Source organism: Lepisma saccharinum, chromosome 14 (genome assembly GCF_977018435.1).
Source record: "Lepisma saccharinum chromosome 14, izLepSacc3.1, whole genome shotgun sequence".
Classification (NCBI taxonomy): Eukaryota; Metazoa; Arthropoda; class Insecta; order Zygentoma; family Lepismatidae; genus Lepisma; species Lepisma saccharinum.
The window spans coordinates 50,316,321-50,388,409 of NC_139242.1; the positions used below are offsets into that span (position 1 = coordinate 50,316,321).

The 72,089-nt window shown below is 39.1% G+C and overlaps 2 protein-coding genes across 2 annotated transcripts in view; both read left to right on the forward strand.

Annotated features, from left to right (window-relative positions):
* The window catches only part of LOC145998536 (venom serine carboxypeptidase-like), a 16,258-nt gene extending 3,099 nt beyond the window's left edge, over positions 1-13,159 (forward strand). The window contains exons 2-6 of the mRNA XM_083134959.1: positions 1-175; positions 3,054-3,200; positions 10,029-10,103; positions 11,729-11,895; positions 12,576-13,159. The exon at positions 1-175 is cut by the window's left edge and continues 9 nt beyond it. Of these exons, the coding sequence (XP_082991085.1) occupies positions 1-175; positions 3,054-3,200; positions 10,029-10,103; positions 11,729-11,895; positions 12,576-13,091 (1,080 nt within the window). The 3' untranslated portion in view covers positions 13,092-13,159. The remainder of the gene's footprint in view (positions 176-3,053; positions 3,201-10,028; positions 10,104-11,728; positions 11,896-12,575) is intronic.
* Positions 13,160-19,346: 6,187 nt separating this feature from the next.
* LOC145998537 (uncharacterized) lies at positions 19,347-47,995 on the forward strand. Its single transcript, XM_083134961.1, has 4 exons — positions 19,347-19,647; positions 24,913-24,968; positions 43,384-43,552; positions 46,617-47,995. Exons 1-4 carry the CDS (start codon positions 19,600-19,602, stop codon positions 47,571-47,573), a joined length of 1,230 nt encoding a protein of 409 aa, XP_082991087.1. The 5' UTR covers positions 19,347-19,599; the 3' UTR covers positions 47,574-47,995.
* Positions 47,996-72,089: the final 24,094 nt, after the last annotated feature.

The window sequence follows — 72,089 nt, forward strand, 5'->3', positions numbered from 1 at the left end:
GCAAACGACCCGCTGATACTCTGGCTGCAAGGGGGACCCGGCGTCGCTTCCACCTACGGCCTGTTCAACGAGAACGGCCCCTTCTCGGTTGACGAGGACCTCAATTTGGTGCCGAGGGAACACGCGTGGACGCGCAAGTACAACGTCCTGTACATCGACAGCCCCGCAGGAACTGGTAAGTATTCCATAGATAAGTTATTTCTGTTCTTAGGAATTGCTTTGGTACTTTCTTTCAAATAAAATTTGCTCATATTGTTTACTTTTTGCTTCTTGATCTTAGAATGTGTTTCTCCCAAAGGTAGTGTTATGGTTGAGGTTCGTTGATATGGTGTATAATCACGATATCAGGTTAAATTTATGAATATGTTAAAGGTGTTTTACTCTTAAAGAATGATTGGATTTGTTATATTGAAGGTTGTTATAATGATACGCGTATTTGATATCAGTGTTTATGATGCATGTTTTGTATGATTCAGGTGAAATGGGTAAATATCAGAAAATTGTTGTTGTTACAGTTAAGTAGTAAATTTGTTATGTCACCATCATACCCATCTTACAAGGTTAGAGTACACAAAACCTCACTGAACCAACGAAACCACTGCTTCTACTCTCACTCAGTGCTCGAAGTGCTCGAAGTGGGATGGCGCGGGGATGGCGCGAAGTGGGATGGCGCGGGGGATGATAACACTCCAGTTTAGAAATTTTTCATTAAACATGCAGCCAGCTAGGATAATTTGCATGAGCAATCTCCCACCTACTGCATTGTCTCCATGTTGATCCATAAAAGCACCCCCCCCCCACCTATTTCCAAACTTGACTAACTAGGAATTTCCACTACGAGCATATGATGTAGAAAGAAGAGGAACAAATATGTCGAGTAGTCTGTTGTTGCTTACCATAGAGTTGTTTAAGAACCATGAACGCCATATAATTTTACACTGTTGGCGTGTTATTAAACCTTAGTTTGTGTTTTATGTGCAGTGTATGAATTTTCATTTCGTCAGTCCATGTCTTCACTTCTACGTCAAGATACAAAACTCCGGTACTATGAGGGTCACTATTTATATTTTGAGCCTAACAATGAAAAAACAGGAATTTGGCATTGAAAACTGCTTTATTGTTTTTCGAAGTATTCTCCTTTATGGTCAATACACTTTTGCATTCGTTCGAACCATTTGTCAAAGCAGTTTTTCCAATCTTCTTGAGACACCTCCATAATATGGTTTTTGAACGCATCAACGGCGTCTTCCGCCAACGAAAATCGTTGTCCACGCAATTTATTCTTGATATTCGGGAACAAGAAGAAGTCATTGGATGCCAAATCAGGACTGTACGGCGGATGACCCATCAATTCGATTTTTTGACTGTTCATAAAGTCGGTTGTTAGACGAGATGTGTGACAGCTGGCATTGTCTTGATGAAGAATGATCCGACGGCGTTTGTTTGTTTTCCGTATTTGACCGAAGACCTCTGGCAAACAAATTGTTGTGTACCATTCAGAGTTGACCGTTCTACGTTCCTCTAAAGGCACAGTTGCCACATGACCAGTTTTCCCGAAAAAACAGGCGACCATTTGTTTCGATGTGCTTCGAGCGCGAACAACTTTTGTTGGATTGGGTTCATCTTGAAACACCCATACAGTCGACTGCTGTTTACGTTCCGGCTTATATGCATATATCCATGATTCGTCACCTGTTACAATCTTATATACGTCTTTTGAAGCACCACGATTGTATTTATTGAGCCTTTGTTTGCCAAGTTGTGTGGGATCCAACGAGAACATACCTTTCTCACAGCTAAATAATCATGTAATATTTTATATATGCTGGTGGAACTAATGCCTATGGTTGCCTCAATCTCACAGTATGTCACATGACGATCTTGCAGTGTTAGGTTTTGCACAGCATCAATATTTTCTTGAACAACAACTGATTTTGGACGACCTTCGCGAATCTCGTCGGTTAGCGAATGGCGGCCACGATTAAATTCGTTATACCAGCGTTTCACAGCGGCAAAGGATGTGGCTTCATCGCCAAATGTGGAAGTAAGTTGATCGATGCACTCTTGTCTTGATAATCCACATCGAAAATCGTAAAAAATCATCGCACGAAAATGTTCACGAGTTAATTCCATTTTATTGTTGTCGCGCAATCTCCAAGGCAACATAAACAACACAAATGAAGCTATTGACAAAACATTTGAAGTACGTTATGGTCAATAATGCCAGACGATTCCGTGCAAACGTCAAATCGCGCCTAACTTCAATCAGTGTTGCCAAGGCTCAAAATATAAATAGTGGCCCTCGTAGAAGGCATATCGTCACAACCGCATTAATGACTAAGAGTAACTGACCTCACAGAACAACTAGTCAACATTCCTTAACGCTCACACAGCAACAAGTAATACGTACAAGATAAATAAATATGAGACAATACTAAATTTACAATTTTTTTTGTATGGGATAAACGGCTAATCAAAGTATTTTAAAATATCAAAGTCGACGATGCTTCCTGGAAGAGAACTAATTATGGATGTCTCGTACAGGGTTCGCTTTACAAGCGATGAAATTTAGGATTGCACAACATATGGAACAGTCTCATCTTTTGCCATCCTAGACCTTTTCCCATATGATTTCCTTTGTCGTCTTTTATTTCCTTACTTTTTATAGTTGATTCGGTCACATGCGTGCATAGGACCTTTGTCGTGACTCCCCTCCCCCAAAAGTTTGCATTATGTCCACTTGGTGCTCAGATAGGTTAGTCGGGACTGGGCCTACAGTTTAAAGTGAGATCCGAACCACTGTGAAATGTGCCTCCACAGTGTATCGAACCCGGGACCACTTGAATACAAGGCTACAACGTTACCGTTACACAACCAGGGAGGCTCAACCATTTTGGCTGAGGCTCACCTCAAAATACTCCACTGATCACATGCACTGTAGATATCGCGCTTGCAGATATTAGAAACTGGCGCGTGTAGCTCATGTGTGCGCCTTCCCGTCGCTAATCCTATCTGCAAAACAAACCTTAACGTCAATTTTCTCTATTTCCAAGGCTACAGTTTCACAGACAGCGAAGACGGTCTGGCTAAGGACGAGACAGATGTCGGCCGTGACCTGTACGAGGCTCTGGTGCAGTTCTTCACGTTGTTCTCCGACTTCCAGAAGAACGACTTCTTTGTTGTTGGTGAATCATACGGAGGTAAGAAAACTCACATTTCTATCACCTAAAGAGGAGGGATGACGTGTAACGTACATGCAAAACATTGTCGCACATACAGTGTGACATTACATAATATCATTGTATATTATGAGATACTGATTAGTTTTCTAAAGATGAGGATCAAAACGTTTCAGATGAATGGTGGTGAGATGAAATAGATGAAGGGAAAACACATGGACAGAAAACAAGTGTCACAAAGGATTGAACTGGCTGTCAGCCCAGACGACAGACCTGCAACACTGAAGTTAGCGGGGTGTAGAGGATGTAAGGTTGACTTTTGGATGCCTTCATCCCCTACACCCTGTATATACAGGGTGACTGGTAATTAGATGTATTCCCTCAAAGGGGTTAAAGTAGAGACAATTTGCAATAAATTTCACCATATGATACCCCGTCCGAAAATTAGTAGTTTTCGAGATAATCGAATTTCAATTGTTTTTTTAAAAAATGACAATTTTCCACATAAAAAGATGAATTGAGAAAATACTGCTCATTGTATGGAACTTATTTCAGCGTTTTCTGATAGCTAACAAATAAGTGGTTCGTTGATAAAAAGTTTCTCCCAAATAACAATCACATGTAAGTAACGGGTGGGTCTAAACTTACAAGTGATGATAAAAAATTGCACTCTTAGTTTACTTGGCAACGTATTAATAACAAAAATGTTATGACACGAAGCGTACAAATTACTTAAATTACTTCCTTGTGACATCTGCTATCCAACAAGGTACAAATGTTGCTGACATTCACATTTGTGTACAAGAAATAATACTTCATTCATCTTCATGTAAATGGAATCCATGAACAATACAATTAAAGAACATTATATGTCTTGCTCAAAGTGGGCACCTCCGTTACGAATGCAGGCACGCAGGTTTTTACGGACATTTGGTCTCTTAACTCGTGATGTGATGGTGTCCTTGATGTGTTGACCAGCTGTAAAGATCCTCTCCCTGAGCTCTTCTTACGAGTTTACCGTTGTCACGTGGCTCCAAATGTTAAAGTCGCAAGGCTTCAAATCGGTGGATCGAGCCGGCCAGGGAATCGAGCCGCCTCGGCGAATCCATTTCTTTGGGTAATTTTCATCCAGCCACAGTCGCACGCCCAGGCAGAAGTATGGATGGGCGTAATCAACAATAATTTGATCGAGCCATTTTTCCTGCCCCAAATCTTAAAAGGCATAACTTATGAACATTTCTTGACGAACGGGATGGCAATGTTGTTGGAGGATGTGCCTCTAGCTACAAGACGTGACATGATTTATCATCATGAGGACTGCCCAGCTCGATCCCCCGATCGATTTGACGCCTTGAGACTTTTACATTTGGAGCCACATGACAAGACACCGGTAAACGCGCAAGAAGAGCTCAGGGAGAGGATCTTTACAGCTGGTCGGACACCATCACATCACGAGTTAAGAGACCAAATGTCCGTAAAAACCTGCGTGCCTGCATTCGTAACGGAGGTGCCCACTTTGAGCAAGACATATAATGTTCTTTAATTGTATTGTTCATTGATTCCATTCACATGAAGATGAATGAATTATTATTTCTTGTACACAGATGTGAATGTTAGCAACATTTGTACCTTGTTGGATAGCAGATGTCACAAGGAAGTAATTTAAGTATGAAAAACTAAAATATGCTGACCAAGGCAGTAATTTATTTTATAAAAAAACATAAACTAACGTAACGTTTCAACCTTCTAGCAAGGTCTTCTTCAGACTCTGTATCAAGTACAAAAGTAACCAGATACCACAAAAGACCATTATATATACACAAACATTACTCCCTCCAGACTATTTAGAAAGTTGTTTGGAACTTTCTAGCAGATGACTTTCACTTTGCCAACTTCACTTTCACCTAAAAGGCTAAACACAATTACTTCCATATAGAATGTGGTTGGGCTTTTAATCTCACACTCTTTTCCCTTCATTTTTCTTCCTTCTCCTTTCCTCTTTCTCTCTTGTCCTTTCCACTCTTTCCAACATCTTCTTCCATTCTTTGTTTAACTTCAGTCCCCCATTCCAGTTCATTGTGTCTTCTTCACCTTTCTTCTCTATTTCCTTGGCTTCCTTCCATTTTCTCACTAGCATTCTCTTCTCCCTTCCTATCTGCTTAGCCTCATCCCACTCTATGTCATGTCCTGTTTCTCTCGTGTGTTTAAATATTGCATTTCTCTCTCTCTTAAGTCGTACATCATCCCTATGTTGTTTCAACCTGTCTTTCAGCCTGTTTTTCGTTTCTCCTATGTACACACTCTGACATTCTTTACATTTCACTTCGTAGATAATCCCTTCCTCTTCCTCTTCTCTGTTTTCTTTTTTCTTGTTAGCATTCCTCGCAATTCCTAAGATGCTTCTCCCTCCCTTCCTGTATGTTTTAACTCCCGCTTTCCTAAGCACTTTGCATATCTTTTCTGTGGTCTTCCCCATACTCCTTATTCCAAACCTTTTCTCCTCTTTTTCTTTCTCTTCCAATTCTCCCCTGCCCGTTTTCTTACTTCTTCTGTTTATGTCCAGTCTATCCTGCTTCTCATAGCCATTCTTTTCCAGCTGTTTCCATAGGCTATTTATTTTGCCTTCTTTTTCACATTCTTTCATGCATATTTTCTTGATTCTGTCCTCCATATTCTTTATAAAATTTATTTTTGTCACCTCACTTACATCACTTCTTTTGTGGCAGAATACCCCTGCTGCACACTTCTTCTGATGCCAAGCGGTTTCAATTTCTTGTCCTCTTTTCCTTTTCAATAGAAAAGGGAGGTGACAAAATAATTCTGTTTTGCAGATATGTGGACGACTGCTTTGGCATATGGAAGGGAACCAAGAGGCAGCTTGACATTTTTGTCAAAGAAATTCAAGATGAAGAAAGAGGGATATTATTGGAACTTGAAATAGAAGAAGAAGACAAGATAAGCTATCTAGATATATTGATGAAAAGGAAAAGAGGACAAGAAATTGAAACCGCTTGGCATCAGAAGAAGTGTGCAGCAGGGGTATTCTGCCACAAAAGAAGTGATGTAAGTGAGGTGACAAAAATAAATTTTATAAAGAATATGGAGGACAGAATCAAGAAAATATGCATGAAAGAATGTGAAAAAGAAGGCAAAATAAATAGCCTATGGAAACAGCTGGAAAAGAATGGCTATGAGAAGCAGGATAGACTGGACATAAACAGAAGAAGTAAGAAAACGGGCAGGGGAGAATTGGAAGAGAAAGAAAAAGAGGAGAAAAGGTTTGGAATAAGGAGTATGGGGAAGACCACAGAAAAGATATGCAAAGTGCTTAGGAAAGCGGGAGTTAAAACATACAGGAAGGGAGGGAGAAGCATCTTAGGAATTGCGAGGAATGCTAACAAGAAAAAAGAAAACAGAGAAGAGGAAGAGGAAGGGATTATCTACGAAGTGAAATGTAAAGAATGTCAGAGTGTGTACATAGGAGAAACGAAAAACAGGCTGAAAGACAGGTTGAAACAACATAGGGATGATGTACGACTTAAGAGAGAGAGAAATGCAATATTTAAACACACGAGAGAAACAGGACATGACATAGAGTGGGATGAGGCTAAGCAGATAGGAAGGGAGAAGAGAATGCTAGTGAGAAAATGGAAGGAAGCCAAGGAAATAGAGAAGAAAGGTGAAGAAGACACAATGAACTGGAATGGGGGACTGAAGTTAAACAAAGAATGGAAGAAGATGTTGGAAAGAGTGGAAAGGACAAGAGAGAAAGAGGAAAGGAGAAGGAAGAAAAATGAAGGGAAAAGAGTGTGAGATTAAAAGCCCAACCACATTCTATATGGAAGTAATTGTGTTTAGCCTTTTAGGTGAAAGTGAAGTTGGCAAAGTGAAAGTCATCTGCTAGAAAGTTCCAAACAACTTTCTAAATAGTCTGGAGGGAGTAATGTTTGTGTATATATAATGGTCTTTTGTGGTATCTGGTTACTTTTGTACTTGATACAGAGTCTGAAGAAGACCTTGCTAGAAGGTTGAAACGTTACGTTAGTTTATGTTTTTTTATAAAATAAATTACTGCCTTGGTCAGCATATTTTAGTTTTTCATAATCATGGAAACAAGGCTTAATGGTGTTATAATTTAAGTAATTTGTACGCTTCGTGTCATACCATTTTTGTTATTAATACGTTGCCAAGTAAACTAAGAGTGCATTTTTTTATCATCACTTGTAAGTTTAGACCCACCCGTTACTTACATGTGATTGTTATTTGGGAGAAACTTTTTTTTCAACGAACCACTTATTTGTTAGCTATCAGAAAACGCTGAAATAAGTTCCATACAATGAGCAGTATTTTTTCAATTCATCTTTTTATGTGGAAAATTGTCATTTTTTAAAAAAACAATTGAAATTCGATTATCTCGAAAACTACTAATTTTCGGACGGGGTATCATATGGTCAAATTTATTGCAAATTGTCTCTACTTTAACCCCTTTCAGGGAACACATCTAATTACCAGTCACCCTGTATACACCGAAGTGATGCACTGCTATGCACTTTGCACGTATAGGTTCACACTCGCACACACATACGTAAAAAATAGTGATTAAGAAAAAATAGTGTTTTCTCGTTAAACATGTGACTATCAAAAGTGACCATTTTGACTGACATGAAACTATGATTTATTTTAGAAAATAATTTTTCATCACTACGGGACATAGCCATAAGGCTGAACCTAAACATTGAACCTAAAAGATAAATTTCCTTTGATTTAATTTCCTGTCAATCTAAATATAGTAAAAGAGCTGAACAAATTTATATAAAAATAAAACATTAACTAGCTTAAGTAGACGTATTCCTATTCCCCATATTCACCCGAAGGTCCCGGCCTCTAGTCCTGTTGTGGGCATGGATGTTCGTCTCTGAGTGCCCCTTCATCAATTTCATTTAATCATCATTCATCCTCATAGTAGCGATTACTCTAAAGAGGAAAGAAACGACACAAATTATCTTTTCTTTGTTCAAAGAGAGTACCTCTACTCTCTGTTGATTGGTTGGTTTGGTTTATTTTAGGTCGCTTTCTGTCAATTTTGGCTAGTCGTAATGTGAGGATGAGTGATGATATGATGAATGTAGATGATGGTAGGACTTCATCGTCGTGGAATTGCATGGTAACATTTTTTTTGTACAGTGGGGTGCATAAGTATTACCAAGTAAATTATCCACCACAATGTTTATTCTCTTTGTTTTAAGCAAAGTGTGTATCAAGAATTGAAACAAAACGTTAAACAAGCTATTGATAACCTCTACACCAGTAAAAATAATAATCATTTTCCTTAAAAACATGTAGGACGCACAATAAAAATTAATGAAAATAGTCGTGGACAATTTTCCGACCAATAATTGTGCATCCCACTGTACGTCTCCTCCACTATCTAATATATAAAAATGGATGTCTGTGTGTGTGTATAAGTGTGTGTTTGTTCCAGCATAACTCTCGAACGCCTGGATCGATTTCAACCAAACTTGGAACGCGTATCACTTGCAATCTCGAAATAAATACTGTGGGGGTAAGACACCCCTGGCACCCATAGGGGTGGGGGTGGGAGGGGGTGACATAAAAATAATCGAAAACGACCGATATTAGTGTGGAATCAATAGTCTTCGGGGTCGCTAAGATGAATAGTGACACTCCCAATGCCGTTCAACTCCAAGACACCATTGGCACCCCTAGGGGTGTGGGTGGGAAGAGGTGACATGTAAAACGACCGATATTAGTGTGGAATCCATAGTTTTCGGGGTCGCTAAGATGAATAGTGACACTCCCAATGCCGTTCAACTCCAAGACACCTCTGACACCACTAGGGGTGTGGGTGACAGGGGGTGACATGTAAAACAACCGATATTAGTGTGGAATACATAGTTTTCGGGGTCGCTAAGATGAATAGCGACACTCCCAATGCCGTTCAATTTATTTATTCTTGCTCTTGGAAGTGGAACTAAAAATGTTGTTCATAAATTGTTGTTAAATTTATATTATAGTGAATTTGTAAAAGATATTACTTTATCATTTGTATACTGTACTTATACTTTTAAATACCTGTAAATAAAATTAGTTACATTTTACGCTATAGCTAGAATTCATTAAACACCCGGGCAACGCCGGGTAATCAGATAGTTTACTATAAAAATGGATAACTTAACCATTTATGTGAAAGTAAAACAGTCAATGGAAAGACTATGTTTTATATCAAGGTTAGAAAAGCAATAAAACTTACCCTTTATCTCGATTATTTCGAAAAAAGAATAAACGAATAGCTAACACGATAACATTCAGTATAGAACTGAGAGAAACAAACAACAGACATAGTATTCTCGCGATGACTGAATTACAGCAAGTGGAGCATCTTACTTCGATTTTCTCCTTATCAGAATTCATTCTCATCGTTGCGGTTAGCCACAAGTATCAAAACTGCTTAAATGTTCTCATTACTTGACATGAAAGGACGTATTGTGAAACTTCTTTCTGAAGCACGTGGAAACAATATTTGCGAATATGCGTTGAAGCAAAGTGGAGGGAGAAATCATTCTTGTCTCAAGCCTTTTTGAAAAAAAAACTAATATCTTCTTGTAGGGTGTATTCTTCCGATATAATTTCCGGAATATGCGTAGGAAACAGCCTCTGGTTGTTGAAACTTCCTGTAAGAGTTCGGAAGATGAAGAACTACTACAGCTAGTAAGGATACAAATCTCGGGTTGATTTAAACCCAAGTTCAAAGGGTTGTAGATCACTCGCTTCCCCTTCCAGCTCTATGAAAATGACTATATACTTTTAATATGATTTATTAAATTTCAGGGAAGTACGTTCCAGCTATTTCCTACAAGATTCACACAGAAAATCCAGCAGCAGAGCTGAAGATCAACTTCAAAGGTATGTATAACTGTTAGAAACATTTATTCGCAAGCTTCATAACCGCAAAATAAACTCAAATCCTCAAGATATGTGCGTTTCAGCAAGAACAGCAGTAAAACCGTTGTAGGAAGCTACACGGGACTTCTTACTCAAGAAAAATTATGTTCTCTTAAACTTGTTTTATTTTCTGCTTCGTACGTTTTCACTACGTTCCTCATCACTTTTTTACGGCTGCATTTCGGCTCATAGCATATAGGTATATCTGTGAATTCATCTCGAACGGGGCTTCCCCTTCAAAAGATTCAAATAGGTTGATAAATTAAGTAATTCTACTAAGAATCAAATACGAAACTTCACATTAACACGTGATAGTGATCAAAATAAAATCTAGTATCATATTCGCTACTGAAATGTATATTTTATCACGATTTCTATGTACTTACAATACAAAGTATCAAGTTTTGAAACCCTACTGAGTTTATTAAAACGTTGTTGCGTATTTGTTCTTGGATATACATAATCATCATGTGACCGTACTATTTCCATCACATTCTGGCAAGATGTAATTCTTTAACTCTTGGATTACTGATATTTGATATCATCTAGAATTACTATAAGCGTAGTAACAATATTTTGATCGTAATGTTTTTTGACTGATTGTACTTTAGTGTTTCTGTCAGTTTTGGCTAATTGTGAAGATGAGGATGAATGGTCATAACATGAAATGGATGAAAGGACAATCACAAACACACATTGACGCCACAACACGAGCCCTAAGGACGATTATACTGGCTGTGAATAGAGACGCCAGAGTTTCGTTAGTCTGCAGAGGCAACCCAGGATGTACTACATGGAAGGGAGGGAGGTTGACATCTTAGTTCTTTGAAAAGGGTCACCATCCCTTACACCTCTTTAATCGTAATGTTTCGTTGGGCTTGTGAAATAAGGAGAAAAATCTATTTCTCAAGATTTTATGCATATGGCACATTTTTATAGACTCTGATGTAAGGTTTTGATTTCACTTTTACAGAAGGTAATAATATTAGAAACTAGGAATTTTAAACGGTAGCGTCAAATTGCTATATTCGGACTGAGAGGAAATATACTGCAGGTGAACGAACAGATATGGCAGTTGCATTTACCCAAGCAACGATGATAGCTATAACGTTATGATTAATATGAAAAATTGAAGAAAATAAATCACATAGAAGCGTTTCAAATGATTTCTGAAGGAAAACATGGAGAAAATAGTACCCAAAATTCTAATAAGTAATCACAATCAAAATGACCGGATATAGTAATTCTAAACAGAATGAAAAAATTACCTCCACCAAATTGCTTGAAATTACTTTCTAAGTTTTATATCTACATCTAAACTACATTTCAGAAAATGTCTGTAAAGATGAAGTACCCGGGTAAGTTCTTGGTGAAACAATAACTGAAAACATATAGAAACCGTCAAATTGACCGCTTTCGAAATTCTAATGTTAAATGGAAATTCAGCTGAAAACCCCCATCCTAGCAATTAAAAACAACAACATTGGGGAGTAAGTACAACATTCCATATCAGTTTAGTCATCGTTATATTATGAGAAAAGAATTTGTAACTCACAAGTTATATATAATTTCTGTTGACTTTTCAGGACTGGCCATTGGTAACGGCGTTTCCGACCCATATTCCATGATGGGTTTCGGAGATTTCCTCTACGAAATCGGTCTGATAGACAGCACCTGGAGGGACATATACAGGGAAGATGAGGTCGAGGGACAGTATTTCATAGATAATGAGATGTGGTCGGAAGCCGCAGATGTAAGCATTTCTTAGTGCTTAATGAGCTGCTGACAATATTCCTAGTAATAAAAGTAATGAGGAACGATTGTTTTAATTAATTTTAATTAATTCAATCAATTAAATCAATTTAGTAATAATTAAATTTAGTAATTAAATTAATTTTATCAAATATTATAGTATTACATATAATTTAATTGCATAGAAAAGTTACATTTTAGAAGTAACTGGGTGTTAGTTACTGCGCTATAAACTATATCTGGATAGATGCCACAACAAAAAGTAAGTATAATTGATCCACAGGGTAAGACAATTTAATTTGAATAAAATACTCATAAGCCCCCACCAAAAAAAGCAACTGAAAACAATTCACAATAACTAGTGATTTCATGAAGGATAGATTTGCGAGAGTAAGATTTTACATTTTAATAATAATAGTAATGATAATAATAATCTTTTTCCATGTTATGCTTTATAGTTAATCTGAGTGATATAGCTTTCAAAACATTGACAGTGTGCGAAATATAATAGCATTTGTACTTAATAAAAAATAACTGGTGAAAATAGCTCAATATCCTTGTCCCGCCAGCTGGTGACAGTAGTCGCACCCAATGCAATTTTCACAACGTAAAAAGTATGGGAATTATGATGGGTTCCGTTGGTCATTTGCTTCAAACAACCTATCTGAATTAATTTTGCAGAGGTTCCAGGAACTAGCGTTCGGTGGAGCAGCCCTGTACGGCGACGTGAACCCTTACAACTATCTGCAAATGTCGCAAAACTTGTACGGCGGTTGGGACTCCTACCTCCAGCAGACGGATATCAGGGGAGCTCTCCACGTCGGCAACCAGCAATTCGACAGCGGCAACGTCATGGACGCCCTCTGGCTGGACCAAGGGAAATCGGTGAAGCCCTGGGTGGAGGTGCTGGCGGACAACTACCCGACGCTGGTCTACAACGGCCACCTGGACATTTGCGTCACTTACGTCCTCAGCGAGAACTTCCTCCTGACCCTCGACTGGAGCGGGGCGGAGGAGTGGAAGAACACCACTAGAAACGTCTGGACGGTCGGCAGCGAGATCGCCGGGTACGCCAAGAACCACGGCTACCTGACGGAGGTGATGGTGAGGAACGCGGGCCATATGGTGCCAACCGAGCAACCGGTCCACACGCTCGATATGCTCGATCGGTTCTTCACGGGGAAGGGTTTCAACTGATTTCATATGGTCTGCAATGAAGTTATCACCATGTACATACGACGAATAAAGAAATATTTACCTATCAACTCATCTTTTTCTACAGTTTACCTGCTAAGAATTTACCTATTTATGTTCTTCGACGATTATTCCACGTAGCACACCCTAGACTGCATTTTTCAGGCTAGCAAGGCTCTGGCGTCTCGACTCAGAGCCAGTAAAATACTATGTTAGAGCTTGTGTAGTGTGCTGTTCATGGGTTTGTCATTGTCCTTTCAGCCATTTCATCTTGTCACTATTCATCCTCATCTTCGCGATTAGTCAAAAGCGAAACAAAATGAATCAATGAATCAGTAGACACTTTACCAACTAAGAATTTCTCAACTCGTGATTTTCGACAATTTATCAGCTAATAGTTTTCCAACTCACGTTTTTCGACCGTCCAGCTTAAGATTTTTTCACCTAATGTTTATCAACAGTTTACCAGCTAAGAATTTTCCAACTCAGGTTTTTCGACAGATTAGCAGCTAAGAATTTTCCGATTAATGTTTTTCGACAGTTTACCAAACAAGAATTTCCGAAAATAAAATTTTCAGTCTACACAATGGGTACTTGGGAGCAGCCTTTCGGGCTAAAGGTGACCGGACCGAGGTGCTGATCTCATAAGCTCCGCTATGGCCAACATCCAGAATGTGTGGCCCCTACCTCTACACTCTCCATGTGACATCAAGACACAATAAAATGAACGCGAGGGTGCATGGCAGGAGCTCCACTTTTTTTTTTTTAGTCTGAATCCTCTTTCCACAGACGCTAAAAGAACTATATAATCAAGGAGTAATATAGAAACACCTTCAGTATATACCAAAAACTGTTCTCTGTTTCTACAATCACGCTACCTTCATGAACCGTAACTAGAGATGCGAATGTTTCGTTTTAACGATAACAAAAAGTTGGGGAAAGGAAAAAAGAGCGTGTGAGTGTGAGCCACCGCTCCGGTATGCTAAACTGAGAATATTGAATTTCCTCATGCACGCAAAATAAAACTTAAAAAATTCTTCACCTAATGAATTTTTGGCACGACGGAAAACTTCCATTTTCATTCTGTATTTCTTTGTTGGTTATTGCAGAAAAACTCTGCTCCAAGTTTAAGGAAAGCGAAATATTTACTTAGAACCAGATAAAAAATTATATTCAATTGTTTTGTTTTAGACAATCTCATAAAAAAAGAGGGTGCAGTCCACTAGCACACAAAAATGTGAAAGTGTGCGCTCGTGGTATATGAAAGGTGCCACGAGCGCACAACATCCAATGCTGCGTTGGCACATCTACGATTGTGTAATGGCTGGCCTGTGTAGAGGATCATTTAATTGCATAAAAAGTCGAATATCAAGATGTATTACACATATATAGTACCAATTATATCTTCCTCTTTAGTGATCAACTATGAGGTTAGGTTAGGTTAGGTTCGACTCTGTCTCTGGGGTCTGCTGGCGTTTCCCTCCTTCTGCAGCGATACATTGCCCGTCTTATGTTATGAATATAGCCATTCACATAATATATGATGCATAATATGTCAACTTATAAGGACCCAGCCGGGGTCTCTTGAAAATCAAAGACAGTAGACACAACGTGGCAACATCGACATGGATTTTGTGCGCTCGTGGTATACATTTATAACCACATGCGCACGCAGCCTTTTGTTTGTTCGCTCTCGGCCTACGGCCAAAAAAGAAAGAGAAAATTAATTTGTAACTTTAGGTGCAGGACTTCCAGAGGACGAAAAATCTCATTGGACGTTGCAAAATTAAACAAGATACATATTAAAAATTTACAAATGCAAATTCTTGTGTTAATTATTTGGGTTCAAAATTATACCACACCGCAATTAATAATTGTATCTTTCGCTGCAAAAGTGTCCTCGAGTAACGTGACCTTATACCATGATAACCATTTAATTTACGCCGTTTGGAACACACTGTCGGTAGTGATACCGACAGTAGGTACTCTATCACTATATCAAATTTCTTGAATAATTAATCAAATGAAATGAGAGTTTCCAGTGAACCAGTCACCAAGGCAACAAGCTACTATTATTATGCATGAGTTGCAGACAACAGAAACGATCAGCGTTTTACGCAAAATGTTCAGTCCTTCAGAGTGATAAAGCTGTCAGCTTTATTTTTATGCATGCCGAACACAGGAAGTGTCATAGTGTTCCTATGTGTCAGGTGGAAAAGACCACTGAGTCACAGCTCTGGGAAATTTTATGACTTAGAACCTGCAGGATGATACCATTTCCTAAACTGTTTTTTTTTTTCAATGTGTTTTCAGCCTATAAAGATTTGCACTACATGTCACATTTGCAAGGGAAGGGTTACAGGTGTTCTTAAAGGCGTTGAACTAGATGGTACGGACGTCGGAAGGGGGAGACCGTGGAAACTTGTCCTGCAATAATCCAGGAGTATAGGACACCCAGACGCAATTTTTGCAATGTTGGCGGAGGTGGAAATCTAGATAATGGCAATGCACAGTTTCAGCAACACGGATATTTGCGCGCAGGAAAGATGTAAGACTTCATGTTCGAATTCGTGCTGCGTTAGTTCACCTGCCACTCGACAAAGTTGGTGGTTGGCTGTGTATTAAAGAAGATGCTTCTGACTATGGGCGACAGGAGGGAGGTCGAACAGGTCGGTGAACCCCCCTGGAAATTGACATTGTTCATTTAAAGATACAAGAAAGCCGAAAGTTTGTTACTCTTATTGTTAAGAACAGAAATAAAGTTCATTGAGTTAGTAGTATTCGAACAGAATAATCAAAGTAAAAATGCATTGGATCGAAAACATGAATGAAAACTACAGAAACAAGGTTATATTCTACCATTTCATCCAAAGAAGAAATGGTTTCACAGTTTTCAAAATTCTAATAATTACAGTTGCAGGTGAGAAGTCACACAACACACTTTATAAGAAGAAATCTCCCTAACATTTAAAGCATTTTCTTGAATGAGACGTGCAAATATCAAAATGCATTCAGATACTAACTGCATAAAATGCAAAAGAAATAGTGGAAAATAGTTCTGCTGGTATTCACTCGTTTGGTGGATCGAGTCCCCCATTTATATAATAATCATAATAATAATAATAATTATTATTATTTTTATTATTCCGAATAAAATTTATTTTTGTTAGTTTATAATATTTATTATTTTACCTAGGTATAATAACATTTATAACCCAGGTAATAATACTTATTATTTATCTACTATTCAATTTTTATCATTTACCCGACCCCCCTGCAAAAATTTCTGGCGACGCTCCTGCTTCTGACAATGAAAAACGTATACGGTTACTTAATTATGTTGTTCAAACAGTGACTTGATAATAACATTATACCTATATTGGAATGTGGAAGTACTACTTCAAGCAAAATAGGACCAATATTAATCCTCAGGGTTGAAATAGAAGACTATAAATATTGATATTTGTGCAGTCAGATATGAACCTGGAAACGTTGATTTGGGATGTAAGCGATGACCCCTTCTGAAATCTCCAAATGTCTGGATTTTACAGACTAACGAAGCTCTGGTGTCTGGGCTCACAGTCAGTATAATCCTCTCTGAGGTTTACGTTGCGTCGTAATGTATGTGTCTGTGAATGTCCATCCCTCTCATCTTATCAGCATTCATCCCCCACGTCGGAGTTAGACAAAAATAGCAGAAATTCGACCTAAATCAATCAAACGAAGGCAAACATTGATTTAACCAAAATTCACCATCTCGGGGAGTGTAGGGACAAGGAGATTTATAGTAAATTTTGTACAAAAAAAAAGTCGTGCACAAATTTAGATTTGTGTGGCAAATAATTTTGAGTATATGTGGAGACAGCATGGCTACGGCACTATTTACAAAAAGTGAGAGTGTATAGCTACATCAATGTGAGTGATATGTGCACCTAAAAATTGCACCCAAGATTTTTGAAACGTGATTTACCTATGCATATGGTACAAATATCGCTCAGTTTTCTTTCGTCTGAATAATACTGCACGGTCTACGCAAAATTAAATATGTCAAGTTCCATACATGAAAAATAACAAACGTCGTTGATTACATTTTACCGGTAATTTCAGCTTGACTCAGATATATTCGGTGGATCTGAACTTAACAGAGTGAAATCACTGCAATCTTCACCAATCGGAATTTTCCAGGAAGCTCGATATTTGCAAGCGGATGACAAATCGAATTATAAACTTTCCCAAAGAAACTCATAACATGCAGCTGAAAAGGAACTCTTCGAAATAGTATTTCCTCATACAACGTCCCGTGACTTCTTAACTTCTGATCTCGGTTATTAAGTTTCTGAGCGTCTTCATTAGTTCGGGAATATTTAAAGTACGGAACAATATAACATTAAGTTGCCAATTAACAACAAGCTTTATATCGTGCTTAGATGTTCGAAGCAGGTGGAATTTCTATTTCGAGACGACGGTTGAAAGGCTTCTGTAATATGTTGCAACGGGCTTGCCTGTCATATCGTTTAATTGTCCCTTAATAGATGAACTTTCGTACCAAGTGTAAATCCCGCTTGCTCTCCTCTAGCAACAACCTTTCTCCATTGATGTGCATCTGTTTTAAAAAAAGCAGCAGGTTCACGAGAATAACAAGGCTAATTTCCTTTTGCCCTAATCAAATATGGAAGTTCATGGCTACTGATTTCGAGGTGAAATCAAATTCTAATTATTCCTGCTTATTTGAAGGTTCTTCGTAATTTTAATATTGTCCAAGCATCTTCACTTAGGTCTGGTATTACACCCTGTCTCGTGTATATTTGGAGCAAGGTCGCGCATCTCCTGTGTGCACCTAATTTAAAGAACTGACATCTCTACGCTGGGAGGAACCAGGCAACGTCGACGTCTACAGTGCTTCAAAGGCAACAGATCCGTTGCGGTAGCACTTGCAGAGACGATTCCACGCAGGTAAAACAGCGACAGCGAAAAATCAGTCGAAGCTGCCGTGGTTCGGTAGCTCAGTTGAGTCGGCCTCCATGGCGGAGTGGTCAGTGCAGCGTGCTACGAAGATAGTTGTCCCGGGTTCGAATCCCGGCTAGGATGCTTGTCCGAAATGAGAAAAACCGAAAATATTGATATGTGTAACAATTGAGAAAATGGTGAATGACGGGGGATAAAAAAAAGTTGGTAGATCAATGGCACGGTATGCCAGAGACCCGGGTTCGAGTCCTGGTCGAGCTTACATTTCTCGCTGAAAATCTACGTAGTACATCTCCTGTGTGTGCGTATAACAGTTGAGTTTGCTACTTTTAGCATACATTTTTATTATCACGTGATGCATCAATGGCAATGCTTTCGAACGAACCTGTGCATGGCGATCAAATCCCCTCTGTAACCGGGCGTCAGTATCCAACACAAAATCTCTCGATTCGAACTTCGTTCATCAATTTGATCTCATCGTCATTCATAATTCGAAATTCCCCCATCATCTCCACTGTCACGGGTACATTTAGTCTTCTTCATAAAAAAAAACACCTCCGTGGCGGAGTGGTTATCACAGCGCGTTACGATGCCAGTGTTCCCGGGTTCGAATCCTGGTCTGGGCAAGGGTGTTGTTTATAAGCGACCCTTTATCAACGTCATCATATCATCACTCATCCTCATCTTCGCGATTAGCCAAAAGTGGCAGAAAAGCGTCTGTACGCAGTGGCGTTGCTTAAGCGGGGTGTCGAAATTGGGTCCTAATCATGTCCGTATAGGACCGCTACTTCTTGATACAAACATCTGTTTCTGTCGAGCTCCACTCACATATTAATATACAACTGTAAGGCAAGCATGGAATTTGCGGACGTGTGGCACGAATTGACTGTCAATGTACCTAGTTTTTTCTCCAGCCAAAAAGACGATGAACCGCATTACGTCATTGAGACTTCAAAAGAGAGATTTACACGTTTAAAAGCCTCATCATCGCCTGAGTAAAGCCCATAACTCACATTTTGTTTGAAGAGTTGTCGAAAACTTCCTCCCATGCAAGCACTCCCTCTTTATCACCCCTCCCAGGTGGACCCACGCAAACACAAAAGGAGTTCAGCTGTCACAAGGGGAATCTTCCACGGCGAGTTTATCACTAAACGCAGAAAGTTCACAGGGGGCGTTGTACGACACGTCGTTCTAGAACTCCAGCTGCGAAGCCGTGACATTTCCGTCTCTGGCAATGACATTCAGAATGCGAAAAGAAAGGGAAACGTGCATTTGGACGAGGGGGGAGGGTATGTAGTGTTGTATCACTTCTTCTTTGACTCGACGACCAGGTGACGCCAATCTCTCAGGTTGGATGGACATTTATGGCGCAGAAGCCTTTGGAAACAAAGAAACGGTCACTTCCGGCTTGAAACTTATATAACAACTACGTCCATAGACTGTGGTTTCATAGCGTTCTTTGAAATGTATTACCTTGCACGAAACAACTTCGGGTGGCGGTTAAGGTAATCGTTTTTCTTTCCAGTTTCTAGGCTCGCCTGCCAGCATGGGTATCGTCTGCCTGCAGCTCACGTATGTCTTGATGTTATTCATGGTAAGCAAGATAATGTAATCTAACGATATACTTCTTTCTGCTCTGTGGTATGAAGTGTGGCGTGCACTATAGAAACTTGGTGATATATTTTTTTTCTCCTTAATTATCTGTGATCCCCTGCAGCAGGGGTTCCCAAACTTTTTCGTTTCACGGCGCCCTTAGTTTAATTTTTTCCCGCGGCGGCGCTCAAGTCAGAATGTAGGCCTATCTAGCACTTGCAACGCTTAGTTATTGTGGTTAGGTTGCTTGCCTTAAGGTAAAAAATAAACACGTATTTCAAATTCAGAAACATTTTATGTGTAAAAAGTACTAAATAAGCACATATTTGGAATAAGTGTCATTTCAGTGAAAATATTGGAACATTTCGAGGCGCCCCTGTAAGCCAGCCACGGCGCCCCAGGGCACACTTGGGAACCACTGCCCTACAGTATGTCCAATATTAATTTCATACTTATTAGCATTAAACAAGAGCAGTTAACGTTTAAAATCGAGAGGGAACTTCCGGAATGGGGGATTAGTGGAATACAATCACCACTTAGCTGAACCCACTGCTATCTCCATATCAAACTAGTTAACAATTTTCAAATTAACATAGTTATTACCGTTTGCATCAACGTAAGTAATTGAAAAAAATGGCCGGCTGGATGGCTAAACGCGTTAAGTGACTTTCAATCATTTTTTTTCAATTTCATGTAATCTTCACCCATCCTTATCGTTAAGATTGCTGAAAAGTGGCATAGAAGCAATGCTAAGGAACAAAAATAAAAACTGGAAAAATAGGATTTTTCCTTCGTGAGAGAAAGTATTTTGTGCTTGCATTTCTCTTTTCCGAACTTTTTTTTTTGCCTTTTATGCTAATTACGACATCGAGGATGAATCATGTTTGCATGAAATTCATGAAGGACATGCACAAAGGATGATGTATTCTCAGGCCGTGACTCGAACCAGGAATCTTTGGTGGGATGTTCTCGATTCACAACAGAACAGAAATATAACTACAGTAAAACCTCGTTAATGCAGACCCCGATAAGCCGGACTTCGCTTAATCTGTACAGGCAAAACGTGGCCAATAAAAACAGAATGCAAGGTTTTAAATGTGGCTAGAAGTCATGAAGAGAACTTCCCAAAAAAAAGGCAGTCAACCACTGATGAAATTCTGCTTCCCGCAGACTTTGTACTGTACTGTGTAGTGTATTTAGGCCCCTTAAATACACCATAATAAACGTGTTTTGTTACTATAAACGGAGTTTTAATGCACTTTCTACTGTTCTTTTAGGTTATTTCTGTTAATCCGGACTTTCGTTAAACCAGTCAACTTATCCCCCATTAGTCCGGATTAACGTGGTTTTACTGTACATACATGGAACCAAATTACGTCACTTTTGTTTTTATACTGTGAAAAGGTGAAAGTTGACGGATGAATACTCCTATGATAACTTGGTAATTTCAGTAGTTACATAAAGAGGTTCAATAATCACCAATTTCAACTGTCTTGGGTTAACGATTACAAATAAGTTAATGACATCATAGGTTTTGAATTACACCGTAACAACTAACAACAAATTCACAACAGCACGGAGAAGGGAAACAGAAATTTACATAGTATAAAATAAACTGTGGTTACTCAACAGGCATTGAATAATACTCCTTATCTAAAGGCTTTACTTATAAGTTTCCAGATTTCTCCTTCAATTCTTCGAGAAAAATTGCACTTAAATATATCTGCCACAGGGTTCATTACACTTAAAGGCTGCCTGAATACTTTCTTGTTCACCTACATGGCCAAAAAATGCATTAAAGTTTCTGATAGTCCTTTCATTTACGTTTTTAAAACTATCATCATCCATTCCCATAAATGTCAAATTTAATGTAAATACATTTCGAGATTATTGAACATGACGATGTTTGTTTTATTGATCATATAAATGCACATTTTTAGCGCATTTCAGGCGCAGGTCATATTTTGTCCGAAACATGACACAAAAGCATATTATTGTCATAATTAGGATATTTCACCGGATAGTATTTTGAAAAAAAAAATCATGGAATTGCACAGGAATTATATTTACCTTTTGAACATTATCTTAGAACTGGATTTGCCTGAAATGTCCTTTGATAAACAAAGCATGAGAGAGAAATATTGTTTCTGTCGTTTTTTCATCTAAAAAAATATGAATTCAATTTTTTTCTTTATGGAGTAAACAAAATGTTTTAAAGAACACTTCAGTGAAAAACAAAGTTCGTAATTTTTTGCAATTCTTGGGTTATATTTTCAGTTCTTTAGGTCATATTTTGGTATAAATGCCTGCATATTACTAAAGATTTTAGATTATAGAAATTCGTGCTGTACTCATAAATTATCAGTATAGGTAAGCACATAGTAACTTAAGGATCATATAGTTTTAAAAACTTTATATTCCTTGTTCTTTATGTTTCTCTATATAATATTGATTTGGGTATACAAACCTACAATTTTGTGCAAATTGATGTTGAATTGTATTTACTCTGATTATGTATGCGCGAAAGTAAGCCGATATAGCATTTATAATGGGGTGATTGTATGGCTTATCTATACTCTCTCTACAAAATAAGATGCAGTGAGTTGAGTGGTCAAGTAGATATGGTTTCGGCAAGGATGTCTCGCTATATGTGCTCTTCGTCACGATAAAAACAATGGTTTGTGGATTTTGTTTTCAAAATACACTTAAATGCTCAGATAGGTTAATGGGGATTGATTGTTTTTACTTTGGTTTTCTGCCACTTCTAGCTAATCGCGACGATGAGGATAAGTGATTGCATGACGAAATTGGTGAAGGGACACTCACAAAGAACACCAATGCCCGGACCGGGATTCGAACCTGGAATCATTGGCGCTGTAGTACACTGTGCAAACAACTTCGCCACGTTGGTCACGTAATAGGGACTGGTCTTATAGTTTGAGGTGGGATCCGAACCACTGTGACCAAGTGTCTCTACAGAGGATCGAACGCAGGACTCCTTGATGACAAGGCGAGAGCGTACCACTACACCATCGGGAAGCCCCCTCATCTCCAAAATATACCAATACACGGAACTCCAGGTACCAGACCGGAAACGTGAGCCTTTTAACATAGGTCAACTTGAAGCCAAAAATTTCGAATGTAGGTGATACTATCATGTGTCGTTTCTGTGTCGTCCTGTGTTTTGTCCTTATTTGTGCTGAGCGCCCTTTTTAGCCTCAGCTTTTAACCAAGGTAAGGACATTTTTGTTTTCAGACACGCTTTTATTTTTGTTATGATAAGGGCCTGGACCCCGTATAGTGTGATGGTTGCAAAATAGCCTCAGTGCTGACACACCCAAAAAGTTTTAATTCAAATTCACCATTTATAAAAATGAAAACAATAACAAGCTCTAATGCGCATCTTCGCCATATTTCTACATGCGCGAGCGAAGATGCGCGGCTTCAAACAAAAGCGCATCGTATCCAGAGGTCTGTGAACCAACACACATAAACATGCGGAAGTAACGCTATATAACTCAATACACACAAACAAAAATGAAGTAACTACAGGACGCAATAGGGTAACAATGAAGCGTAAGGTCAAGAGAGACAAACAAGTTTCATAAAACCGGTTCGTATACGTCACCTACTCAGTCTTATGCAATACATTTCGGCTATGTATTGTCCCTTTTGCACGATGACACAACGGGCTTCTTGCTGATAACAGCTTTGTTTATGCTCCGTAGCCCTTGGGGGAAAGGGGGACGGTTGCGTAACGATTATCGGCAACATGTCGTTTGCCTCAGTTAACTCGGATGTGTGGAATGCTTGCGGTGTGCCAAGGTCTTCGCCGGTCGCCGGTGATTGCAGGACTTGTAATGGCCTTGTTTAGCTAATTTCTCGCTAATTGGCTCTCTCCCGCAGAGATACTCCAGTGAGTGGAGGATGTAACTTTGTCCACGTTAACTCACCCGCAAGTATTGAGAAATAGCGCGGGTTTGTAAGCTTGTTCGCGCTGCATTCGTCTGAGGTCTGTTTCGCCTCCACGGAGTTCAAATATGTATATACCTTCGAGTTTAAACTCTTGTGGTTGTGTTGTTCTTAGGTCCGGATTTAGAGGAAGAAGAGCTGTAGCCTGAGGATTCCATCTGCAAGAGGGCTTCCAGGGGGGGGAGGAAAATCCTTTGAAAAGGGCTAGAAAATAGAATGCGCAGGCACATACACACACACACACACACACACACACACACACACACACACACATATATGAAATGTAAAAATATAAAAATTATTACTAACCGCCGACCTCCGAGAATATTCCAAAAAAAGCCAAACACATATTCTCCAATTTTGCCCTGGAGGAGTGGTTACCACAGTATGATACGACGCCAGGAGTCTTGGGTTCTAATCCCGGTCACATAATCTGTTACTGACATACAGGAGGTATCCAAAATGTTCGTTTTCTTCTAGACTTTCTCCCATCGGCCTGGTATTACATATATATATATAACTTAAATCGTCTATCTTACCATATTGATAGAGCACTTATTTCGGGAGAAATGAGATAAGGTCAGATGGTATTTTACTGTTTACTGATCTAAACAAATAAGAGTAGAAGGAGAAGGGTAAGTGGATGAGAGATGCGCAAGCACTTACCTCTGCTTCCTGGCGGCGGCACTGGCTGCTACTATCAATGATCCACCAACTAATTACAACTGAAATAAGGCCTGGTGACAGGGCAGCCTTAGCTTAAATAGTAGCCAGTTCCGCTGTACTTTGCAACTTCCGTATCCTGTGGAATTCTCCTCTGAAAGTCGCATTCCAGGAGACGGAGAAAACCGGACGTGAAGTACACCAGGAAGCAAACGTTCTGCACCCGCATCCCTAGCCATCTACAGTATGTATGTATGCGTATATATCGTGTGCGTGTATCAAAGGTTTGGATGTCTATTGTGTGTCAGTTTTAACAGATTTAGTGAAATTTTGAGCCAAGTCAATTTTATGTACAGAAGTTGGTTGGGATTGGGAGAAATTTGCTTTTGCCTGGGATTCTAAACCTCAACTTTCCTGCATGAGTATCGAACTCACAGTTCTCTGCCACTAGTTTAAGTGTTGTAGTCCCAAGGACTATTATGCGGAATACGGTCCTTTTCTGTGACTGATTCTGCCCAAGTTCAATTTCAATTATTATGTATTCAGTTGTATGAAAATATTCATTGTTGCATCTATTCGCTAAATTTTAATTTTTCATTTCCAAGAAAAATATTCTTAATCTCTTTTATAGGTTGTTGCAAGAGTAAACGAAATAGACGGCAAGAATATCGGAAAATCTTCAGAAAAGTAAGTAATAATGTAAACGGTCTTTATAACTTCCCTATTTATTGGTTCAGAATATTCTTTAAATTTAAAATCACACACAGGGTGGACCATTTAAGTTGATACTGCGAAATATCTCAGAAACGAAGCGTTTCAGAAAGAAATGTTTCAAATAAAAGTTAATTGACGTTAGGTGGAAGCGAGTGTCATTATGTAATGTTTTAGTTTTCAAGGTCATTTGAAGGTCACTTTAATTTTTTAAAAGGAAACCTAATTTATTTGTTTATTATTCGTATTCCTTGTACAAAAATAAACAATTTTTGTAGAAACCATTTTTAATTGAGCGTGCAGATTACGCGTAACAGATATTTGACAAGTAAAGAGTGATAAGAGAAATTCATACTGTTTAATAAGCGTCGAAAATTTTATTCTAGGTTTTGGAGGACATTCGAGGTTCTTTCCATATTTAGAGTTTATGCGGGCTCCTGTTGAAGAATTGCTACGACGATTTTTACGTATATCCTTTCGAACTCATTCATGTTGTCTATGGAAGTATTTCCATCCAGGTCTACAGGCGCTGGTTGTACTATCTTGTCTTAAGTTAGAGTTTTAAGTTCACTTTTATGCACACATAGGCATATTGGGACTGGTACTACAGTTTAAAGTGGGATCTGAACCACTGTGTGCCTCCACCGGATATCGAACCCGGCACTCCTTCATTACAAGGCGGTGACATTAACACTATGCCATCGGGAGGCCCATACTACATTGTCAATAATGGTATGCTGTCATGCTTCTACGTATAAATTCGTATCGCACGAAGATCAGCACAATGTGTTGCTTGCAAGTCTTCTGTAAATCGGATAATAGCCTTTCTCTACAGCTATGTTGGCAGGGTCAATCAGAAAAGCTATACACTGTGAAATAATTATGCTCATCTTACACGCACCATGCACAATATACATCGTTAACTTTGAATGATACGGGGACTTGTTATAATACATGTAATGGTCTTTTTTAGTGATAAAGGAAAGCATGTCCTTATTCACGCCTGTTTCTGTCGCCCTCATCAAGCACCCACACTATTCGCCGGACCTGGTTCAGTAGGTACAGTAAGGATAAAGCTGTTGTTGTTAGGTACCTATTGAGAAACATACTTAGAGTCCTAAACAAACACCCTATCCTAGAAAACAACTTTACATCTTGACTTTTACTATTATCAGTCTCGTCTGCTAAAAAGTATTGTAAGTTATAAAAAAAATATAATGTGTTTTTAATGATGATATACTAATGGCAATTTTACTTCTAACTGGAGAAATACTATTACTTGTCTCACAGAACCGAAAAGAAAAAGTTAGGTGGTCAACTTGAAGAAAAAATACCCCTACGAGTACCAGTTGCCAGGGCATTGTCAGTCTGCGACTGCTATAACTATTGCTTCTTCTTCAACGGTTGAAGCTGGTAAAAAAAAAAAAAACTTCTCATGGGATTCTCGTGCTAATGAGTAGAGCCCGGATTTGTATGTAATTACATTCCTTTCTAGATACATATCTTGAACAGGGAAATGCTAACGAATTATATAACTGACATGATTTTGCATAAGTTTTATGTTACATATTTGCTAATTTACTTGACATAAAACAACATATTTCGGTAATTTTTCTCTATCTTGATCCTTTTCCCTATATTTTCGAATTCTGAAATATGAAGAAAATTTGTAGCTCATGTGACGTCATATTTTCTAATCAATGAGATGCATAGTGCGTTCGGTCACCTAAAATTGACTGCCAAGTCGAAAGACAGGCTGTCTTTTTTTATCTTCAGTGAAGACCAAAAAAACAAGGAAACTGTTATTCATCAAAAGTTCCTGGAGTTTCTCCCCTCCCCCTTCTGTATACATATTTTCGTTTCGCTTTTAGGTTCAGGGAAAGCACCCAGAAACGGCATCGGTGGACAAGAAAGCTACTTTCCTGTACGTAGCACGTTACACAATATGTTCCCTTGTATAAAAATTACAAAAGTAGCTATGTATTTTCATTCGTTTGTTCTTTACGCAGATGCTTTTTTTTACAATTTATTTCGAAAGTTACAAAGATCTCTTACATATTTATATATTATACAATAATTCGCGATGTGAAAAATAATTAATAGCCGGCAAAATTGGTTTCTTAAATAGGTAAAATTTCTGTGCTTTTTTGAGCTTATAAATTTGATACAAATTTTAATTTGAACAACTTTTGTTCTTAAAATTATGTTGAATATGTTCAAATAAAATAAATATTTAGCAGAATTCCTGAAATTTCTTGGATACTTGATTATTATTAATATTATATATTCATTGATACTACATATTTAGCTACACATCCTTTTAATAATACATATTTTATCAATTATTGTTACATATTTTGTACTTTGATATTACATAAAAATCCGGGATCTACTAATGAGAAAACTAGAGAATCGTTCAAGACACACGTTAATTAATGAAAAAAAGGTTACAAATTACGTTCGCGTTAATATAACTTGTGATCCTCATGCGGTACAACATCCTGTATTCCCCACAAAATCTCACGCTCAGAAGCCCTGCTGCCTACACAACCACACAAACCCATTACATATTCCGTCCCCGAGGTACCAAAAAACCTTATTGTACTTGACATGTCTCATCCCTTCACGGTCCTTCCCCTCCCCTGACCGACTCATTCCGAAACATGAAACCACTTGCAACTCACTCCGCGCCACACGCTCTTCCCAGCAACCCCAATTAAGCTCTCTCTGGGGTGGACACTCGAATCATTAAGCCAACAGGGAACAACGCAAGTAAGGTGCGTAGGCAAATTGTCTGTACGTCTATTTTGTTCCTTTACGTCGATTCGCGATGGGGGACAATTAAAAACTCGCCGAGGTTTACACTCGTTGGAAACACTGCGGAAGGGAACACTGCACAAGAGGCGGGTCGTTCGAAGAGCAGGCAAGTCCACAGCTGCCTCCCTCGTCCACTTAGCGGCAATATAATTTATGACTGTTGATGGGAGCGAGGGACACCCAAACAAGACCTCGGTCAACTTTCTTGCAATATGAGAGTTTTAAAGCTGTGACGTCTGGAAAGAAGCCACCAGATTGGAGAGAACTTCTCCCCCTGAGATATCTGGAACAAGTTCATGAAATTTAAATTTTGAATTTGTATTGACATTTCTAGACTTTCGTTTTCGGGATCTAGAAAGTGCAGAAATCATTTACGGAAGTCGGAAACTGACATTGACAATACACGCGACGGTATTTTCAATTACTTTTTTTTTTTCTGCAGAATCTTTCGGCGCGTAAAATCATGCAGAGAAAGTGATCTCTATATGTTTTTATTTTCTCGATTATTTTATAATGATAGTGGACTCAAATATGAACTTGTCAACAATGCCAAAGTATTATGAATTCAATTAGAATTTTATGATCTGTAAAATAATTAGGGCTGAGACGATACCACTTTGAACCGATACCGATGCTGATACCCTCACCGATAACGATACTCTCACCGATACCGATACTTGAAAATTGCAATAATTAAAATTTGTTCAAAATATTGATCAATATTGGTGTGTAAATATTCTTCTCCAATTATATGTATCGATTTACCAAGAAATTTGCTTTATAATATTCAAGAATTGCATCAGAATATTAAAATATATATTATGTCATAAAGAAATATAGTTTGTCTTGCAAAATTGGTGCAAAAATTGGTGAAAAGAAAGTTTGACTTTTGCATAATTTTCAGGATAATTAGACTCTACGAAAGGGTTGCGCGGCATTTTTGCGGAGCTCGTGAAAGACCAAAATGCCGGGAAAGTGTCGGCTGATATCGGTGGAAGAATTCCAACCGATACTTTCTGATACCGATATCACTGGTATCGGCCGATACCGATACATCAGCATCGCTATCAGCTCAGCCCTAATAATAATAATAATATTAATATAGGTAATATATATTTTCCTAATGACTAAAGATGAAGACATGCCTCACCTTCCTGCAGACAAAAATTCTTCGGGCGCCCTAGGTCGTCAGAGGAATGAAATGAATTAACTTTACTCCCATTTTTATGTGATAAATTAAATAATAATGTATTTATGTTTTTGGGTATTTTTCAAACACCATAGCCTACATTACAGTTTACCAAAGTCTCCAACGGGGGGACATTATCGAACAGTAGGTCTCTGTCTCGTCTCGATTTTACAAAGTTTGTCTTGTTCTCGGCCCTGTCATTACAATTTTGAATATTGAGATGTAACAAACTTGTACCAATCCCTTCGAGTTCTGAGGTCTAGCGCGACTTTGGTTTAGGTTAATTTCTCGAAGGCCACACATTCTGATTGACCAGCTATCCAACGAGACGAGAGTGTCGAACAGTAGGTCTCGGTGATTTCAGTCTTTAGAGAAGCACGTCTCAACGTTGGTCTCGTCTTTTGGAAGTTCCCCGTGCATGTAGGACCGTGCAGAGGAGGCACATTTAGTGGATGTGGGGTATAGGGCCCCACATATTCTCGATCTCGACGGCTTTGGAGGTGATGTTATCAGCACCACTCTCCGACCGCCTTCACCTCCCACGGTTTCCTCCAGGTAACCACTGATTTGAGGCTGGGTGAAAACCGGAGCCGTTTTAAGTGGGGACAAGGCCGGAAAAATTCCAACCTTAATCGAATCCGGGTATCTCGCGTGGCAGTCAGATACCATACCGACTAGTCTTGAAAGTCAGGTATCGAATATCAAACAGCCATCTCAGTCTCGATCGACTAGTCGCCAAAACCTGCCCTTCAGTCAACCGGTAAACTATCGTTTTCTACCGAATTATAAGTTTCCTGTCCTTCTCCAACAGTGCTGATTTGAAAATCGCAATCTAAAAATGTGAGCTATAAAGAGCGTCCGAAAAGTAAAAAACAGCCAAATGCGAAGAATATACACACACACACAGAGAGATAGAGAGAGATGTGTGTGCGTGTGTACAACCACTATATATATATATGCATAAATATTATATATACAGACATACACACCCACACACGCAGGGTGGAACAAAAGTCGCAATACATAGGAAAATAACATTTTGTTTTTAAGTTTTTCTATTTATTTATTTTTTAAAGTGTTCTTTCTAATGAGTGTTCATCAAGAGTGGAAGAAACGTATTTCAAACCAATGGTAACCACGTAGAGGATATTATATGAATACATTGTTTCTTATCACAACATATTTATTTGTCCTATGTATTGCGACTTTTGGCCCACCCTGTATATATATATCAGCCACGTATCTAGAAATATGTTTCGGGGGGGTCCGAACGAAATTTTTCAGGAATAATAATATTTAATAACAGTAATGTTTAAATTATTATATAAAATTAAATTAATACTAATTACAATATATAAATTAATATTATATTATTATTACACGATTAGGTAAAATGACTATAAGAATAGAGATATAACAGCGCATATTCATTACGTAGCTTATCTGTAGTTAAAATCGAAATAATTTACATAAAAACAAGTGACCTGGCAATGAAATTATGTCAAATAGATAAATAATTGAATATTTACCGAATAACAAAAATGATGTTACATGTAGTTGGAGAAAAGTGAGTTTCTGATATATATTTTTTGCATAAATTATTTTGAGTAGTAGTGCACATAAATCCTCTTTGTAGTGTCATTCAAAGCCGTATGATCCCAATATAATCCTTGCCTTCTAAAAAGTTCAGAGGAAATTAATAACCATCGACAAATGCTAATATTTTCATTACTTCATTTTAGTACTTGGTAAGGCTCTCAGGGCGTCCAGACCCCCCCCCCCCTAAATACGTTCTTCCTGTTCTTCCAAACCATATGATCCCAATATAATCCTTGTCTTCCAATAAGTTCAGAGACAATTAGAAGCCCAATATTCACGAAGAAATTTTACAGTTAATTGTTGGATTGGAGATGGTGTGGCAGATTGGATTTTAACGAAGTCGAAGTTCCTGTCCACTGTGCGTTTGGTCCTGAAGTGGCAGCCGCTCACCCCCATCACCATGAAATATTTTGATGCAAACCTACAAAAATAACATGGATAATTTTTTTTAAGATTTTGCAATAATTTAGATTTTCTTCTTGTATAAATGAATAGGTTGTCTCTAAAGAGATGCAGAAGTCTGCAGTCTACTATATTTAGTATTTTTAGTTTCTTAGTAATTTTAGTTTTATAACAATTTCTGCGAAGCTAGTAAATGTTCCAATTTGGTCGGGACAGTTCACCATATTTGCTCCCTCTTTTGACTTTTTTCGAACTGCAGTCTTCAGAAAATGCTCTCTTTTTGTGGTTAATTCACATTCAGACATGTTCTTCATTATTAGGATAATTCCATAGTTTTGGTGGATACATTCAAGGTACGAATACATACAAAGAAGGAATGACAAAGAATGATGTCAGCCTGTGTGTGAATGTTGCATACATCTCTTGCTCTCTCTCCCTCTTTTTTTAGGGCTGGTAACAGCATTAGGTAAAAAAGTACTTCTACAGTCATTGATAAGACTTTAAAATTATATCAAATTGGACTAGTAAGAAATGGAGCTATAGCTGCGAAGGTTGTTGTCATTGTCACCCTAGGCCCCTGGATCATAGAAATTAGACCGACCTGTTATTTCTCCTTTCACAATGTGAGTTGATTGAGTTCATTTCACTTCGCTGTTTTTCCACTTTTGGCTAATCGCGAAGATGTGAAGATACACTCACAAAGAACACCCATGCCCTCACCGGGATTCGAACCCGGGATGAACCCTGCACGACGTGCTAACCACTCCGCCACGGAGGCCGGCATATGAACTGATCACATTGAATATTTCCGTCATGTGATGTAAAGTGAAGTTGTTGCGTTTTTTTCTCCATAAGGAATGAAGGGGATTCTATAAACATTTATTCATCATGATTTTCAAACATAGTGTATTGCTAATGAACTAGAAATCGCTTACACTTGCAACATGGGGAGAAATTCACACTATATCATGTGGTATGGTTATATTTTATTAGCAGTACCCATTCCGACGATGTAGAAATAAATGTACACCTGGTACGAAACTGCCAAGTCTTCTAATATATGCAATTAATATGAACATCAAACCCAAATATGCACCAAGTGTTTTAAATCGAGTCAAATGAATTAATTCGTTGACAGCATGTGGATTTTCCTCAAGGAAAAAAATATGCAAAAATCCGCCGGCGAATCATCATCACTCATCTTCATCGTCGACATTAGTAAAAAGTGGCAAAAAAACCCAAAGGTAAATAGCAAAACTTTAAAAACCAAGCGGGACTCCAACCAAGTATAAAAAATTGAAGTACTGGCCTGGGTTTGTAAATAAAGATACAGAAGGTTCGAAACATGTAGGGGAATTCGTACCTGTAAGTCCCATGACGTTACTAACATCTTATACTAGCACGACGCCCTCTCTTTTTACTCTTGGAAACAAATGATTTTCAAATTACTGTATAAATGTTGACATTCCTACAGTAGCAACCAATGTCCCGGATGTTAGTTCCCCAACAAACTTTCACCCCGCTTACTTCTTGCCTTTGTCCTTGAAAATGTATCAGAAAGAGGTAACTTTTGTTACAGTGACAACAGTTAGAAAATAAAGTATCGGTGAATATATATATTCAGTGTTCGAAAAATCTTCTTCATTGCTAGGCGCCAGCTTTGAAAAGCAGGCGCCAAGAAACCACCTACTAGCAATTGTGCATACTACAAGAAGCTGAGCCGGACCCCGTGGCGGAGTGGTTAGCACATCGCGATACGAAGCAAGGGGTTACGGGTTCGAATTTCGGCCTAGGTGTGGATGTTTGTGTGTGTTCATTCATCAATTTCATCATATCACTTATCCCCATCTTCGCAAATTAGCTAAAAGTGGCACAAAAGGCGAAGTAAAATAAAGAAAGTCAATCAAAAATCGATCAATCTATAAGAAGCTGAACATCACCGTATTCAAAACATCGCTAAATCGTGTGAGAAAGCTGGAAATGGGGGGGGGGGGGGTTTGGAGGACAAAGAGTAAGAAATTGTTACTGATTCTATGGAATGTTCACAACGTTGATAAAAAAATCATTTGCTAAATACGTTGATAAAAAATTGCTAACTTACGCTGTACTGCAATTTGAACTTGGAATCTTTAAAATTTCGTACATGCAAACTTAAAGAAAACGACAATACTACAGCAAAATATCACAGTCGCCAGGCTGAATTTTTTAGTCGCCATGGCGACCTGGCGACAGGGATTTTTCGAGCCCTGTATATATATATAAAATAACCCATGGCTTAACAGCCCTCGAAGGGCCTTGGCCCTCTCTCCCATACATATATACTATATACAGTATATTAATAATTACTTACAGATTAGGGGTTAATTAAGTAATAACATAAGAAAATTGGGTTTAATTTTGTAAACGCATTGGAAATTGAAACTGATTATCTTTTGTTACAGTCACAGAAGTTAGGAAACAAAAATACTGATATGTATCATCTATCAGTGTAAACGTTAGATTCTGGAGAATGCCTGGATAATTTGTCCATTCTTCGCAAATGAGGAGTTTATGAATAAATGATGCAAGGAAACCGGATATTTTTCGGAAAAGGATTGATACACACACATACATACATACATACATAGAGAATGAACTTCGATGGAAAACATACCACTTACAAGTTTTCTGAAGTGCAATTTAGATCCACTTTATGCTCAGGTAGGCAAATCGGGACTAGACCTACAGCTTGAAATAGGATCGAAACCACTGTGTCATGTGCCTCCAGCAGGAATCGAACCTGGAGCCAGGTCACTGGCACTGTCACGCTTAGCCAGTCCATTGTTCCTCAAGGACTCATCGGTTATGACGCACAAGCGGCTACAATCAGTACTCCTTGAAAAGCATAATGTATGAAAAATACACGAAAAAATCTGACAAAATTTGTCTATTTGTGGATCACTGTATGAATCTGTTTGAAATAGTTCCCTTGTACGAAGAAAAAGTAAACATAGTATTCGATGGAATTCTGATCATTTCCAAAGCATTTCCATGATAGAAAGTAAATTCGGCAAAATACAGAGCATTCCCTGACATTCGCTATGAGACTCGGCGGAAAGGGGCCCGGCATCGGCGCTTGTCTTTCCCGGTGAATGGATCCGCGACAGTCGCTTATATTAAACCTCGTAAAAAAGTTTAGAGTAACAGGGTCAGTTCTGAATAAAAGTGGAAAGAAAAATGGGAAAATAAAGTATACAAAGACAATCCGCACACCATCCGTGAGTTAAAAGATAGTATTGTACAAAAAATCGGGAGAATGACAGTAGACGAACTTGCACGTGTAAATGTCAATTTCCTTCGGAGATGCCAGGAATGTGTTGCAGCAGAGGGACATCATTTTCAACACCTTCTGTAGTCAAGGTTAGTACACAATATGAAAACTGTAATTTTAATAGCCGATTCTAGCGACTGTCGCTGACCCGTTCACCGGGAAAGACAAGCGCTGATGCCGGGCAGCTTTGCGCCGAGTCTCGTAGCGAATGTCAGGGAATGCTCTGTAGTAGTATGCTTGAAAGTAGGAAATGTAAAGTATATATTTTTTTTCGTTTTAAACATACGTTCAGTGTGAAATTCACATTCAGTAAAAGCAAAATAAACATTCAATACACAAGAACCTGTCTATTTATCGTCCGAAGTCACAGAGCATCCCAAAATTATCCGGACAATTTGTTCATGGAAATTAAAAAAAAGCCCTGTGAACAAAATAACAGTTTTATTTCCCACCCCAGCACTAATAAATCATCGTTCTTGAAGCAGAGATGTCCCATAGTTTAATATATAATGTGCGGAAACGAAAAATTGCAATGAGGAGAGGTACAAGTTACAGTAAAACAATAGTTAAACAATGGTAAACCAAATAAATATGGATATAATGTAAATATGTACTGTATTTGTTCGGTTACATATACATTGAGACAAATCCATGAAGAATTACATAATTATTATAATAACTCCATGCCTCTCCTGCATTCTGCCCGTAATTTTCCAGGCTTGTTCAAGTACGTTACTGCATATTACAAGAAACTGTATAATATGTTTCCTGATTTTCTACCTGAAATCTATTCCCTGTTGTCTGCTTTGTTTTTCTACCGTCTCTACTTTTCAGAGCTTCCAGGGCCTTCTTGCCTGTCGCGAATCCCACCCTGCAAGCTTGTTTACTCTGGAGGACCCTTCAGAAATATTTTTCCTCTAAAACGAACATGTGTTTCTCGTTCGGTGACCAGTAGACAGACCTCTTCTCGCCCCTCCCCCTTTGCCCTCCGCGACGAGCCTCGAGGGGTGAAGCGTGTGGCGGGGGTAGCTAGCAGACAGGCAGAAATTTAACATTACGCATATGGGAGAATTACTTTACTGGTACTCTTGGGAATATCAAACTTCCGATGGCGGAAAAAAACATATGATGGGGTAGAGGATCCATTGAAGATTATATTTTCAGAAGGAAAATACAAAACTCCCATTGGTTTAGCCGTAACTTGAATTTAAAGTTGCTCCTCCATAAGGAATACATGGGATTCTGTAAATACTAATTCATCATATTTTTCAAAGACCGCATAAGGCGTAATAATCAACTTAAGAAACCGCTTCCACTTGCCAAATGGGGAGAAATTCTTACTCTTCATTTCTGGCGGAGATCTTTGTAGTAGCATTGCTCATTCCGACGATATTGGAATAAATGCATGCCTGGTGCGTTATTGTCCCTCTTCGCCAGAGGAGAAGGAAATATGAAGGCATATTTGTTCTGTTAACCCCTTACAGATAGACAACCCACATTGTTCAGCTTATTGGCGGGATTGTATATATCCAAGGATTCGTGCTTTCTTACAGGAGAATCCTACGATGATCCGATGATTAGAATGTATGGTGTCCTAGCTTGCGTCTTAACGTGACGATAAGATCTTCGAAATATTGTATGTACCTTAGAACGGACACAGGGGGAGAAAATAAGTCATCAATTTTGTGGCCACGGATTGTGTCTACGGCTAGATTAATTGAAGAGCTGAGAGAGTGAACTCGTACAGAGCATTTCACGGTGGTTGTCGAAAAAACCATTTTTAAAATGTTACGAACACTACACCGCACAAGACAATTTGTTTTTTTAAAACTCTGTCGCTAATACATTTTCGAAGTACCAGTTTATAAATTAACAGCAATTTTAGGAAATTTATTGGTCAATAGCATAGGCGAAGTTCTGGAGGGCCCAGGGGGGGGGGGGGGCTGCCCCCCAACTTAAAGCAGACTAAAAAATAACACATGATTAAGCTCAGTTACTACATTTTTGTTATGAAGCCATACCGCAAATCTTGACGTTTGGCATGTTGGCATGTGTGGTAATTGTGCCGCAATAGCGGGTCTTAGACGATTTGATTGATGTGTACAGTTTGAAGAAAGAAATACGTAAAATGACTTTGTGTTGAGTCAACAGTTACTGCTGAGACATCAAAAGAACTTTTCAATTTAATTTTTCTAAAATTTCTGAAGCTTACTATTGTACCGTAACTTTTTAAAGAAATACGAGTATTCTATCAATAAAAAAATAATGAAATGCAAAATGCAATAATCGTATTGTTTTGCTTCTTTTAAAACTGACAACCAATATAATACAGATTCTCTAATTAATATTTGTTTACTTACGCGAGGAAATTTAACATTTTCAAATCCAAAAGGCCTAAAACTCAGTGTTTATAAGTTGTTTTTTTAATTTCCTCGGGAAGGCCTCCGGAACCCTTATAAAGTAGGGGACATTCAATAACGCTTAGGTACATCATATGCTTCTCGCAGAGTCTGTCCCTCCCCCCCCCCCAAGCAAAAGCTGAAACTTCGCCCATGGTCAATAGTTCTGAAATATTTTTTTAAATACTATAATGCGTTGTTTAGGAAAGAAGGAGTAGCCAATTCAAAGATACTATAACTATCACAGCTGTAAATTTAAAGCTCGTGAGCTGAAATATTTTAACAGGATTGTTCTTCTAAGGTCAAAGCTTCAAATATTGCTAACATTAATTTAGGCTATATCTTCCCACATTTAGAGCATCATTTGAGATATAATTTTAAAATAGAAGCTTTGTAACGCGTAACATAATTTAAGAGTGCTGATGGTGCTAAACAACACCAATTCTGCATTAACACCAAAAGGATTATCCTGTTACCACCATTTCTAGTGTAGTATTATTAAATTACTAGAAGTAGTAAAGTTACTTTCCATAAATACTTGCCTCTGACTGATCAGAATCCTATAGAAAATCCCATACACATAGTGTACCAATTCTAAAGACAAAGAAAGAATCTACGTAATGACAAGATTAAAAACAACAATAATTAAAAGTCTAAACTCGTTCAACATGAACAGGTCCAACTTAGGAAGTGAAGGAATTTGATTGGACTAAATGACTGCCCTTGTAAATAGACGTTATACAAGTAGAAATGAATTATCCATGAATATTTAATACTCAGATGTTTGAGCGACTTGTATTCATCATGAGTTTGAGAATTTGTGTTCGATTTGAATAAAATGTAGAAAAGGCGGGGAGGGTGGTAGCGCTTCCTCTTTTTACATTTCGATAGTTTTACCTCACATGTAGTACTTTGTGAGTCAACGGTGCAGATAGGACTGGCCTCCCCGATGGTGCAGTGGTAGCGTCGTCGCCTTGTAATCGAAGGGTTCAAGGTTCGATACCCGGTGGAGGCACATAGTGGTTCGGATTCAACTTTAAACTGTAGATCCAGTCCCGCTTAGCCTTACTGTGCATAAAGTGGACTTAAAACACTAAATCAATCAACCAACAAAAAGGTTTACTGTTTCTTTGCAAATCTTCAATTAATGTAAAATTTAGTATAAAAACATAATTTTTGCTGACTTTCTAACTTGAGATTTAAAGACAAATTATTATTTCGAATTCTTCATTAACAATAACAAAAGTGATATAAAATATTGGATAAAATTCTTGCCTTCGCTGAGAATCAAATTAGAGATGTACAGGTTAGGAAAGTGGAGGGAGAATTTCCTGGCGTCTTTCCCTTCAATGTGAACGGTGCCTCCTACGTTCTACATTCCATTCAAAATTTCTTCTTAGTTTAAGATATATTTTGCATCCCCTATAGCATAATGGTAAAGGTGACCCTTGTAATTTAAAATGTCCTAAGTTTGGTATCAGGTGGACGCCTAACAGTTAGTTCAATCCCACTATAAATATAGATCCAGTCCCGATTAGTCTATCTGTATATAAAGTAGACTTAAAACAGAAACTCAAGATACTCAAACGATTATCATAGGGTTGGCGGCGGTTGGTGCAGTGAGAGAGCCCCCTCTGCTCAATCAAAATTGTGAAACATAAACTTTTCAGTCAGTAAAACCATCGTGGTAAGAACATTAACATTTTTGTTTCAATTACATATTCGACGTCGAAATGTTCACCAGATTACCAATTGTAATAACTTTTCTCTGCTTTAAAAACTACACAAGGAAACAAGTTGAAAACGTGAATTGGACAAGGTTTCTTCTCTAGAACTGATTTTTAAAAGACCATGTCTTAGAGATGCTCTGAAGGATATTCTATTCTTAAAACGCCAATCAGAATAAGGGATCAGCACTTATGTATATTTTCTCCCGCAGGCACGTGACCGGGGGGGGGGGGGGGTGAGGCTGAAGACCGTTCCGAAATCCTACAAATATGTAATTAAAATAGGGTATACCGGTGATTAATTTTACTTACATTAAACATCTTGTACAATAACTTGTAATATATTGAGAAATTCATCTTCAGGGGTTCTATTCGCCACTTTTTCGCCCTTAGGTGGCAGCTGCTGATAAGGGATGAGCCTTCCCCTCGAAATAAAATTCTGGCTACGGGCCTGCTGTTCTGCATCGTGACTGTATGGTCCGATGCATCATGCTTTGAGCTCCGTCTACGGGACGCGCGCAGGTTCGAGTCTCTTAGGGGAAACGTATCAACTTTTCTCCTGAGATTTCGGCCTGTGTATAGGACCGGTTGCCACCCACCATCGTGAGGAGATTGGGAAGCTATGCATGAGTCACGGAAACCTACAACAAAGATTAGGGGTTCGCCGTGCTGACCGCACACAACTGGTTGGACTGGAAGTGAGGCCGGCAGTCGGTAGGTGGGCTCTGGCCCTCATGGGCTGTAGCACCGCGGGTTTACTTACGTATATTGGCGTAGCCATGTGTGCGTCCACAGAGGCTCGGCCTCTCCCTCGAAATTCTGTCACTTTATTTTGACCAATTCACTGGGATTTTTTAAAGAGTACTTTGTAACACGTATAATGCTGATCTTGAAGATCATACTATAATTAGTTGGACTGAAATTTCACTTGGGAAGCAATCAATTAACATTGGGAAAAATCACAATAGGAGAGAGCAACTAATGTGATGCAGGAACTGGTCATATGTTTCCACAGGGGATTCCCATCACCACTGAGAGTTTGTCCCCACCCTTGGCCGATTAGCCGGCCCCGTGGCGGAGTATTTATCTCATTTCGCTACGACGCCAGTGGTCCCGGGTTCGAATCCGGTCTGGGCATACGTGTCCTTCGTGAGCGTCTCTTCATCGATTACATCATATCATCATTAGCCAAGAGTGGCAGAAAGGCAAAGTAAAATAAACAAAATCAATCAACCTTGGCCGATTAAAGCTGCTGTGAACTCCAACGATGAGAACTGTGCAAAGGGACTTAATTCAGATCATAACAAAGAAAACTACTTCATCAAAGTGTAAGTTCAATATTATACTATTGTTTCCTGACATCTTTGTTACTACTGTACATTTTGTTACATTGTTTTGTCAGTCTTTGTCCTTTTCAGTTTTTCCATATGTTATAACGCATGTCCACGTTTCCCCTTTTTAAATTCCAGGTAGTTTCGCTCCTGCCCATCTCTAATAGGGACTCGATTCGTTAATAGTTTAAATAATAATTGTTACTAATTCTTGCCTTATTATCATCATCATTATTATATATCGGTTTTGTATAAAAAAACACCCCTTTCAAAAAAAATACTTTCTTTCAACTGATATTCTCTACCTCCTTCTTTACTCTCGATTGATAATTCTAACCTCAACAAGAAAATTCAACATAATTATAGTAGCCACTGTAATCAACCAAATGTATTCAATCAAAACTTCAGTGATGAAGGTTCTGTCTCTGGAGCCTGCCACTCGTCTCGCTCCATGCAAGAGTCAGCCAGCAAGCAGTGAAATGCGAATTGCTTTGCCAGTGGAGAAATTTTAGCCTCCGAAACCAGAATGAAAAGAAACAGGTGGGTGTCCTTTTCCTGGAAACCTCACTGCGGGAGTCACGCGGAGGGGAGGGGGTGGTGAAGGGAGGAAGGTTCTCTTCCTAGTCCCCTGATATGTCGCTAGGTGTCTCTGTATCGCATCGGGCCAGGAAACTACTTTCATGCCAACCTCCAGGCCACTCTTAATTCCCTGATTCAGAAAAAAAATAGTCAAAAAGGCGCATCGATAAATCCGGTAAGTACAGTGAAATGTTAGCTCAAATGGAGGGAAAACAAACGGTGTCAGTAGTGTTGAACGGAGTAATCAACAATTATAAAGGGTGACTAAAGAATCAGGCCACCACTGTCGCCAGACTTGTGGGGACACGTAAAGACTATCATGTACGCTAAGACAATTAGGATTGGGAGCGTCGAATTGAAGCATGCATATCAATGATGGGTATGTTCGTGTGCACGTATTTGTTTTCCTATGTAACCTGACTTTTGACTCACCCTGTATGTATAGTTACATAGCTGCTAATAAGAAGATGCGTAACTTACAAACACAATGTTCAGAAAAATGCAACTGAAAGCAGTTGCATTACATGCAACATAAACAAAAGCATAAAACGAAAAGAAAGCTTCACACATTCCCTCTATTTCACACACATACTGTACATACATACATACATACATACATACATACACACACACACACACACACGCAAACTCGCTCAAAATTAAATCTTGATACTCACGTTTATCTGCTCAGAACCTTCCACTTCAATTATGGCCAGAGTGCCAAACTGCATGCTTGCTAATGCTAGAAAAATCGTACAGGGACTTAGCATGCTCATAACAATTATAGAGGACATATAAAAATAATTATTACATCAGTAAAATAAAACAATATGTATCACAAGTAACAAGCACGTTTCATTTGCTAATGCACATGCAATGATAAGTAAAATTATAAACACATCATGCATAATTTAACTAATGACAAAATAACAACTCAACATGCATATTTTTATTTTGCAAGTAGGTTTTTTGTTTATGCTAAGAATAAAATATAATTATGAAGACAGTAAAAGTAATGGAAAACTTAATTTGATATCAAATTAGATAGAAAATTAACGATTCACATTTTTGAAAATTACCTTCAAAATTAGTCAGGTAAGGTACGGGTAACTAAGGTAATGAGGTTCTCTGAACTTTCGTACTTAATTGATAATATTGCTTTGGTCTGATGTACTGTCTAAGGCTAAATTATAAAGCTCAAAGAAAGTCAACATATATTCATTCATGAGGTAATTAAGACAACATTAAACAAAATGAGAATTGACTGAAGTTCTTGCCAATTTTTAAGGAGAACAGAATTGGGAGCCGAAAAGTTTTAGTCCTGTAGAATGAATTTTGGCCTTCGATAACTGGTAAACCTCAATCGAAGAAGGAGACTTGCCTTGTTTTCGCTGACGTGGCCTGATGGATGTGCCTTGGGATTCACAACCTGTGATTTTAAATTACGAAATGAGGCTGAAATTCTAATACTGGTGCCCATCGCAACCTATCAGATCATTACTTTTGACGACTACGTAATATAAACACTTTTGTACATGTTGTAAAGTCTGCTGTCATGGAGCATGTAGAGTTACTTATTTGCAGTTGGGATGTCATTAACTTATTTCCAAACTAAATTTTGTAGTGCAAAGTTTGAAGCTGTTTTGATGTGTGACACCTTGTCGGCACATTTAATCACATCGCTATTGTTGTCTAGTTTTCTAGACCGGAAATTTCGTTTCTAACCTCTTCAAAACTTTATTCCACAGGTCAGTTTAGTTGAATTATTTTATCAATATATCGGAACATCCAAATTAGGAGAGAAGGTTTCCACGCTACGAATCCCCACACTCTGTGTGTACTTTCATGGTAGTTTAAGGAATAATTTATTTGGTATGTGAATACTTTCAATTGAAAAGAATGAAAACGCACCATCATTCTGTATTTTTCAGCTACTATGTGTTTTCCTTGTACAACAGCTTGTGTATTTGTTCTTTCATTGCCAAATTCGTCAACACTGTTTAAAGTTTGGCGCATGTACGTCATGCATGAACCTGTCAATATTCTTGCATGTCACGTTTGAAGTAATGCAAGTAAGATATAAGACTTGTAGAAAGTGGCATGTAGCAGAACGACGTAGATGAGACACCATGTTGGTAATCTTCCATTGATTACTTCGGATCACTAGGTCACCAAGTCAGTTACAAAAGCTCTCATGGAAAGTTTCTATTAATATATACTGGAGTTTCAACAATAATCTTGCTCGAATTGCTACTTCCTACACGTGTGGCACATATGGTGATTTATTGTCCTAGTGTGCTTCCGGGGACTGAGAAATAAAAGAATGCATTTCTTCCTCTAGCCCCTCAGATGATAGGAATTATATGATTAATGCTCCAGAACAAATTCTCATGTGGATCTATACGCAGGTTTACAATTCAGATTTTTCCAAATTTCAATACAGAATTCAAATAGTAAATTTTTCTGTACTTTTATTTATCTAAATCGTTACGAAAACGTACTACAAGACTTCGCACATTATGATCTGAAATTTTAATTCAGTGTTGCCAGTGTACTGCTCAGTGGTTCTAATCCCACTTTAAATTGTAAGTCCAGTACTCATCAGCTTATCTGAGCATTAAGTTGAAACATACTGACTTCTCTCATAAATAGTTATTTTATACTAAATATGCAAGTTTCAGTTTTTTATGTGCCCTGTATGTGTCACCAGTGGCGTACTTTTGGGATGTGATAATGTCATAACTTTCTACTTTGAACCTCAAATACAGGAAAATGTGAAAAACAACACAGGACGGATTTACCTTATGGTAAACTATTCCATCAATATCTCTCGACACTCCGCAGTCTCATACATGATTTCAAGTACTGAATCAATTTCAAGTTACTGAACAGCACCATCCAGCCTGCCAACATTGTTTCAGCGATTACTTTGAGAATTATGGCGCTGTTAGCTCGCCTCCAACACGTTAATAAAGAGGAAGCTCGGTGACAACCAACAACAATTATGACCCCTACACATATTTAATTTCATATTTCAGGTCTAATGAAAAGTGCGAGAGAGCCGGAATCCTGCCGCATCCGTCGGACTGCAGAACTTTCCGCGTCTGCGTGAGGAACGGGACATCCCTGAAGCTGGCAGGGGTGTGGACATGCAAACCAGACACCGTATTCTCTGCGAAGGATGGAACTTGCGTTTCAGAAACAAAGGTAATACGACCCGATGAATGTCATAATTCAGTAATTACTATATTTTTATTTTGTTACTGTAAGCGTTATTACTATATTTACTTATTTACCTTCAACAGCCACCACAATCTGAAAGTTCTGGCAAATGTCAGGAAGGTTGGTCCTATGTAAATTTTGGCCAATAAATGTATCAAATTATGACCTACAGAAACGCCAATTTGCTGTGTTTTTCACCTAAACACTGCTCATAAAGTGCTTCACTTTCTAAAACATTTGTGTTCATATGATCGTATAACATTACTGCAGCCATTTGTAGCATTCACAACCAATCTGGCCTGCGTAGGTACATCGCGGTGGACAGGCCGCTTGGAACTTGTAAAGAAGCTGGATGGGTTGATTAAGGTTATTTTACTTCGCTTTTCTGCCACTCTTGGCTAATCGTCACGAAGAGTGATGATATAATATCGTAATAATCCTCAAATATTGATTAAAACAGCTCAAAATCCCAGACCCTGGCCATCATTTTCCAGACAGGAACCCGACAATAAGAAATGCGGTGTTAGATATTACCCAAGCTTTACTGGGACACCAACGCCGTAAACATGTGAGCAGGTGAAACCCAGGAAGAGAATACAGGTGACTGACTCCACATTGCTTAGTAAAATCTATGACAATAAATATCTGGGACAAGAGAGGTCATGAGGCAGTTTGAGAGCGAACGTTGAGAGGTGCAAAACGAGGATTGAGCGAGGAAACGTTGGAGCGAGTTACAAGTCGAACTCTTGAGACACTGTACACTCACGACCATAATCGCTCACCGCCGAACTCCAGGCAGAGACAGGTGCGGTATATCATTCCATTTTACCAGGCTGCTCCTTTCTTCGAGCGTATAAAATTCAAGTGTTGTGTTTTGCCATTTGTGTGTAAATTTATCACCTCTCGCATGTTGCCATTAAGCTCACCATGAATAGCGAGTACGCCGTTAGTGAGGATAAATGATGAATGAGCTACACTACCCAGGTTCGATCCCAGTTCCCTTGAGGTACGTGGAGATGCGGGTCGTAAACTATACGTCACGATATGATGAAATTGATGAAGGGGACACTCGCAGAGAACACCCATGTCCAGGCTGGGATTCGAACCCGGGACCCCTCGGTATGCAGAGCCCTCTTTATCTGATACTAGACACTAACTATCGCACATATAAAATGTTTCAGAGTTTTCAGGTATTAATTTGAAAATGCGTTATTTTGTCAGATTTTTGTTTCTGCCCGATGGTTTCAGAATTCAACAAAACTTTGATATCTGGCGTCAAGAACATTCTTATAATTGGATAGTTTAATGGATATAAGTTTTGCAATTATAAAGCGTAATTTACACGAGATGGGTGAAAGAAGAGGATAAATGAGTTGTTTGTTCCCCATATCAACTATGTCCTTCTTTGAATGCTACATTCATTAAGTTTTAATAAAAACTAAAACGGGTGATTTATGTGAGAGTTTTCGAATATTTTGTTACCTATAATTGTAAATAACAACTTCAAGCTAGGGGAGTCAAATTAAAGAATATACACGTGTACGTACACTCATACACTCTACTCCAAAGAAGTTAATCTGCCACTCAATAAATAAATAACATTAGACAGACTGTAGTATAGAGAGATTCAGAAGAGGCTCTGAATAAATAAAAGCGAATTTCTAACGAAAATGGAAACACAATCCTTTTCTTCTCTTCTCATTATTCTGATATGAGTCGGGTTAACAAAAATGCCAGAACAGACCTTTGCTGCCTGTTCGTTCCTGCTCTCAACAGAGAAATTGTATTCAATTTCGAAATGGTAGTTAAACAAATATGCATGTAATATCATACACTGTGTACCATGAGATAATTAACGACAGCACTTCCCTTTGAGGATGCCTTGTCAATAGATGTGAGGAATAGTAAACAAACTGTAGTACAATACTCAGGAGAAAAAGAATGGGGAAATGTTAAGGGATAAAATTGAGCGATGAAATACAGACACATGACATCAACAATACTGAAGTTCACACCAATTGCTGTGGACTTCCGGCTGGCATATTGAGTTGCAAAAACGTCCATAACGTTACATTGATCAAAGTATTGCAAATGTTGGTACATAGATAAACAACTGAATTTAATTAATAATATTCATGTAGAGCAAGATACATATTTACACATGGCCATCTCGAATTCTAAATGAATGTTCCACTTTGTGCACAGTAAGGCTAATCGGGACTGGACCTACAGAATAAAGCGGGATCCGAACCACTTGTATCTCCATCGAGTATCGAACCCGGGACCCCTTGGTTACAAGGCGACGATGCTACCACTGCGTCATCGGAGGGGTCACTGCAAGAAGGAAAGTAACTCTGCTGAACTGACAATAAAGAAATGGCCACAGGTTAAATTGATGTCACTGCAACAATACTTAGGCGCAAAGATAAGAATGCTCACAATAAACAGCTCTGAAACCATGGTAGAGTTCTTGACAAGAGTAAACAAAGGAACGTGAAATGATGTGCAGGGTAAGCTTTTCCCGAAATGTAAGCGTAAATTAGGCACAAACGCACACTATACTCTGTCCAGGGAATTGCTGGAGCGAGGGAACGAAAGCAAGACTCTACGCAAGTAGTGCGAGGGAACAGGATTGCGTGGAGGGGGAAAGCGACTGCCGTTACCAGCCTTTCCAGCAGCGTGTACTGCTTCGCTCCGCCCACTTTCTTCCCTGTTCTACCTTTATGCGCGGTTCTGCTCCAGAGATTCCCACACGAGCGTAACTTTGGGACCAAATTTTGAGGGGGTAAAACAAATTTGGGCCTAATTTTGAGGGGGAAGAATCAACCCTGAGGCTTAACTTTGGGAGGGGGGGAGAAGAGACTTGAAAAGTTCTCCATCTCCTAAAATAGCGTCCAGGATTATATGCTAAATAACTGTGACGTTTGCGAAATCACGAGCATTACTCTTAATTACTTGCTCCTCAGTTTCCCTAACTAAATTTGAATAAACCTGAAAATTTTGAGAGCATAGTGAGAAATTTGATTTATTATAATTATTTATTTTACAGGCTAACAGATGCGCCACTACAGCACGATCGCCAATCGACGATCCGTACTTAATCCCAGCGCCTTTACCCCAGCACACCCAATGTCGCAATCCAGGCGTCAACTGCCTAGGGTGCAGCACGCTTCTCCTATGCAACATGAACCTTGACGGAACCTCAACTCCGATACTGAGCTTCAACTGTCAGAACAATGGCGGGGCGAGCTTCTGCGACGCTTATCAAGGAACGTGCGTCTCGGAATCATATGCATGCTCGCATTCCAGGACCCCTCCGGGGCATTCCGGTCATCCGGGCCAGCGACCACCGTTCGTCTGCCGGAGCCGAGGCCTCTTCGCCGATCCGGAGCTCCACGACTGTTCCGGTTACATAGTGTGTCTAAGACCCGGAGGATCGCCGATCAGGAGGCTGTGCGGAGGGAACACGAGGTTCAGCAACACGTTCCAGACGTGCGTGTCGACGCTTATGGCTCCTCCAGAGTGTTTCCAGCAACCTCCCCCGCCTGCCTTCCAGTGTCCGTACGAGGGTAACTTCGCAGACACCTCCTCTCACGATTGCACCAGGTACTACGAGTGCAAGAGCTTTGGTGCGCGCGGACGTCAGCTGGTGCCGGTGTCCCGCACCTGCAACTTCGGAGAGGCCTTCAACGACGGTGCAGGACGGTGCATGAACTCTTACTTCGTGAGGTGCAACGGTGTCAACCCCGATGTGAACTATGATGGTCCCGTTGAGGAGATGAGCGCGTGTCCGTCGAGGGACGGGGCCTTCGCCGACCCCAACTCCCCCGGCGACTGCGCGAGCTACATCGTGTGCGTGAACGGGTGCATTGTGGACAGGGGTAGATGCCCCCCAGGGTACGTGTTCGTCCCTTCTCCGGACGGACGAGTTAGCTGCAGCCCGACGAACTACAGTCCGGACTGTGGTCAAAACTCCAGATCGAGGCAACGAAGCTTCTTTTTTTAAATTAGTCAGCTGAATTCACATCTACCCCTCACCCCGAGTGAACCAATATCGTAGTTGATTAACCTTTGTATAACATAGAACATGCTTCCACCTTTACATCAGAATACACTAAATTAACCCTCTACTTCTTCGGATAGTCCGTATTCTATAGATACCATATCAGACTTGGATAATGGGGAGAAAGCAAGACATGACAATGCATGCGCAAAAAAAAAGACCCACAGTATTCTTCAAGTTTCTTGACACACAACGCAAAACCAATGAAAATGTAGATTTCTTTACCCCTCCACACAACTTTCTTGCTGTAGTCGAAAACATTACCAGACTAACATCTCAGTGTTACTAATATAGTATAGGATCTATTATTATATTATTTATTTTATGCTAATCCTTTTATAATCCATGATGTATTTATTACTTGCTCCTGGTATTAAATATTTTTTACAAATTATAGTTGATTTGCATTTGTTACAAATCCTCTTAATTTCTTTCATACTTATCTTGTTCAGACCCACTATCAGAATTTCGATATTTTGTGAACTGTGAATAAAATTTGTTCTCCAGATTAAGTTTATTGAGGAAACAAATCTCTTTGTATTTCAACGCAGTTTTTCATAACAACATATGTCATATGTGATACAGGTAAAAGGAAAGGTGAATCTGATTTAGTAATGGTAATATTTTTTTTTTTACATAAACCTACAACATATCTGTACAGTATTAGCAATATTATTATATCAAAAAGTAAATATATATCTAAATGAGATAAAAATAATTGCTTGCGGTACCCAGACATTGTTACACCCTTTACAAACTTCAAGCAGCCACAAAATTTCCCTTCCCTACAAATGTCTGCTCAAATTTATGCATTGCTATAAGCTTCCAGAAACTATGGTGTTAATCATGCAAAATAATATGAAAATTTTAGCAAAACTAAACTGAGCTTGTAGAAATGTAAAAGGCAAGTATTATATACGACACAATAATCTGTCCACTGTAAAGATGGTGTGGTTGGAGAATAAGAAATACAGCTTTTAAGAGGAACATATTATTGCTCAATTGCAGAAGAATCATTACATCTTATTTAACCTTACTGGACAGTTCAATACCAAGAAATGGGAAAAGAACCTTCACATTATTCTCTATCATGCACGTGGAAACAGAAAATTAAGAAGAGTTAACTATCTATATACTCATACACAGAGCTAAACATGTGTATAAACAATTTTTGTATGTAGTTTATTATTAAAGACAATTAACGTCGCTCTTCAACCTCTTTAGCCTAATCGCAGCTACGAGGTTAAATGTTGAAATTAGATGAAATGAGAAAAAAAACACAATAAATATCCATGACGTGGCCAGGACTTTCCAGCCGAGATAGCAGATCGATATTTGGAGAGATGAAAGATATTAATGAGGCAACTGACCATCTGTGTTATGCCAGTCAAGTTTTAATTATTCCCTACTCACTCACGAGTTCTGATATGTATTTTTGTGTGTTTTTACTAAAATGTCTGCATATATACGCACTTTAATCTGTGTAGAAAATACGAGGATAAACCAAACTCAAATGTCCTCTACACTGTTTCCAACCACACACCGCTCATAGCGAGATTATGCCCTGATTACTTGAGGTTCGGAAGTACGCCACTAGGTGGCAGTAGCATCCAGTAACAAATTCGTCATTTAATGTTTGAAACATTCGGCTGAGCAATGGCTACTGAGCAGATCGTGAATAAGTTTTCGGTTTTCAAGGGACAGCATCGATTGAAAACTACTGTGAGTGTGCAGACTTCATAGTACGAATGTGATGAATACACAGTCCATCTTTATTAGTCGAGACAATCGACGCTCTTGCGCATGTGCTAACTGGACGAGTCCACTGGAAAAATAGGGGTTACTGCTACAAGTATAACACTGATGGGGATATAAGTGTCCTCCTTTTATATCGATTTGAATTCATGGATATATATTGTTTAGACAGGGTCCCCAAAACAGAAGCAGTGGTATATACTTCAGATGTGTAGGCTAAGTATCAACTTCTGGAAGTAACTCGCTTACTTATTTTGAGTAACCTTAACTAGTTACAACTTGAAATTAGTATCTGCAACTGAGTAACTTTTGTAAATATCTAGTAACGAAATTAAAAGTTATTATTCTTAGCAAGTTGGCGCTTCCAATTGAAATTGTGAGAGAAAGGTTATACTTTATTGTCAAAATCAGTGCATGTCCAAGTGTGTTTAGAACATAAGAAATGTCAATTGCGGAAGAAATTGCTGAAGTTCACCTGGCTTACTTCCTTTCAAACAAGATAAAACGTAAAGGAGACAATAGGCTTTGGTCATATTTAAGTTAATATTTCCAATTTCACGGGTCAAATTTTCAGTTCGACTCTCCCTGTTCTCAATTACGGAGCTTACATTTTGCGTTTTTGCTTACTTGACTATTTTCAATTCCCTATTACAGAGTATGAGCTCTTTGCCGAATTATAGGATATACATTGGCTGGCGAATCACTACCGTAGGTGAATACATGCAGGAAGACTTCAGAAAACAAGTCACCATTTTCCATTGTGGAAATGAACACTTTCTGGTGCTGTTGCCCGAGGGACAAGTTGCCGAGTCATCTGCCGCAGGTAGGAAGGAAATGACCTAAAAGCATGTAACACTATGTTAAGGTTACCAATCTTCTTGGGGATGTGTTGGGATCTGCACTGCCAAATGTTCAGCTACATATTCTCGGCCATTAGTCCAACCCTAACCTACTGTTATAGGGAGATCCCGCCGATGGTAGGAATTGGCTGCCCATATCAAGACTTGGTGTCGAGTATCAAAGCCAGGGCCGGATTAACCTATGGGCAACTGGGGCAATTGCCCTGGGGCCCCCACCAAAAGGAAGTTCTGAAGGGCCTCCACCAAAAAAATATTTTAACCAGCTGGCTATGCTTGTGTAAAATTACATAAGTTGTATTTTAAGAATAAAAAAAATCAATATTGTCGTATGTCTGCACTCTTCTGGATCCAATTGTAGCACAGCTCTCAGTCAATCTGTTTGTAGATATATGAAGCTCAGTATACTTTATACCATGGATTGGTTTGGCCGTGATGTGGAAATAAGACACACTTATTTAAACAATCAATTCTCAGATACGATTAAGATAATAAATAATCCAACGAAGTACATAACTTCCTTTTGTTAATAACATCGTATTAGAACTGTGAGTTCTAAGCAGTAGCAATGTCAAACATCAGGAAGACATCCCAATGGAACTGTCCATGTATAATATTGTATGTAAGGATCCGTTCTGCAATACATTTCCCAATGTCGAACTTCTCTTTAGAATGTATTTGGTCTTAATGGTAACATACTGCAGCAGAGAAAAAGATCTTTCTCAAAAATGAAATTAGTGAAAAACAGGTTTCGTTCTGCCATGGGACAGGATCGCTCATCGAATCTTTGTTTATTAAGCATTGAACATGAACTTCTTCGTGAATTGGACTTCGATGATATAGTAGATGAATTTTCAGCGAAAAAGGTAAGAAAAGTGTGTCTACTATAAGTATTAAGCCTTTGGGAATTTTCTTGAAGAAAGTGTAGTTACTACAATTTCCACAATGAACCTGTCGGTAATTGTCCAGTAGATGGACCGTGCATATGTAGTGACATATTTACTCTTAATTGTAAATAATATCATTTATAAAAAAATATGTACTGTACTTACGTACGAGAATTGTACGTAATTGACTGCTCAATTCTGTTTCCGTCTGAACCCCCTTAGTATTTACCATATATTGTAGTTACGGTGTTCACTCTTCATAATATACTGTAGACATTTAGATGCAGAACTTTACTGCTGCTATAGCGCTACAATTTTCGTCCTGTAACTTTATTTTACTGCGCTATTCTCCCTACAAACCTATCTGCGATATGCTCGATTGTGAATGACTACTGATTCTAAAATCAGGTATACTATTTTAACTGCTGAAAATTGGTGGTTAACATATTAAGCTAATAAAGCTCCTAGTAAACAAAATGGGGAGCCCCCCACAAAAAAATTTGCCCAGGGGTCTCCACAAACCTTGATACGGCCCTGATGAAAGCCACACTGACTCGCCCAGTTCACTGTCTACAGCCTATCTTATCCTGTTCGATGCTCACTTCGCACCTCCTCCTACAAGAGCCAATCATTGAGGCTTCCTCTTCCTCCTTCCTTACTAAATTTGTGAACCTTTCCACACGGAACAAACATCTTGACACGTTCTATACGCACACAATGTTACTTCACGCGTCGTATTATTTTACTATTAATATTAACTTAATAATACTCAGCGGTGAACGATGAGACTCGGTGAAGTACACAGACTCCTCTCAGGTACAGGGATAGTGTTAGGCAAAGACAATTCACAGCACAGAGAAATAAAACCACATTACTGTCGTATGTATAAACTGAAAAGTTTTATTCTTTATTTATTGCAATTATAATGCAACTATACTTGAGACGAAGGCGAGGATTTCGCTTTGTCGATGAATTGACTCAATTAAAACGCATAAAACTCAATGCGTGGCTATCGGCAAGCCTATGATCACATAGACCTAGCTTGCGCCCCGAACTACCACACCAAGAGATATGCAATGATAACTGAGCCAATATTTGCTCTTTAGCCTTTTATTTCCAAATTAATCTTTAGGCTAACTTTATTATTTGACGTAGAATGGTTGCAGTATTGTGCATACCATCAATGCATGGCTATCGGCGTACCTATGTTCACATAGGCCTAGCTTGCGCCCCGAACTACCATACCAAGATGTATGCACAACACCGAGGAGTTCTTTTTAAGTTTAAAAGCTTCGTCGATCCGTGGCGAAAAAGTGTGGTGATTCTTACGCGACATCCTCGCTTTTATACTATTTTCGAGAACACAGATTAAAGTACAGATGAATCACTCACTATCTACAAAAGGTTACTATCAACAAAACTGACATCTATACATCTTTAGAAATACAAATTCGTATAGAGCACTCTTGCAAACAAAGATACATTAAATTACTCATAACAGAGCATAAAATACAATAAACATTAAACAAAAGATATATATTACAAACAAGGTGCATTATTACCTTTAATAACAAAGAAATTAGGCCTTCTGTTACAAAAAATAAATACATTAGTGACATATCTTCTACTGGTGACGTCACACAAAAATGTGGATCATATCATCTGCCCCTTCCTTTCGGAAACTAAGTTTCAGGAAGGAAGTTATCGACCTGGAGGAAACTTAGTTTTAAAGTACAAATTCTTTCTTTTTATCCTCCGAAAAACGCACCAGTTTTAGGTTATCCAAGTTAACCTTACCATATAATTCTTTAGTCCTTGGAATTAGCAATGTCACAACATTATTTTCAACTTTGTCCACTAGATAAGGTCCTATCCACAACATAAATAACTTTTGAATGGTCCTATCTAATGAGGAGCTTAAGGAATGGTTTTTAACCATCACGAAGTCTCCAACTGTCACTGTCTTGGCGTTTCCCTTCTGTTTTAAATTCTTCGACAGCTTCTTCTTCTCCCTGACTTGGGCTAAGAATAATTTGGACTTCCAATCCGGTTGGGCTTCTTCCCATTCGGGCCAATTGAAATGGGTTAGGATCTCTCTGGGTATGGAATGGTTGAAGAATAGTTCAGCAGGTGAATATCCAGTAGTCTCAGAAATGGAATAATTAATTAACCAAACAACTTTTGATATGTATCGAGACCAAGTCTGATGTTCTCGATAACAAAATAAACGAAGTAATCTGACTATCTCTTGATTTGCTCGTTCTACCATGTTCCCCTTTGGATTGTAAGCTGTTGTGCAAACGTGATGGATATCAAGCTTTTTGGTAAATTCGTGCCACTGCTTAGAGGTAAACTGAGCTCCTCTGTCGCTCATTGTAAACGTAACGTTTGGATAGTGAGCAAAATATCCTCTCTGAAGCGTGTTTATAATTTCTGTGGTGCTGGCAGTCCGTAAAGCATATGCGGAGACAAAACGTGTACCCACATCAATAAGGCTCAAGATGTACTGGTATCCATTAGACCGAGGAAGCTTACCAATCAAGTCCAGAGAAAGCATCTCATGAGGTTGCTTGGGACTGATATGAAGGGTCTCTTTGAGTATCCCCAATTTGTCTGGTTTACTCTGGGCACAAATTTCACAATCTCGGATGTACTGTATCACGTCATCCTTCATGCCTTTCCAGAAGTATCGTACTGCAAGTCGCTTCAATGTCTTGGATACTCCAAAATGTCCAGCTTCATCATGAATTACTTTCAAGAGAGGTTGCTTCATTACCACCGGAACACACAATTTCCAAAGGGACTGATTGTCTGATCCTCTCTTAAATAAAATTCCTTCTTGAATGCGATAGGAACGATGCAATCTGAGGTTAGGTTCCTGAGAATTTAAAGATTGGAGTAAATTTTTGCAGAATTCATCTTCAGATTGTGCCTCTCTCCACTTGTCGACGTCATCTATTTCTCCTCTTTCGGCCCACAGGTAGTTTATTCTGAATGTCTGCTGGCTATTTTCAGGATGAATCTGGGGTATATCATTAGCAGGATACCGAGATAAAATATCTGCCAGATCGTTTTGGCGACCAGAGACGTATACTATTTTATACTGGTACTGTTGGAGTTTTAAAGACCAGCGAGTCAAACGACTGTTCCAGTTACGGGCGTCTTGTAACCATACCAACCCTTTATGATCACTGTAGATAGTGAAGGGCCTACCTTTCAAATAAACAGCATACTTCTCAACTCCAAAGATTATGGCCAAACATTCTAACTCATGGATGGAGTAATGGCGTTCGTTCTCCTTCAGTTTTCGGCTTGCATACTGAATGACCTTTCTCTCTTCACCATCCATTTGGAAAAGAATACTACTCAATCCTTTCCCAGAAGCATCGCATTGGATACAGAATTCCTGTTCAAAATCGGGCTGTGCTAATTCAGCATCTCTTACAAGTTCATTCTTCAGTAGCTGGAAACTTCGTTCTTCCTCGTCTACCCAAATCCAACGTTGATTTTTACCTAACAGCTTGGTGAGCGGTTCAGATTTAGCTGCAAAATTTTCAATGAACTTCCGCCTCCAGTTGGCGAGGCCAAGAAATTTCCGAACATCCTTTCTAGTTTTAGGTTTAGGAAATAACTTAACGGCTGAATTTTTGTCTGGTTGGATTTTGATCGCATCTCCAGAAACAACGTGACCCAAGTAGGTGATTTCCTTTTTGACAAATTCACACTTTCGCAGCTTTACAGTCATGCCCACTTCTTGGAGTCGCTGCAACACTTCGTCCAGATGTTTGAGATGCTTGGAGAGTTCTTTGTCGAAAATCAGCAAGTCATCCATATATTGAGTTAGGTATTCTTCGGTTTCAGGACCAAATACAGCATGCATGGCAGCTATGAAAATTGACACAGCACTAGAGATACCAAAAGGCATTCGAGCAAACATCCACTGACGTCCTTTATAGGAGAAGGCAGTACATGGTTGGCAGTCAGTTTTTACAGGGATCTGTAAATATCCAGAAGCTAGATCCAGATTTGTAAAATAACGAGCACCTTTAAATTTTTGTAAGGCATCCGAAATGGGCTCAACTGAATTTCGTGGAACACGTATAATTTTATTCAAATTTCTGAAGTCAATGCATGGGCGTACTGTACCGTCAGGCTTGTCGACTACAATTAAAGGGTTCAAGTAAGGGGAATTACAAGGCATTATAACACCCCACTGTCTCCACTTTTCTAATTCTTCCTCCAGGAGTTTCCTTTTTGCTATAGGTATGGGATATGGAGATCGATACACAGGTTCTGTGGTGGTGAGTTCAATCTCACACTGGAAGTTTTTAATAGTACCTGGTCTCTCGGAAAATACATCTCTATGCTTCAATAAGACTTCTTTCAATTGGCTTCTACCCCTTTCGCATAAAATCTCATTCGCTTTGACCTTCTGCAGAATGTCGTCAGGACTAGCCGTCCACTGATCGACATGGGAATCTTCACGGACATTTCTTACATACGTCCCTTTCGAAGATCCATTATTCACGAGGTCCTGCTCTACCGGAACTCCGTCTACGGTGAGGGATAACTTCTCGCGCTGTAGGTCAATTCCTGCTTCATATTTCCTGAGGAATGGGTAGCCCAAAATAAAGTCAGCTTCGAGACCCTTCAAGACAAACATGTCCTCCAATAAATTTCTTCCAGCAATCTCCAGATATACTTGTCTACATCCTACAACTCTAGTTTTGTTTCTCCCAGTGAAATCAGTCAGCCTAACATCTGGACATGTTTGTAACTGCAATGATGGCAGCTTCTCTTTAATCTTCTTCCAAATGGCGTAGCTCATGAGATTACATTCGCTGCCAGTGTCCAGAACACAAATAAAATCGACGCCGGTTACAGTTGCTTTAATTAACGGAGCCCTGGGTAAATTTTCCTTTCTAACTGCCTGTTGTAGTGCTTTCTCTAAACTTTGTTTTCCTTCATTGAAAGTCAGCACAACAAAAAGATTATTATCTTCACTATTTATAACGCTGTCATTGGTTCCCAGAGAAGTCCAAGATTTTAGCCCAACCGTGATCGGGAACGAAGAATTCACGTTGGGCGACTGGCTAAATCCGACTGCATACCACTCGGATTAGCACTTGTCGAGGGTGCCCAACAAAAGTCTCTTGTTATGTCGACACTTTGACGTTGCTCGTTCGTCAAACGTGAAGCAGAAGGTTCAAACGGAGGCGCCGTCGCTCTGAAGTTACTGGGTTCAGAGGCGTTACGTGAAGAGTCACGGGAATGGTCTTCTGGATCAGATCTGGAACGACGCGGCCCACGTGCGTAGTTGTTCCTGCCATCCCTTCTAGGAGGATTACGTCGTCTGTTGTAATTGGAATATCCATTCCTCTGGTTCTGCATAACTTGTCTGACTCTGGGTTGTTGGTTTCCAATTCTATTTTGTCTGGGAGCATTTCCCTGGCCCGCACCTTCCCTATTCCACACAGGCTTCCAACTGTCCTGCTCTTCAAGCACCTCGAATCTTTTCAAAAAATCAGCAAGCTGTCGTACAGTTCGAGGAGAATTAGCCAAACTCAGACTGCGGGCTCTATATGGAAGCTGAGAGATAATTAAGTTCACTATCTCTGGTTCTACATAACGGGCAGACAGATTGCGGTAGGCTGAGTAAATGGACCATGCGTATTCTTCCATACTCATACCAAACTGCTTTGAATATCGACGAGACCTCACTGCCGTCAGCTGCCTCTCTTTGGCCTCTTCAGAAGCATATTGCTTGCGAAAACGGCGGCAGAAATCAGAATAGGACTTGAACTCTAACTGGTTTGCTCGAAACCAATGCTCAGCCTGGCCTTTGAATAACCGAGGAATAATTTCCAATCGGTACTCGTAGGGAACTTGCATTAAATCAAAGTTGATATTGAGTTCTTTTAAATATTGTTCAGCATTCTGGGCTTCCAGGTCTCCCTTGAACTTGGACAAGGAATTAAGGTCTGCCATCCTTGGGGTTCCTGTCGTCGTTGATCGCTGAGTTCGCGGTGGTGACTCATCTGACCCGCTTTTCACATTTCCATGCCTTCGTGTTCGCTTCCTGATACTCGCTTGATACTGAGAGTCAGAGCTGGTGCTGGAAGAAGAGGAACTGCGATCTTTCTTCCTTGCTAGACGTTTCCTCTTTGCCCCTTCTTCATAACGACGATGCCGTGCCCTGGGAGATTCACGCTCTCTGTAACCTCTATCATCGCCCGAAAGACTAAAGGTAGGTGGAACTGCAGAGGCCACTTCATTAGCTCTTGAATCAGCAGTAACTCGTGGGCGACATACTTGTTTGTCTTTTCTAGTTCTCTCTCCACCTGTTCTGTCCATCGCTTCATTTAGTTCAATGTTAATGGTTTGCAACACTGCACCCTCAGCAACTGCAGACGGGTGACCAGCTGTTCGAGATCCAGTTTCTGTTTCCATTTGCCGGGAAACGTGCATAGTCTCTAACTGATTCGTAAGTTGTTCTACCTGAGTCTTTATTTCTTCAACATCCTTGCTTCTTTGAGACACAACGACGGAAATCTGACTAATATTTTCTTGGACCTCAGCCCGGAACTGTATTTTGTCAGTCTCGGCGTCGGCCAATATCTGTTCCATCGTCAGCTGTTTTTCAATAATCTTATTGCACTCCTCAGTGAATCTCGAATTAATACCCTCTACATCGATGCGAACACTTTCCGTGGCTTTATTAACATCGGCTGCCAAGCTACGCCGGAACTCATCAAAGTCCATCTCTCTAGCCTGCCGAATTTCTTCAGAGAATCGGGCCCTAGTATTCTCGTTCTCAGACTTTAGTTGTTGTATTTCACAGGCCATCTCGCCTATTTCAGCTCTTAAAGCTCTCATAGATTCATCGTGCTGCTTACCGATATCATCCTTTAATAGCGCACATTGTCTACAGATATCAGCCTTCAAGTTATTAATGGAATCAGCTTGCTGCTTAATGTCAGCCTGCAATGTTTCAGACTGTTTACTAATATCAGCTTTCAAGTTATTAATGGAATCAGCTTGCTGTTTAATGTCAGCCTGCAACGTTTCAGACTGTTTGCTAATATCAGCCTGTAATGTTTCCATACTTTCAACTTGCTGCTTGCTAATTCCTTCAATCATGGCTTTTAAAGCTTCAAACATATTTAATGGATCTGATGTAATAGTTGTAGACAATGATTCACATTCTTTACAAACGAAATCGGTAGCTTCGTGGCTTTCAGATCGAACATCTAAGCCACAACATTCATAATGTAGCAACTTTGTACATTTCTTGCACACAAATGTGGTTTTATCTTTATCAATGTTCCGACAACAATCGGGAACATTAAGCTCTGAACTTGAAGCAAGATTTTTATTTGCGCTACGCAAATGTTTTCTTTCCATTTCAACGAAGTAGTTCTGTGCTTTTCTACAAATATAAAAGTTTAGTGCTCTTGCACAATGAATATCAACTTTAAACAATTGTCTTGCCCTTGTACACTACAAAATCGAGCCAACACGTTGAGCTGCCACTTGACACGTTCTATACGCACACAATGTTACTTCACGCGTCGTATTATTTTACTATTAATATTAACTTAATAATACTCAGCGGTGAACGATGAGACTCGGTGAAGTACACAGACTCCTCTCAGGTACAGGGATAGTGTTAGGCAAAGACAATTCACAGCACAGAGAAATAAAACCACATTACTGTCGTATGTACGAGGGTGGTTTGAAAAGTTCTCGGAATGGAGTAGAAAGAAACTACTTACAACAGTGATTTATTTTTATTTTTCAATGTAGTCTCCCTGTACACTAATGCACTTGGTCCAACGATGTTCCAATGCCTTGATCCCATCTCGAAAATTAGATTCCTCCAGGCCTGTGAAATACGTGTCAACTTCGGCTATTAGTTCTTCCTTTGAAGAGAATCTCCGTCCACCGAGGAAACTTTTGAGTTTGGGGAAAAGGTGGAAGTCTGAGGGAGCCAAATCAGGCGAATAAAGCGGATGTGGCAACAATTCGTAACCAAGTTCATGAATTTTTGCCATGGCAACGACACTTGTGTGAGGGCGCGCATTGTCCTGATGCAAGATGATTTTATTTCTTGCCAAACCTGGCCTCTTTTCCCGTATCTTATGCTTTAGTTGGTCGAGGAGATTAGCGTAGTATTGTCCCGAAATTGTTTGACCAGTGGGAAGATAATCGATCAACAGAATCCCTTTCGCATCCCAAAACACTGACGCCATTACCTTTCCGGCCGACCGTATTGCCTTTGCTTTCTTTGGTGGTGGTGAATCAACATGTTTCCACTGCTTTGACTGTTGTTTTGTCTCTGGGGTATAGTAGTGGACCCACGTTTCATCTGTCGTCACAAACCGGCGCAAAAAATTTGTGGTTTATCTTAAAACGAGTCAAACATTGTTCGGAAATGTCCACTCTGATGCGTTTATGGTCCTGTGTTAAAAGTCGCGGCACCCATCTTGCAGATAATTTTCTCATATCCAATTCAATTGTTAAAATATGATACGCCCGTTCGGATGACATTCCTATAGCTTCAGCAATTTCACGCACTTTCAGTCGGCGATCCTCCATGGCCAATTTATGCACTTTTTCAATAATTTCTGGGGTAGTAGCACATTTTGGGCGACCACTACGTGGATCATCTTCTAAGCTGTCCCGACCAAATTTAAACTCGTTTGTCCACTTTGCAACAGTTGAATATGAAGGAGCAGAGTCCCCCAGTGTGTTCAGAAAATCGGCATGAATTTCCTTTGCTTTCATACCTTTCTTTACGAAATACTTAATCACCGCTCGAATCTCGATTTTTTCCATCTTCACAAAGCACTGCACGGGAACAACTACAAAGTGACGTCCGCACCACAGATCTCTACCCAGAACACTGACGCGCCACGTGTTTATTAATAAAGGATGGCCTATTACTATGCGGGAACCTCGTTGTCCTAGCACTGACATCTGGTGGTGATTCCGAGAACTTTTCAAACCACCCTCGTATAAACTGAAAAGTTTTATTCTTTATTTATTGCAATTATAATGCAACTATACTTGAGACGAAGGCGAGGATTTCGCTTTGTCGATGAATTGACTCAATTAAAACGCATAAAACTCAATGCGTGGCTATCGGCAAGCCTATGATCACATAGACCTAGCTTGCGCCCCGAACTACCACACCAAGAGATATGCAATGATAACTGAGCCAATATTTGCTCTTTAGCCTTTTATTTCCAAATTAATCTTTAGGCTAACTTTATTATTTGACGTAGAATGGTTGCAGTATTGTGCATATCATCAATGCATGGCTATCGGCGTACCTATGTTCACATAGGCCTAGCTTGCGCCCCGAACTACCATACCAAGATGTATGCACAACACCGAGGAGTTCTTTTTAAGTTTAAAAGCTTCGTCGATCCGTGGCGAAAAAGTGTGGTGATTCTTACGCGACATCCTCGCTTTTATACTATTTTCGAGAACACAGATTAAAGTACAGATGAATCACTCACTATCTACAAAAGGTTACTATCAACAAAACTGACATCTATACATCTTTAGAAATACAAATTCGTATAGAGCACTCTTGCAAACAAAGATACATTAAATTACTCATAACAGAGCATAAAATACAATAAACATTAAACAAAAGATATATATTACAAACAAGGTGCATTATTACCTTTAATAACAAAGAAATTAGGCCTTCTGTTACAAAAAATAAATACATTAGTGACATATCTTCTACTGGTGACGTCACACAAAAATGTGGATCATATCAATCTGTCACCTCGCATGAAGAGAATGCCTTGCCTGGTATAACTTGCTGCTAGCTGTGGACATTGTGAATTATAACTTTGGTTCTTTCGGCAAACCCATACATGCTTTACTGGACAGACCAGAGTATCTTGGCTTAACAGTAATGTAGAAAATGAATTATAATATCCCTATATTTGTTCAATAAAAATGTATAAGGCTAATCATAATTTAATGAAAATCAATATTAATTTTTGGTGTTAATCAATGAGAAAAGTACAACCCGCTTACTAATTAATAGAATGTATTATGAGAGTTACATCTTGTTTAGAATGAAGTAATTGCTACACACAGAAACCAAAACGTGTCAATTGACACATATATTTTGATTTCAATAACACGTTAACGTGCATAAACTGCAAATGATGCACCTTTTAGTGTGTCAAAATACACATAGGAATGTATTAAAGGGTATTTTTATCAGATGAAGTTCCATGTGATGCAGTAAAATGCATCAATTTGGAAGATCAGACAAGATCATTTGGAAGATAACGAACTTTCACTTTTAGTGCATCAATTGACACAGCTAAATGTGTAATTTTGTTATCTTCGAAATGATCTTCTCTTATCTCCCAAATTGATGCATTTTAGTGCATCACACGAAACTTCATCTCATAAAAATACCCTTTAATACACTCCTATGTGTATTTTGACACACTAAAAGGTGCATCATTTGCAGTTTATGCACGTTAACGTCTTATTGAAATCAAAATATATGTGTCAATTGACACGTTTTGAATTCTGTGTGTAGGTTCGTGTGAGGGACGTGGTAATGCAGGTAAATATTAGTAGAACAAGATAAAAACCAGACGGTGAACAAAGAACATATTAATAGAAAAACTGGACGTAAGTCTGAAACATTCACATACATTATAACACAAAAAGGTAGTAACAGATATATATGTTTCTGGTTTCTCTTCTTTTAACCATGAAGGCCAAACGTAGCAGCCATACACTAATACATGGGCTGTATCAGCAATACTAAAAATAAATTAGTTACTTTTAAATGAAACTGTAACTAACTATAGTCAAATTATTTGATTTGTTTCTTATAGTCGCCTTTTAGCCACTTTTGGTTAATCGCGACGGCAAGGATGAGTGATGTTATGATGAAATTGATGAAGGGCCATTTGCAAAGACAGCCCAGGTCGAGATTCCAACCTGGGACCCCTGGCGTCGTAGCACGCCGTGCTAATCATCCAGCCACAGACGTTGGAAGTCTAAAATGAGTATCTGCAACTATAAAGATTTACTTTTGAGAAAAGTTTAGCAAAAAGTAGAGTGGGAAACCAAACTTTAGAATCTTAGACACGAAAATAATTTCACCAAAATGTATTCACTGTGGGGTTCAGTCACCTCAGCTGAATCATGAGAATCTGGAATGGACTGCTTATTGCAAACAGATGTTTCGGAAACGATCCGGAACAAGTTTCAATACAACCATGTTCAGTCACATCTGAAAGCACTACTTGCAAAGGGAGATTGTTCATTACAAGCCCTTTCATTTAGAGAAGCCTTTTGATAGTAATGTCAACGACTTCTCGCGACATTTGAGCATCAAAGAGAGCAATCGTCTTGTTTGGCTTCCACAACTTTGTTTGACAACAATGGTAACCAGAAATGCAATAAACAAATTGAATCCAAACTAATTAAGTCATTTACAAATTTCTGATACGATTCGAACAAAACAAAACCAAGGAGGAAAAGCTCGTATTTCATTGGTCGAAGTGAAACTTCAGCAAGGCTGCTTTAAATAACGCATACACACTCTTATAATATGGACACAATCTGGTCTGAAATGATGCAATTGTTGGTCAAACGTTGGGACTCAGATAGTTATCTTATTGTTGCGACAAGAGTCATGGAGTTAATTTTCGAAATAATTAATTCTGAAGATCTCAATATTTTTTTTTTTCATAATTTAGTCTAAGAAACAATGCCATATGAGTAGAAGTTCTGGTGTATGATTGCCGATGAGACAAGTATTCATCTTCAGTTATAACACGCGAAAACACACACCACAGACTTATTCACACGAGAAGACTACCAAATATCATCTCCATACCACTCCTAGACTACATACTGAAATTGACGTAATAAAACTTGAGAAATTATTATATACTAAAGAAACATGAGTAACAACAAGGTGTTACAAAATCATTGCGAAGTGACTAAAAATGTCAGAGACCACTTTATGCTCACGAAGGGATTGGCCCAATAGTTTAACCTAGGATCAGAACCTTCGTTTTAAAAGTTGTTCAAAGACAAAAATGGTGATCGAGGGCCATTTTAAGTGCGTATGCAATTTTTTCCCGTGCTCTTTACTAACTTGATTAGAAACTTTTCTGAAAATTTCGAGAGGGGTTATAGCGCCCATTATCTCTCCCCCTGTGTACGCCAGTGCGTAATAATGCTAGCAGTAACAAAGCAAGACAAGTAAAGTTTTGCAGTTTACAAGTTTTGATCCGCCACGTTTGATATAAAACTGTACATGTAGCGTTTTGAGTATTTCCAGAAAGCAACTGAATGTCCTTGTACGAGTACATTACAGTGTTAACATACACAGATAGAAATATTTAGTATTACCAAAATAAAATATGTGCTGTTGATCAAGCATATACTTAAAAATGGGAAAACAAAATTTATGTTCACCAGTAATAATCTCCTTTGTACTTCTGACCAGATGGAGTCCAGAATTAACAAATAATTTAAACAAAATTACGAAGTATATCAAAATCCATCATACATTTATGTTTATGGTGATGCCAAGAAGAGTAACCAAACGTTTATGATTAACAAAAGTAAAACCAGCGTTTTTGTGCATTTTGTTCCTAATAAAGTGATGTCTGAAACAGAAGAAAAATGTGAACAAATTACCACACATTTTAGACACCTCCATATTTTAACATACTGCTGCTTTGAGAACAGTAACGATTAGCTTTACGCTAAATGGTTTCAATTAAAATATTTCTACAAAACTAACTAAACTATTTAACTCTCTAGCCTTCTTAGACCCGAAGGTTTATGCCTGCAGCAACACAAGCCTTCAATCTGTCCCTATCCTAGGCAAGATCGATCCAAACTTTTCCATCCTTACAGATTTCCTTTAGGTCCATCTCAACGTTATCCTCCATCTTCGTCTTGGCCTTCCTACATTTTTTTAGGGAAGACAAGTACACACACACAGACACACACAAACAAAGATTGTGAACTGAAACTCAAAATATTTTGACAACGGTAACACAATACAGAGTATTTAAATTAACACAAGTTACACCAGGAGAAATTATATAAACACGTCAGAGAAGTTAAAGTTTTTACCTTATTTGAAGCACTAAAAATACACCAATTGGGCTTATCCGACTCGACTGTTTCAAAGAAACCAAAATTACACATTTAACAGTGACAAATAATTGACAACAATTTATCTTTTTATATTTTCATTCGCCTTTTGTTTGCATTACTGGTTTCTAAGAGAGATATTGAGAGAAACACTGGTGCTCTGGCTGAGTTTGGTTCGCCCTTATCTGAGCGTGTTCAAAAAAGTTTGTTTTTAAGCCCACCTTATGCTCAAATTGGCAAATGGGGACCTGACCTACAGTTTAAAGTGAGATCCGAACTACTATGTGCCTCCATCGGAAATCGAACCTGGAACTCATTGATTATAAAATGACAGCGTTACAAATGGGCCATAAGGAGACCCTAGTGATGAGCAATTTGCATACTATTAACATTTGTCACCGGCTGTACGTACAACATAGAGGGTAAAATGCAATGGTGGCTCTAGCGGGTTAGAAATAACCTATTACCTACTGAGCATTGATTTCTAGACCAAATATCGAAAACACACCATGCGTTTCATGTAGCACAACAATGCACAAGCATTCAATAATAATTGTGCATTGTTGAAAGCTCATTACAGTAGCCAGGAAACGACATCCAAATCAAGCTAGTTCACAAAACACACAGACCCTCTATTCTACTCTTATTTAAGGTATACTATAGTTTAAATTCTAGGAAAATGGCTGTCTCCAAGAACAACAAAGATAAAAACGAAACGCTGGAATCTGCCGACATAAGAGTGTGTTTCCATTCTTGATGACGGTTGATGACGCCATAACTTAGATTTTCTTACACTAAAAATTGTTTTTAAGAGTGAAACAACTTTACAGTTCTTTAATCCTGCTTTTAACAAATTTTCCTCACGTTATGATTGTTGTTCATTTATTAGCTCTAGTTCAAACACCAATATCAACACACTATGCAGAATTTGGTGCAATATTTGAAGTGATTGGACAAATCTCGACCAGTAAAAGCAAATTTCAGTCAGAATTAGCTATAGGACAAATTGCGTTTTATTGTATATGTATAATTTTAATTATGGATGTTCACCGTAGGTTACATACGAAGTGTTAATGTTAAACATAAGGTATCTTCAAAGCAGGCGAACCGTCTAGCCAAAAGCCATTGAAGGGGCCAAGACCTGCCAAGCATATTCTGTGTGGACGAAGCTTAGTCAACGCATCGACTTTCATCATTGTGTTCTGGTTTCTATACAGAATAATATTTGTGCACCAATATAACATTCCAGGTTAAAGAGTAGTTAATCATTTCTTCATAATTTTCATTTTTGACAGGAACTTGTGTAAATAAGAAACCGACGCAGTAGAATATATATAATTATTCACACAGAATTTGCCTGAAGTTATTTGGAAAAATACGTTTTTTGGCCTGACAAAATATCACTGTATTTACTTGACAGGTATAGTTTGGGGATTCCCGTAGTTCCCTTGTCTTGGATGCAAGTAAAACTATAGGACCGTTCCCGAAAAGCACATGTCTGTAAAAGTGACCAAACTTGGCCAAAAAGTTTCACGGCATATGCTTTCCACCCCCTGCAATCGCCGTTTATCCAGGACCTATGGGACTCTTGCCAGTGCAAACGGGAAGGTAGAGGCGCACTCCCCCATTCAGGCGAGATGGAGGGACTCGACCACTCTACCCTTTCCGTTTGGATCGGAGGCCTCTCTGGAAGTTCCACCAGTGAGAGGCTTCACGTGCCCCGTGGTGTGATAGTACACGAAGGCGCTCCGAACTGGTGGAAGTTCACCAGCTCTGGAATCCTCCCCCCCATCGGGAAGGCCTTACATTTTACTCAGCATCCACTCTTGCTATGCTGGGGTAACAATGATGACCTTGCCCACTTTCTTTAATGTTTCAAATTCAGAATGTGTATTTGATATTATTAGTGCAACATACTTTTCGAACAGCATCCATTGTTTGTTATCTGGTAATGGAAAAACTGTTTCCATTCTCTGAGATTCTTCCTATGTCACTTCAGGCAAATGTTGGCATGTTATGTGTAAGTGCAAGAACAATTCTTCCTTTTGGGTCTGCAAGGTAATCGAATCTAGTAGGTTAGGTTACGTTATTACAAGGGCTTAGATTGATATATTTTAGTATTTGCAGACTCAAAACGAATATAATGTTAATGTTGTATGACAAGATCCGTTGCCGTGAAAAGAAAGCGTGGATCTTGCCTTACACTGATGCATTCGACTCTCGTGAGTAGGTTGCAGTTGGTTCTCCGGCGCAAGGCTGTAAGGTACAAATGGCCTTGCGTCCCTCTTCCAACTGAAAAAAGGAGGCCCTCACAGATGGTAGAGACGTTGACGACGTTGTGGGGCTTTCAACTAACATCTACCTGTACCAAAAGTATAGATGTCATTACAGGACCTAGCAGTATCTCGCCTGAAGCATAATCCGCCCAGCAGACGTGTAAGAGCCGAATACTTAAACAGAGTTCCCCATTTACGATTCAATGTACAGAAGAGGTGAGCAATAGCGAAAGGATGAGCATCATAACGGAGCAGGTAAGGGGTCATTACAACCCAGAAGTGTGTGTGACTGTGCAATCAAAATTCTGTAAAAAGACGGAATTTCTAGAAAATATACACTTTGGTACACACGAGACAATCTATTTGCTTACCTATCCTTGCTTTGCGATATTTCTTTCTTTTTTGTGAGAGAACGCGCCATTCGTAAAGAAGCAACAAAGATCGAAAGGCTCGCTGGCAGAATACACAAGGAGTTTCGCTCCTGCACTACAGAGACATAGGGTTGGAAGGGATCGACACCGCAGAGCAAACAAGAGTAAGTCGAACGCATATATTTCCTCCCGGAGAGCGTTCCAATCAATTATTCACCGGATCCGACAAGTATTCGCAGCATTTCGGAGAGCAAACACTTTCAAGAAGTTTGCAGTCTTCCACTTCAGATGGCGTTGTGCGCTGAGCATTGTGGGAAGCTGAAATCAACCCAGAGGATGAATTAAGAGTATTCAAACCGATATGAGATTTTTTTATATTTTAAAAATCCTTCGTATCATCCAATTTTCTGTTTACTTTTCAGATTGCAACTCGCGGAATTCATCACACGGTATTTTGAAAAGTACGACCCGGATTTTGAGGTAGAAAATCACTAAAAATTTGTATTTATAAAATCGAAGAACTTTCACTATCATATTTGTATGTATATTTCCAAGCATTGGTGGCTATCAAGGCACTCTCTGTCCTCCTCATTTTTCAAGAATTATGTAAATTACAATAAAAATATAATTTGTGTCAATCTTGCTCCCCCTCAAATATTTGTGAGTTAAGATTTACTATTTCCTAGACTTCTTTCGCAATAGTTTAGAATCTTTTTGAACTCTCAATGGTTCATCTTGTGTAGTATCGTATGAGATGTAAAGTCTAATACTTAATCTGCAAAAACAAAGAACTGTGGAATGACACAACGAACCTCAGTAAGAGAACATGAAAGTATTAGGTGCCCAAGTTGAAGAAACAGTCCAGGTGAAGTTGTAATGTCGTAGTTAAGTTATTATGATCGTAAGAGTGAAATGTATAATTCTCGTTCTCTATGCAAAATATAGATACATACATGCTTGTGCATAGTTACATATTCAAACTAAAGTAACTGAATTAATAAGTTTAAAACAATTCTTTATCGTGCTTAATTTTTGTAATCCATTCATATTTGTCTCAATTGTTCTTATTCATTCAGAGCTTTTCAAAAACCTTTTGTTCACACTAAATTTCTAAAATAACCATTTCACTTCCTTGCTTCACAAAATCATATCAACAATGTCACAGAATATAAACCTGTTAGTTCAATTTAGACATCTTTAATGGTGATAACCATTTTAACACAGTTGATGTTACCGTGTTGTTGTTTTTGCAGTGTACTCAATATCATCGCAACATCGCATTCATAATAGACTAGAAGTTCAGTAAGGCTGCATGCCTGAGTTAAGTCACGTGACATTAACACACATCATTTGCCTTCTAACTTTCTGGTCACTCTACATTTGACTAGTAGAAAACAGTCTTCTAAATCTGCGCAGAAGAATAAGCAGTGGGAAAAGCCTATTCTGTAACGTCAGATCCTATGCGCACTACGAGACGTGCTGTAGCTTCCTACGCATGAGCAGAACGAAAAATCGCTGCGTGCGAAGAGCTTTCTCTGTGACGTCACGTGGAAGATGCCTAGTTGGCATGCGCAGTAGCCTCCTGCACATGCGCAGGAAGGGTAGCAGATTCGCTTCCGGTGTTCCCGTGCAGATATGACCAAGACTGCTGTGGAAAATAGCTGTATCCCTCTCAACTGGTTTTGCAAATTGGACGCTAGGGGGAAAGGGCACATGCACCTTGTGCCCCGGGAGGAAAATCAGGTTCCACGATTCGGATCGCTCTTCTTCCATTATCACGAACTTGAGAAGCCTCCTTTATGGATTATTTCAGCGAGGACACCGGGCTCGCATCGCTAATTGGTCTCCAGCGTTTGTTAAGGGGGAAGGGGGGTGGGATAAATCCGCCTTCAAAAATACATTACACAGAGAGATGATCTCCGTCGGCTTGTTAGATGCCGGGCGTGTTTGGTTTTGATGAAAGGAATAATCAGCTGGAGTACATAGTTTACATAGGGTTTGATTGGCGAGTCCACTTTGCGGCGGGCGCGATATTAACTTCGATCGACGGGACAAGCGGGTGGATTTCCACCGCGGATTGCAAGACAGGAGGGAAATTCTGTGGCATCCCTAGTTGGCGGCTGCAAGCTATGTGAAGTATGATGTCTAACGGCACAGAGGTATTAGGCTGGGAAACCAATCTAACCATACACGCAGTGACCAACATATTCTGTTATAATTTTTACTCACCCGAACCAAGCAAAATATATCAAAATTAGGGATACATTTTGAATCCGAAGTTCAATTGCGTAACTGCTGGCACAAATTCATATTATGCGAAAAAATGTTTTTAGGTTACCTGAAGAAACAATGGACGGTAACTCCGATTCATCCTGGCTGGTAACCCGAGAACACTTGTTCGAATCACGTCGCCTGGAAAGCTAGAATTAAAAATAACCCCGTGAGTGCCAGTGCCTACCTACCGACTGCCGGCCTCACTTCCACAAGCCTCAGTTACGGGGTGACGTGTGGACAGCACGACGACCCCCCAGTCGTTGTTGTAGGTCTCATACACAGGCTGAAATCTCAGGAGAAGTTGTTACACTTCCCCCAGGAGACTGAAACCTGCGCGCGTCCCGAAACCGGAGCCCAAAGCTTTGCGGCTCAGAAAGGTACAGGAGATAGGTATGAAAGAATTACTGTCGAAAGTTATAAATAAAGACAAACTTTAGCATGCTTCAAGCTAAGACACTTTCTTTAAAAATCTATATTATAAAGTATAGGCTGTAAGGAGAATAAACGACAGAAAAAAATAACTGCCAGCCGTGGCGCAGGAACGGGGGGGTTGGGAGGGGGGGAAACAACGAGATCAATGAGTATTATTGTGCAAATTGCATGCGAATGGACGATTTTTATCAAATTTTCCTCTCCATTCGAAAAACCTCTTGGATATTTCAAAATATGAAAAGCTACATACGCTTAGAATTTCTTCTAGAGCATTGACGTGAATTTTCGTGTAGCTTTCTTTCACTGTTGTCTAGATATTATCAATATTTCGTGATTACGTAAGTCTATTAAACAATTGATAGTATCTAGACAACAGTGAAATAAAGCTACGCGAAAATTCACGTCAATGCTCTAGAATGAATTTTAAGCGTATGTAGCTTTTCATATTTTGAAATATCCAAGAGGTTTTTCGAATGAAGAGGAAAATTTGAAAAAAATCGCCCATTCGAATGCCAAAAGTCCAGCTGAGCTTTAATATCGAAGGTCTTATCATGTCGGTCTTTGTCTATTATTGAGTGTTAGTCCCTTTTTGAAACATTGACTCAAGAGTTATCACTTGTTATTGAATGGAAAGCTACAATTACTATCATATTTTGAAAATGTCTTCCATGGATTCGTTTATTCTTCAGATACTAAAATATTAGGTAATGATTTGCTTTGCTATTTAACATTTCTAGGTAAATTGAAGACTAAAATTGGTAAACGCTGTAAGTGCCAAAATAATTCAAACACCGTTTTCCACGTTAAACTGTGAAATGTGCCATGCTTTATAATGTGGTAAACGTGAAATGTGGCTGGTACCCCTCCAAGTAGTTCAAAGGGCGTGTAAAGAGGTCACTAGTGTGAACGTTCTTACGGGCTGATGTGCGGAACGATGCTTTTGGCACTTACAACGTTTACCACTTTTAGTCCTCAATTATTTTCCCCTTCGGCGATTCCGCTAAACTTTATTACTCTTATTGGCTAGGGAGTGAGCAGTTAGACCTCAGTCCATTCGCGACACCCATACAGATAAAACACGATACGTTTCGAGACTAAGGAATCACGTTCTGTGAAATTCTTCCCTAATCGCATTGGTCAAGTGCTACGCACGGAAAGAAAAACGGCTCTGGTGGGAAAGCTGCTCAGCCAACCTGCTAAGAGCACAGGCTACAACTCTGCCGCTCTAAGAAGAAGAAGAGGAAGAAGAAGACTACGAGTATCTCCAGTAATGGTGTTAATGGACCATCCCTCCGCTACACAAGAAAGGCGCCACTGAGAGTTGTTTTGTCTGCCAAAGGAGATCTGAGCCAAAGGAACCTGTCTTTCCGAGTGCGCTTTAGGTTGATTTTATCGACTAAAGGGGTGCTTTTTTCCTCTTTGGTTCCCTCACTCTTCTCTCTCTCCCTCCCTCTCTCTCGCCTGTTCAAAGAAGGAAGATGGAGAACACAGAGAATCGTATGATGAAGCATCGGAAGTTCGCTGTTTCCTCAACAAACATTTCCGCACCAAACATTCCGGTAGTGCTATTGTTTACATAATTCGGAAGATAAGAGCTGCTCTCTGCATTGTTCCCATTGTTGCAGGCGCCCTGCTTTGAAACAATGTGTTACGGAGTTCGTTCCACTTCCTGTGTCCCTTTCCTGTTTCGCGACGGCAAACAAGTCGCATTTGCTATCCACGTCGTAATTTGTCACCGATTTTTGCTCGTAAACGTCCGCGGGAAGAAACGAAAGGGGGGGAGGGACACCCGTTCGTGTCCACATTGCCATTTATACGAGGGCTACATCAGAAGTTCACTGCATGGTCATGCCATCTGTGGTAAAACGGTGTTATGACTAGCTCTGAGACAGTGCGTTCATTAAGGTTATTTTTCCTTAAACATATCCTACGGAAATGAGAGTTATTAACTATATTCTTATTTGCTACTGGAGTGCACATTCACTATATCAGATATACTGAATGCGATTTTCCTTAGTGAAAGTAAGGAAATTAAAGCTTTATGAAGTGTTTAAACTCATTAAGATTGTTATTTCACGGGAAGTTATCGTCAGAGCTAGGAATTTTAGGTGCTGCATCTTAAATTTTTTTGTGTGGAAATGGGTAAAAAAATGACTCATCCCCAAAATAAGCACGTATTGAACTCTACTCATGGTGTTTCGGTTGCACCTTTTTGCACCTTTTTCACAATCTCAGAACCTTTTGCACCTTTTCGCCCTTTTTGCATCTTTATCATTTTTTTAAATACAACTCGCGCACTGTTTAACCCCACCCACATTCGAGGCACGGCTTCTTGGCATGCGATTCTTGTTTATGGCACAACAATGAATCGGCTTTCTTCAGTTCTTGGACGTTAATGTAGTAAGCGCACGGACATTAAACAGTGCCAACAATGATG

Bases quoted from the DNA above. Each gene is read 5' to 3' on its own strand.
- LOC145998537 (XM_083134961.1), top strand. From the start codon at position 19,600: ATGGGTATCGTCTGCCTGCAGCTCACGTATGTCTTGATGTTATTCATG. The intron at 24,969-43,383 runs GTAAGTAATAAT...TTCATATTTCAG, and splicing joins ATCGGAAAATCTTCAGAAAA to GTCTAATGAAAAGTGCGAGA. The intron at 43,553-46,616 runs GTAATACGACCC...TTTATTTTACAG, and splicing joins CTTGCGTTTCAGAAACAAAG to GCTAACAGATGCGCCACTAC.